The 67,639-nt window shown below is 45.7% G+C and overlaps 2 protein-coding genes and 1 pseudogene across 8 annotated transcripts; 2 read left to right on the top strand and 1 right to left on the bottom strand.

Moving 5' to 3' along the window:
• Positions 1-6,964: 6,964 nt before the first annotated feature.
• NCMAP (non-compact myelin associated protein) lies at positions 6,965-52,333 on the top strand. Of its 6 annotated transcripts, none has more exons than XM_082342575.1 (4): positions 6,965-7,053; positions 37,986-38,076; positions 41,111-41,195; positions 47,805-52,333. In XM_082342575.1, exons 2-4 carry the CDS (start codon positions 37,995-37,997, stop codon positions 47,944-47,946), a joined length of 309 nt encoding a protein of 102 aa, XP_082198701.1. In that variant the 5' UTR covers positions 6,965-7,053; positions 37,986-37,994; the 3' UTR covers positions 47,947-52,333. The 6 variants fall into 6 exon arrangements, with proteins under 6 accessions (XP_082198701.1, XP_082198702.1, XP_082198705.1 ...); XM_082342576.1 differs by having other exon boundaries at positions 6,982-7,053; positions 37,989-38,076; XM_082342579.1 differs by lacking the exon at positions 6,965-7,053 and adding an exon at positions 7,257-7,717 and having other exon boundaries at positions 37,989-38,076.
• On the top strand, positions 43,054-45,502 carry LOC309606050 (von Hippel-Lindau disease tumor suppressor pseudogene; annotated as a pseudogene). Its single transcript has one exon. The product of its transcript is annotated as a von Hippel-Lindau disease tumor suppressor pseudogene (transcript).
• A 9,550-nt stretch (positions 52,334-61,883) lies between the features above and the next one.
• LOC309622244 (uncharacterized protein) lies at positions 61,884-65,262 on the bottom strand (the record flags this gene model as incomplete). Its single annotated transcript, XM_082378456.1, has 2 exons — positions 61,884-64,971; positions 65,217-65,262. The coding sequence occupies 2 exons, from the start codon at positions 65,260-65,262 to the stop codon at positions 64,580-64,582; spliced, it is 438 nt and encodes a 145-aa protein (XP_082234582.1). The 3' UTR covers positions 61,884-64,579.
• Positions 65,263-67,639: the final 2,377 nt, after the last annotated feature.

Genomic DNA, 67,639 nt, shown 5'->3' with positions numbered 1-67,639 from the left:
ATTCCACCAAATTCCCTTCAAATCTTAATCAGTATATGGACATACATTTTATATAGTTGTCAGAGTTCGCACGTGCTGTTTTCATTTTCTGTTTATATACTCTTATGTGAAAGCGTAATCTTGTGTCTCCTCTACTCTCAATACCCTGCTTTACTTCTGACACTTCTGACCACCAAATGTGTGTTGGGGGGTGGAGGAGTGGGGTGGTTTTCTCAAGCAATTCTGCGACACCAGCTGGGTGTCCTACAATGTAACTCAATTCGGACTCCATCTACCTGGAGATAGCATCAGATCCCCCAGGTTAAGGGCTCAGTCCTACAAGACTGACCCTCACTTCAGATGCCAATCAAAGATCCAGGTTATTACCTGTGCTTTTGACGAGCTGGTATAAATCAGAGGTTCCTGTGACCCCCTCCTTGGGCTTGATTAATCTGTTAGAGTGGCTCACAGAACTCAGGAAAACAGTTTACTTACTAGATTACTGGCTTATTACAAAGGATATTAAAGGATACGAATGAACAGCCATATGAAAATATACATAGCATGAGGTCCAGAAGTGTCCTGACTACAGAAGCTTCTGTGCCACCCTCCCAGCACATGGATATATCCTTATTTGCCAACTGGGAGGCTCTCTGAATCCTACCTTTTTGGGTTTTTTATGGAGGTTTCCTTATATAGGGCACGATTGATTAAATCGTGGCCATTGATGATTGATTCAACCTCCAGCCCCTCTCCCCTCTCTGGATGTTGTTCAAGGAGGGCTGCACTGAAAGTTCCAACCCTCTAATCACTTGGCTGGTCCGGCAACTAGCTCCCATCCTTAGGTTACCTAGCGGCTTTCCAAAAATCACCTCATTAACATAAACTCAGGTGTGGTTGAAAGGGGTTTGTTGTGAATCACAGAAGACACTCATTTCACTTTTATCACTCTGAAGCTATCTTAGGAACTGAGGATAAAAACCAAATATTATAATTAAAGATGCCCCTATGGCTCTAATCAATTAGGAATTACAGGGTTTGGGGAGCTGTGAGCCAGAAACCTTGGATGAAGACCAAAACACATATTTCTTATGTATCTCCACAGTTGGAAACACCTGAGTATTCACATGTCTGGTGCTTCTGTTATGAAGAACAATAGGCTAGGCCATTCTTTGTCGCTTGGAATTGTGGTCATTTCTAGCTTTTACATGCAGAATATCACTCGGTAATCCCTTTGCCTGGTGCGGCACCTTAGATGACCAGTTCCTGGTTTGCCCAAGGAATAAATCAAGGCCAGTGGGTCAGGCAGGTTCTGGACTGGGAGCTAGGGGACCTCTGCCTTTACCCGGGCACGTTTCCCCACCTCCCCGGGCTCACACTCTGTGGATGTAAGATCCGGGGGTGACCTGAAGGTCTCTGAGTTGCATCCAGCTCAGCAGAAGGAGGGTCAGGGATTCTGGTCATGGAAGCTTCCACTGCTCAGGGCATGAATTGACTCGGCAGCAAACAAACCACCACATGGCCTTCTTTGAACCTTCCTCTCCATCAGAAATTCCTGTCTGCCTGTCCTCCAGAATATATCGCAAATCTGATCACTTCTCTCCTTTTCCACTGCCACCCCCTGTTCCACACCTCCCTCCTACCTGGGCTCCCTTAATCTGTTCTTCTCAGCCAGCCACAGTGGTCTATTTTTTTTGGCCACACTTTGCAGCTTGCAGATTCTTAGTTCTCTGACCAGGGATTGGACCCACGTCCTCAGCAGTGAAAGCGCAGAGTCCTAACCACTGGACTGCCAGGGAACTGCCCAGAGTGGTCTGTTAAAAACATAGGTCAGATCAGGCCATTGCCTTTCTTAAACCCTCCCATGGTTTTCCATGGTTCTTGAAATGAAATCTGAACTCCTCACTCTGACCTATAAGACCTCACAAGATCTGACCTCTGCCTGATTCTGACCTCATCCTGTCCACTCTGCCCTCTACCTCCACTCTGGTCCACCATACTGGCCTTATGGGCTTTCCCTCCATCCAGAGTGCTCCCCAGCCCCAGCCTCTCCCACACCAGCCTGCTTTTCCTTTAGATCTCAGTTCTCCTGTCTTCTCCCAGCAAATGGTCCTTGCCCTTCCCTCCTTTTCTGAAGGATCCCCTACCCTCCCATGGATAATGATCAAAGATGGCATGTTATTTCCTTCGTAGAACTTTTCACAGGTTGTCTTTCTCTTGTGTTACCATCTTTTGTGCTTGGGTATCAGCTGTCCTCACAGCCCCACTGGAAGGTGAGGTCTACTGGGTGGGGCAGGGCCCCCACTGACTCTGCCCCACCTTGCAGAGTGCCTGGCCTGTAGTGAACATTCAGGAGGACTTAATGAATAAATAAACTGAGAGATGAAGGTTACCTAGAGCCTTTTTATGCTTCTGCCTCACTGAGCTTGGCTTGTGTGTCTGACCCTGGTCAACTCCTTATGGGGAAGGCTGGTGAGAGGAAGAGTTGTTACCGAACTGAACTCAGGTCTGCTCAGTTGGCACCAGCAAAGCCAATCTACTGGGTTGTGGTGAAGGAAAGTACAGTGTTTATTGCAGGGCATCAAGCAAGGAGAATGGGTGGCTAGTACTCAAAAGACCTGAACTACCCTGGCCTTCAGGCAAGGGTTTTAAAAGTAGCATTAGGGGTAGGGCTGCAGGGTACATGATCAGCTCGTGAACATTCTTCTGATTGGCTGGTGGTGAGGTGATGTTTTTCAAATCTCAGTCATCAACCTTCTGGTTCCAAGCAGTCTGAGGTCTATGTCCCTGTGGTCAGCATGTAGTCACCATGCTCCAGCAGGTGGGATGGGGTCTTAGTTTCTGTAGGACAACTCAAGGATATGTGTCAGATTGTTATCTATATCCCTTCAGGAGGAACTAGGAGTCCTTTGACTCTATTTTCTAATCATTAACTGCTTGAGTCTGCTCTTTGGAGCCCAGGGAAGGCCAAACAAGAAGTGGGGGACACGGAGGGACTTGTACCAGGGAAGGCCCTACAGGGTCCTGTTTGGTTTCAGAGTTTCATTCCCGAATCCCTCACGGCAGGTGTGTGCAAAGCCATTCTGACATGGCAGGTGTCCTATGGCTTGGTTGGCCTGGGTTAAGGGAGAAAGCAGAAGGTGGGGTAGAGCCATGGATGACAGAAGTCTGAAGACCACTGAATTCCTCAGAGGGGAACCTAACAGAGATGCTAGGTCCCCTTTGTGTTGGCGTGTCCACCTCCCCAGCCCCTACCACTTAGCATAATAATTCTTCCATTTATCTAGACTTTTATAAGCATTATCGCATTTTTTTTCCACACACACACACTGTATTTTATTTTTACAAGAGATAAATAGACTGACACCAAGCATTGTACATGGATGACCACAACAAAAGCAACAATGATTGCAATTACCAAACATGAAACACACTCATACTATGTCATAATATTGACATTCAGTCCAGTAATCCTCCACTGTAACAGCTCCTTTACTTTGCAGTGAAAATTGATTTGTATATTCTTTGCCTCTGAGTCCTTGTGGGATTTTTTTTTTTTTTAATTCAGACAGAAAGTCACAAAAATTATACTCATCCTCATCAGTTCACTCAGTCCCATGTAATTAATTTTTTTTTTCATCTTGATCTTTTGTTAGCACTTTTATGAGTTCATCAGTTTTTCATTAGAGTTCTGAAAATGCTTATTCATTCAGTTCAGCAGTACAGTCAGTTACCAGAAACCTGTACTTGTCAGAGTCTTTTCCATGAATTTCTTAAAGATGAAACCCTTTTATAGGAACATATTTGCAAGAGCATCAGAGTACACCCAGAACTGTCTGTAAGTGACAAAAGACTTAAAAAAGACCACAGTTAAAGATTTGATGAAAGTTCATAATAAGCATTATCGCATTTTTAATTCTCACCACAACTATACTGAGGGAAGTATACTATCTTCATCCAACCGAAAGAAACTGAGTCTCAGAGAGGTTAAAAACAACAACAACAAAAAACAAAAACCTGCTCCTGCCTTGCAATTAGTAAGCAATTGAGTCAGGATTGAAACTTGAGACCATCTGACTGCAGAGCCCTTGACCCCATGCACAGCCCAGCAAGAGCTTCTGGAAGTATCTTGAAGTGGTCTCATAGATCTCAGGTCTCAGGACCAGAGCAATCTCTCACGGGGCTCTCTCTGCCTTCTGCCTTCCTTCACAGCCCCTGCTTTGTGGACAGATCTGCCTCTCCCACCACAGAGAAGCTCTTTGAAGCCAAGGATTGTGTCTCATGTATTTGGTGAGAAGTAGAATCACAGGCTGCTCTCACTTTCCAAGACAACCTCATGCCCTGGGGCTGCTCTCGCCTTCTGAGATGGACAGCATTCTGCCTTTGGAATGTGTATCTCTCAATAAACCTGCTTTCACTTAAAAAAAAAAAAAAAAGTAGAATCACAGAATTACACTTCTTTTTTTAATTGAAGTATTGTTGACGTACAATATTATATAAGTTACAGGTGTACAATATAGTGAGTCACAGAATTTCACTTCTTAATCAATCCTTGTTAATAAACACCACCTGAGTTGCCTGTGAACACACAGTGGGCTCTCTCTGTTTTCAGCCAACTTGGGAGGAAGTTATCAAGGCTTTGACAGCATCTCACAGGCACCAGTGACATAGCATTAGGCCCCAAACCAAACACTTTCTAGAAATAATTTGAAAACACAATGGGGAAACCTGGCTGTACTCTTGATTCTGTCATTCCCCTGCTGTGTGATTTTGGGCAACTTACCTCTGCTTCCTGGGCCTCAGTTTCCTGTTTGTAAACGGGGAGATCCCCTAAGAGACCCCCTAAGATCTCTTCTCTCTTTTTATAAATATTAATTGAGGGCCCATTGTGTGCCCGGGATAGAGTACTGGGCTCCAGGGATCCAGCCGTAAACCAGTCTGATGCAGGAGACTGCCGGATTCTACAGGGCAGAGTTTTTGACATTTGCTAGCCCACAAACCTCCTGGTGTAACATGCTGTGATTGTCTAGACCCCAACCTCCCCCAAAGCCTTCAATCAAATTAGCACAATCCCACTTAATTAATTAATTAATTTATTTGGCCTCACCATGCAACTTTCGGGATCTTAGTCTCCCAACCAGGGATCGAACCCATGCCCCCTGCAGTGGAAGCGTGGAGTCCTAACCACTGGACTGCCAGGGAATTCCCAGCACAATCCCACTTTAAAGACACCTAAACAAGTACAGCCACTATGGAGAACAGAATGGAGGTTCCTTAAAAAACTAAAAATAGGACTTCCCTGGTGGTGCAGTGGTTAAGAATCTGCCTGCCAATGCAGGGGACACGGGCTCGATCCCTGGGCCGGGAAGATCCCACATGCTGCGGAGCAACTAAGCCTGTGCACCACAACTACTGAGCCTGCGCTCTAGAGCCCGCGAGCCACAACTACTGAAGCCCAAGTGCCTAGAGCCCATGCTCCACAACAAGAGAAGCCACTGTAATGAGAGGCCCGCGCACTGCAATGACTCAGCGCAACTAGAGAAAGCTGGTGCGCAGCAACGAAGACCCAACGCAGACAAAAAATAAATAAAATGAAACTTTAAAACAGCTTAAAAAAAAAACTAGAACTACCATATGACCCAGCAATCCCACTCCTACGCATATACCTGGAGACAACCGTAATTTGAAAAGATATATGTACCCCAATGTTCATTGTAGTGCTATTTACAATAGCCAGGCCATGGAAGTAACCTAAATGTCCATCAACAGAGGAATGGATAAAGATGTGGTACATATATACAATGGAATATTATTCATCATAAAAAAGAACAAAATAATGCCATTTGCAGCAACATGGATGATCTAGAGACTGTCATACTGAGTGAAGTAAGCCAGACACGGAAAGACAAATATCATATGATAACGCTTATGTGGAATCTAAAAAAGGGGTACAAATGAACTTATTTACAAAACAGAAGTAGAGTCACAGATGTAGAAAACAAACTTATAGTTACCAGGGGATGGGGCGGAGAGGGATAAATTGGGAGATTGGAATTGACATATACACACTACTATATATAAAATAGATAACTAATAAGAACCTGCTGTATAGCACAGGGAACTCTACTCAATACTCTGTAATGGGCTATATGGGAAAAGAATCTAAAAAAAGAGTGGATATACGTATATGTATAACTGATTCACTTTGCTGTACACCTGAAACTAACACAACATTTTAAATCAACTATACTCAAATAAAAATGTTTTTTAAAAGGCGATAAATGGGCTTCCCTAGTGGCGCAGCGGTTAAGAATACGCCTGCCAATGCAGGGGACACGGGTTCGAGCCCTGGCCTGGGAAGATCCCACATGCCGCAAGCAACTAAGCCCGTGCGCCACAACTACTGAGCCTGCGCTCTAGAGCCCGCGAGCCACAACTACTGAGCCCGCGAGCCACAACTACTGAAGCCCGCGCACCCAGAGCCTGTGCTCCGCAACAAAGAGAAGCCACCGCAATGAGAAGCCCGCGCACCGCAGGGAAGAGTAGCCCCTGCTCACTGCAACTAGAGAAAGCCCGCGCGCAGCAACGAAGACCCAGTGCAGCCAAACAAACAAAAAAAAGTCTATAAATATTATAAATTAAAAAAAAAAAACAACAGACACCTACACAAACCCCCTGCAGCTCACACCCGGCCGGGTGTATTTGTAAGGCCCCTTCTCCCCTTCTGCCCTGGCAGAAGTCTGGCCTGGGAGACGTGGCCTTGGTGGGCTGAGCGCCTGGGGGTGGGGGTGGGTGTGCCAGAACTGGAATCTCAAGAAGGACCCAGGCCAGCATTAGCGCGAGGACACTGCGGTGAGGCGCCGCCCAGCCAGCGTCCCCAGCCTGGCGCCCCCAGCATGGCCCCCGAGGCAGTGACCGAGGGGGCAACTCGGCCCCTCCCCGGGATCACCTGCGCGGGGCGGGGCGGGGCGGAGCCGGGGGCGGGATCCCGGGCGGCCGGAGCCGGGGCGGCTGTGGTGGCGCCGGCGGGTGGCGGAGCGGGCGGCGGCCGGCGCGCAGGGCTCCCCCGAGCAGGTAGGAGGCGCGGGACGCCGGGGACGCCGGGTCTGCGGGGGGCACGGGCGGCCCGGCTCAGGCGCAGCCGCTCGCTGTCCACCTGCCGCGCTCCGCGGAGGGGTGACGGGAGAGGGAGGGTGAGGGGTTCCCAGTCCCACCCCCACCTTCGTTGGAAGAGGTGCCTGGGGTCTGCGCGCGAGGGCGGTGGGCGGTGGTCGGGGTGGAGGGAGGGATATCGATCACCCTTTGCGGGTTTTGGAAGTGGGGATGGGGCATGCGTACAAGTGCCCGGAGTGCCGAGCAAGCTCGACCCTCGCGGAGAAGTGCCCCGAGCGCCAGCCTGCGTTTGGGGGGTTGATATTCCGGGCATCCCGCAGGCAGGTCGTTTCCTTGTCCCACCGCCCTCACCAAGCCTCCGGCTGAGGGTCCGAGACTCCCCGGAAGAAAAGGGAGCGGACTCGGCCAGCCAGGAGGTAAAGGGATTTTGAACCGCTCAGGACCTGTGTTGGCTTCATCTGTGAAATGGGCGTCTGGATGGGTGAGCCCTGTGCGGAGGCCCCTCCAGGAGGAAGATCTGCGATGAAAACCCACAGCAGGGGGAGGAAACCAGTGTTCTAGCTCAGATCAGCAAACTCAGCAGCTCCGGGGTGGCTCACTGGACTAGCTGCTCCAGAGGAAAGAGGTGGGGACACGTTCTGTGGTCTGGATATCTGGCAGGAGGAGGACATGGGTGTGTCAAATACTAGAGCAGGCTTAGAGGGACCAAGGAAGCCGTCTAGTCTGGGAGGAGGATCTGGAGGGGCGCTTGGAGGGGGTGGGATTGAGTAGGGGTGGGGAAGACAGCATAGTGCTGGTGCTTTAGAATCAGTCAACCTGGGCATTGAATCCCTGCCTTGCCCCTTAGGTGGCCAATAACTTAGTCTTGGGCAGGACCCTGCATTTCTCTACAGTTCCCTTTGCTCCGTAAGTGAAGCAATTTCTTTGACAGAGTGTCAGCTAGTCCATATAAAGTGCTTAGTACAAGGTTTGTATATTATAGGCACTCAGTAAATATAAGCTGTTAATTTCCACTAGACTGTAGCTTCTTTTTTTTATATATAAATTTATTTATTTATTCATTTATTTAATTTTTGGCTGTACTGGGTCTTCGTTGCTGCACGCAGGTTTTCTCTAGTTGCTGAGAGTGGGGGCTACTCTTTGTTGCCGTGGCTTCTCTGTTGCGGAGCACGGGCTCTAGGCGTGGGCTTCAGTAGTTGTGGCACGTGGGCTCAGTAGTTGTGGCTCGTGGGCTCTAGAGCGCAGGCTCAGTAGCTGTGGTGCGTGGGCTTAGTTGCTCCGCGGCATGGTGGGATCTTCCCGGACCAGGGCTCGAACCCGTGTCTCCTGCATTGGCAGGCGGATTCTTAACCACTGCACCACCAGGGAAGCCCTAGGCTGTAGCTTCTTGGGGGCAGGGGCCATGTCTATTTGGTTCACCATTATATGGTGCCTGGCATATAGTAGGTCTCACTACATATTGGTTGAATGAGTGAACAATGAATGAGTATGTAGTACAACAGTTGGCATGTGGTAAGTAGTCAATAAATAGCAGTGAATTTAGAGATGATCAGATCCTAATAGATGGGATGATGTAGGAGCTGGTGGTTTAGGTGGATGGAGCAGTGGAACAGATTAAGATAAGCCCAGAGTAACAGATTTGGGGCACCCCCTCTTATGGGGGGCAGGGGAGTAACATGATAAGCTCATCCAGAGCACAGAGGTAGGGAGGGCACACAAAATCCTGGAATCCTGAATCCCAGCAGCCACATGGGAGTAGATGAAGGAGCTGGGACTCTAGGTAGGTCAGATATCTTTCTCACATCCTCTGAGTGTCCACCTCCAAGTTACAGGGGTAAGGGGAGGCGGGTGGGCGGGGGGCGGGGGAAGACATAGCAAAGGACTGTGGGTGCCTGATGGGAACGGAAGATGAAAAGGGAAAGGGGCTCCCATGGCCCCTTCATGGGGGTGGGACATTCCTCACCTTGTCCTGCTGTCTCCTGGCTGGTGGTGAGGTAGCTGAAGGGGGCAGTGTGGTGCCAGGTGGGCCAACTACTGTGGGTGTGCTGAGCCAGGCTCACAGTGAGTTGGGCTAGGGGAACGTGTTGGGTCTCTGGGGGAATCTGCTGCAGTGGATTCAAAGCTTATCCCCGTGGCCGGTTCCCACACCCCTTATCACCCCTGTGGACAGTGGCCACTGATGCCTCAGGCTGGGAGGGAGCTATGTCCTTGAGGTGGAGCCACTCTTAGCAAAGTTAGGGACCTTCAGCCTGTCTGACGTCCTGGCAGGCAGCCTCATTGGGTTTCCATCTCCCTGTGGTGACTAGGAGTCTGTGAGAAGCAATTGAAAAGTAAATGTTTAATGGAACATTTGATGAAGGAGGAGGTGAGAATGAAGTGGAGGTGAGAGATTTGGGGGAACACATCAAGAGGAGATGGGAGCCACTGTATCCCTCAAAAGAGCCAAGTTCGAAGCTTCTCCTTTTAGCACTTTCCATAATTGCTCATAATCATTTAATGTCTGTGTTTCCCACCGACTGTAAACTCTATGGGAACAGGGAGCAAGCCTGCCTCCTTCCTTACTGTATCCCCACCTACGACAGTGTCCCGCACGTGGTAGGCATTCGGTGAATGTCTGTGGAATGCACAAACCTGGGCTGAGGACTGGGGCTCTTGGCGTTGAGAGAGGAGAGCACCTCCTGACAGAACTGAAGTAAGCACCGCAAGTTCTTTTTCCCCTGTCCAATCCCTACCCCACAGCTTGAAGGGTGCGTCCCCCTGCCACATGTTCTGTGCCTCCACCCTCTCTCCTGCCACCATCAGCGTCTTAGGGAAGACTCCACTACTAGTAGACATTTACACCTCAGGGGGAGGCCTAGGCACTGTGCTGCCGCTCCCAGCCCTGTACCCTTGACAATCAGCCCCCCGGAGCCCCCCGGGGCTTTGAGAGGAGGAAAGCAACATCCAAGCTGATCCCCATCCCATTGCTCCTGGGACTCAGGGTCACAGAAGATAGGAGCTACAGGGGCCCTTAAAGGTAACAGAGGGCTCCCTCCATTTAAAGGTGAGAAAACTGGGGTCCGGAGAGGATGAGATGCACTCGGTCAGTGGAGAGTTAGGGGAGACCTCAAGTCTCCTAATCCAAGTGCTTTGTCACTACAGTGGGCTGTGAGAGTCTCTGGGAATTGTAAATCCTGCAACATTTCTCTTTACTTTCCAATCTTCCAATAAAATGGAATGGAAGCTTAAAAAAAAGAATGGTAAAGTGGATTTTAAGTTGCCCAATAAACCCTTTTAATTAAAAACAAAACCAAAAACCTCATATGATGAAAATAGGCCCCAAATTATGTATGTTCACTTTACTTTTTAAAAGATGTATGTTTGATATTGGAGAAAAATAATCCAAAATAGGAACCTCTCTAACCTAGGCTAAGTATTGCTGGCCAGCAGTGCCTGTGTTAAGATGCCCCCTGCACGTTGCCATGCGAGAGCCTCTGAAGGCAGCCCAGAAGCAGCGGCGTGTTTGTTTCTCCTGGACAACCTCCAAGCGCCGAGCACACCGCCCTATTGGGTTCCCCATCTCCATCCATCCGGCCTCCTGATGCGGTCATTGACATCTGGGCTTCTGGCATCCCACTCTTTGCTTTGGGATCTGGCAGGGTGGATCCCTCTTTGCCTGCTTTCAGAGGAATTCCTTATCAGGACGATAGATCCTCGGTGGGCAGGAGGGGGCAGGAAGAGGGGAAGGGGACTGGACCAAGGCAAGAGCCTGCCAGCAGGTCTCTGGATTCCTGAGCAGGGCTGGGTGTAGGTACAGTTGAGGGGGTAGGGCCAGTGGCAGCTGGGCTGGAACCTCTCATGTGGTTTGAAACTCCTGGGGGTGGTGGCTGCAGTTTGGCCTAAGGAAGGAAAAGAGGGTGTGCCAGTCTCTAAGACAGAGAGGCCTGTTCTTCAGCCAGCTTCCAGGCCTGTTGTGAGGGGCCTCCTGCCTGGGCCAGATACTCCTGAGCTGTTGGGGCCCTCAGTGGGGCTGCCAGATCCTATGGTACGTCCTGGGCAGCTTCAGGAGGTGGAGGGGGCGGTCTTAGAAGCTCCTGGCATCTCAAGGACCCGTGCAGACCCTGGACCGCCAGCACGCCTCGCTGCATCTGGGGCAGCCTCAGCCAGCTGTGAGGATGGGGCACAGAGCAGGGACATAGGCCTCTGCTTTTGAGCCGTGGGATCTTGGTCAAGCCACATCGCCTCTCTGAGCCTCAGTTTCCTAATGTATTAAAGGGGATACTATCCACAGTCCTCCCTTAATAAATATTAGTTTCCCTTCCCCTTCAGAGAAGCTTGTGTCTTGGGACCTGTCGAGCCAACTTTTAGGGCCAACAAGCCTCAGGATTTTTCAATTCCTCCAGAATTCATTCATCATTCATTCATTCATTCACTCACTCATTCTCCAAGGCTAACACCTGCCTCGGGCCTGCACTGGAAATTCAGCTCTTTTTCCTGGTGTTTGTCTGGTTTCTGGCAGACGCCGGCACACATGGCCTGGCCTTGAAGCTTCCATCTGTTCCTCCACTGGGGATGATCTCTTTCAGCCTGTCGTGCAAATTAAAAAGCAGTTGTGTAACTTGTTCCTCCGCTGCTGTCCCTAATCCCCTAACCCTCCTCCAGCTTTCCTAAGGTTTTAGCCTGCGGGTCTCAGAGGGAAATAAATGGTTAACGTCTGCTTGCTGAGAGCCTGTGTTTGCTGGTGCCCACACAGCGCTAAATGCTCCACATGCCTCAGTCCCTTTAACACCCACGGCAGCCCAGGAAGTGAGTAGTATTATTCCCTCGGTCCCTGCTAAGGTTCAGAGACCACTTGCTGGTGGTCACAGAGCTTACCAGGGACGCAATTTTGCCTTCGTGGACGCCTTCCTCCCTAAAAAATATTAACAGTTATATTAATGACAGCATTGGTGTATTAAAACATTTTCTTCAACCTAAAAGTTCCTGTTTTCTTCTGATTTTGACAGAAATGAGAACATTTTTGTGAGCCCGGGGAAAGTATTGTGAGCCCTGGCACTTTGTCTCCTGGGCCCAGGAGGGACACAGGCCCTGAGGCTAGGGAGAAACAAGGTTGAGATTCCCGCCCACACTGGAAGTTCTAACCTCCTCCCTGTACTTCCCTTTAGCAATTAAAAAAAAAAAAAAGAACAAGCAAGAAACTGTAGAAAAGAGACTAGTTATCTGAAATCTTAATGCCTATGGTGGTATTAATAGTTCTCTCTGGAAAATGTAACTTGGTTTTTTTATTCACCTCCCCACCAAACTCCCACCCTCTGCCTCGCTACTTCTTGACCAAAACTTTTCAAAGAGCCAAGACCACTCTATCCTCTTATGTGGAAATTCTAGACACCCCATCTTGGCCTTCTATCCAGTCTCAGACCTAAAGGGTGACTGGTTTGCCCAGAGGACAAAAGGGAATTCATTTATCTTATGGGAGCAGCTCCAAGTTCCTACCTAATCCCCAGAAACATTATCATTGGTCATGGTAATAATAACAACAGTAATTCATATTTTTGAGAGCTCTCAATGTGCTGGGCATTTGCTAATCACTTGGCATGAACTGTCTCATCTCCATTTTACAGATGAAGAAACTGAGACTTAGGAAGACTCAGTGAGGTGCCCAAAAGGAGGTGCCAAGATAGGGACCTTAGTAGGGAACTAAGCTGGGTCTGTTAGACCGTTGTAGTTACAGGTCCAAGCTCTCTCAGCTCGCCGCACAACAGGCCAATAAATCGGAGACGTTGAGGTGAGGCATAACGACTTTATTCAGAAAGCCGGCAGACCGAGAAGATGGCAGACAAATGTCTCCGAAAAACCAACTTATCGGGTTCGGATGCCATTTTCTTTATAGAACAGAGAGGGGAAGGAGGTGAGGAAGTAAAGTAAAAAGGCCATAAGATTTGCAGCTGTCCCCTGGAATGGCCAGCCTCGGTGAGGGGACGTGTTAATTTCTTCTTTCTTGCAGCCATCCACAGGTGGACAGGGTCGGGATGTTTCCCTGAACAAAGGCACTTTGGTTTAACATTCAGGCAGAGGGGCAGGGTTCCCCAAGGCAGGCCATTTTGTAGAGACAATATCCTTTTAATGAACAAAAGCAGCTGAAAGCAAAGGTTAAAGTAAAAGAAACAGATCCAATCTGTAGTCAGATTTAGCTCTTCCCTGTTTCATTGTCAGAGCATGACCTCCATGAGGGCAGGGTCCATTTCCCACGGTCTCCCCCGTCGCCCAGCACAACTTTCAGTGTGGAAAGACACACTTTCAGTGTGGAATGAATGAATGGTGGACTGACCTCTCCACTGTCCTGCTCTCTAGGACGCTTACCCACTTCCTGTCCCTGCTCCTTGTCTTGGGACAGTCACTATCTCCTGCCTCTGTAGTGCAGAAGTTGGCAGCTACAGCCCTGGGGGGAGTCTGGGGCAGCTCAAAGCCCTGCTGGAGTAAGGGACTGACCAAAACAGGACAAGCTTCAGGCATTCACTCCCCCATCAATGCCCGTCCAACCCCACCACCCAGCCTAGCCTGTGGGATCCCACTGGAGGATTCTACCTCCTGCCAAGGCTGCTTCTCCCTGGAACTCCAAGGTGAAGCCTGACACACACACAGGCAGAGTGCCAACGGGAAGGAGGTGGCTGAGGGAGTCTGTGTGGCTCTCTGGCCCCGGGCTCATCTTTTTTCCTCTTAATGCCTTTGGCCCTTCCCCAGGGCACATTACCAGACTGAGAGCAAATACCCCCAGGGAGACATGAATTCACCCACGAAAATAATCAGATGCCCAAGAAGTACAACTACTATACAAGAAAGACAATAAATCAAGCTGCATATGTCATCTAAAGCAGAATGATTGAAGTAGATGGACCAAGATTTTGAAGTAAAGCACGATAATTATGCCTAAAAAGATAAGGGAAGACATTTGTAAAATAACGCAAGGGCAAGAAGTCACAGGAGAGAACCAAGGCAAAAGATTAGCTATGAAAGATACACTCTTTAAAATAAAGGACACAGTAGATGGTATAAATATAAGGTTGGATACAAGTGAACTAACAACTAACTAGTAAAGAGGAAAATCAGATTGAGAACTGTCCCAGGATGCAGGAAAAGACAAAGAGAGAACAAATGAAAAAGAAAACCTAAGAGATGGAGGGTAGAAGTAGGTGTCCCTAAAGGAGAGAAAAAGAAAAATGGAGAATAGGGAAGAATTGAAATAATGGAGATTAAATGTTCCAGAATTAAAGGAAAATGAACTCAGATTGAAAGGACTCATGGAGTAGCCAACAGTAGAAATAAAGAAAAATCCACACAAAGATATCATGGTAAAATCGAGAATATGACAGACAAAGAGGAAGGACAAAGAGAAATAGCATCCCTTACAAAGGGCCAAGAATCAGATTGACATTATACATCTCAATAACAGCCCTTGATCCAGGAAGTCAAAGAGTAATGTTATTATAAGAATTGAAAGAAAAGAACCCTTTCAATCCAGAATTTTAAAGCCAGCCAAATTGTCATTCAAACATGAGGTCATACTAAAAATATTCTTAGGCAAATAAAGCCTTAGAAGGTGGAATACACAAAGACCCACATTGAAAATACTCATGAAGGAAATACCTAAATAATAAAAGAAACAAGTTCCAGGACGTGCTGCAAGAGCTATGGGAAGTCAGGGTGTTTAAGTCAGGGGTCAGTGCAAGAAACAGAAGCAGAACTCAGCATTTTCGGTAGGAAGGGATTTTATGCACCTAATTCTTTTAAAATATTGGAAAGGCTGGAGGCTTCCAAAACAATACAGAACTGGCCAGACTGGAGAGCTATGGCACCTGCCATAATCAGGAAAGTGAAGGAATCACAAGGCTGCCTGGAGCTGTTGAATTTAAGGATACACAACCATGGCCATGTGATCCAGGCATCTGGAAGCTGGTATGCTGTAACTACCCAGATTCTGGAACTCAGAGTCTGGCTACAACACTTGCTCATCTTTTTAACGGAGGACCAGCCTTGGGCCCAGACACTTTGGGAGGTAACACTGTCCAGCTAGAGTTTAATGACATTGATCCGTTTCATCTATTTTATTTTGTTACTTTCTGTTGATGGCAAGTGACATTGATTTTCCATTTTCAGAAATGATAGAACATTTCTGTTTAGAGCACACTTTTAAATGTTTTAAAGGAAAAGTGGGTCCAGGGATCTCACTGCAAAGCCATTGTGATTGGTGCAGACAATTATTATAAGTAGTCAGAGGTGGAAGAGGTGACCTAGGGAGGAGGGGACAGTTGGGTCTCATGACAGAGGAAGGTTTAGATTGGTGTAGCACTGGGAAGAGAGCACTGGACCAAAGACCAGTGTGCTGATTATTTATCCCTGTGTAACCAACTACTCCAAGACTTAGTGCCTTGATGCTGTCTGTCGCGTGGTTTCGGTCAGATCTTCACATCTGAAGGCTCAGCTGGCCTGGGCGCCCACAGTGGCTCACTCACGTGGCTGCCTAGTGACACTTGGCTGTCAGTTGGGAGCACAGCTGGGGCTGTCAGCTAGCACATCTACCTGTGGCCTCTGCACGTGCCTTGGGCTCCTCACAGCATGTCAGCTGGGTTCCAAGAAGGAGGTTTCCAGGAGCAAGCATTCTGAGAGGCAGGAAGCAGAAGCTGCCACTGAAGGGCTATACCTGGAACTTCCAGTGTCACTTCTACCGTATTCTAGTGGTCCCAGCAGTCATAGGGCCCACCTAGATTCAAAGGAGTGGAGAAATAGACTCCACCTCTTCAGCGGGGAGCAGTGGGATGGGAAATACTGTGCAGCTAGCTTCCCAGTGCTGGGAAGCATGGGTGAGTTTAGGAGACAGGAAGTCACTCATTCCCTGCCTAGGGCCGGGGAGAAAAGGAGGAGACAGGTGGTGGTGGATAAAACTGGAAAAATTTCATGGAACACCTTAGTTGATGAGACGAAGAATTAGGGCTTTATTCTGTAGCCAGCCGGAAACGATTGATGGTATTGGAATGAAGGAGAGACACCGTTCAGAAAGCCAAGGTCTCAGCAATTCTTTCTGCAACAAGTGGGTCCCCAGGGAAGAAGGCTGGTAGCTTCTGTTCCTTTACAGTAGAATATCCCAGCAGCACGATGGAGTGAAAAAACACACTGCCCCCAATCCACTAAGCATTTGTTAGACAGTTATCGTATGCCAGGTGCATGACCAGGCCAGGCATTGTGGAAGTAAGTCTACAATTCATAAACCTCTGGACTATCCTGCAAATTCCAGTATTTCTACATTCATTCTATAGCTTCTAGATCTCCTCTTGGACTCCTCATGGACCCAAAATCTTTTGCTAGGACAAGTGTCCTGGGTTTTGACTAAAAAATTATGGTGCAGGTCCAAGTCCAAGCCCCATAAGCACCCAGAAGAGGGTGTGGCTTGCCCCTGGAGTCTGCATGGAGCTGAGCGAGGGCCTCTGATGGCCATCAGCAGAGCTCAGGCAGCCAGAGTCCAGAGAGAGTTCAGTGTATGTTCAAAGCCAACCCATCCTAGGGCATCTGTGAAAGCCCATCTCTTCCACGCAGCCTCTCTGTGTGCATGAATTTACTCCCCACGGAGCTCCTAGAATAGAAGGGAAGACAGACCTGTCTACTAATTACAACACTTTCATATGATAAATGCTGTAAGCAAAGTACCTATGAGATGCTGTGACGTCTCAGAAGACATCGACCTATTTGAGATTGGCGGGGATGCTTTGGGCAGGTCTTGGAGAAGGAAAGCAGCATTTATCAGTGACCACTATGCATCAGGCACTCACTTTTCTAGAGGCTTGACATGCATTGCTAAATGACTTATACACGCAAAACCCTCACACGTTTATGCGTTAAGGCTAAGTAATTGGCACTTATTAACAATTGTTATCTCATTTGATTGTTGCAACCAGGAAAAAGACAGGAATCACCAAGCCCAGTTTACAGATGAGGAAACAGGCCCAGAGAGGTTAAGTCACAGGCCCAAGGCCACTCAGGCCGGAATTCAAGCCCATGTCTGACTCCAAACCCCACACCTCTGTCCGCGCCACCATACCACCATTTCGAGGGAAGGGGAGGACTTCCCGGGAGACGAACAAATCCTGTTGGGGGGGCGTAGGGGACCCAGTAGTCCCAAAGAGCCAGAGTTCGTAGTGTGTGGGTTCCAAGATGGGATGGGGGAGAAGGCAGGAGAGAGGGCTTTGAATGCCAGGCCAGGGTGCAGGGAGAAGGCTGGATTCTCTCCCCAGGGAAGGTCCCACCACTCCCTAGCTCACACTGTAATCTCTCCTCCCAGGTCACTCGTCGCCTGACGTCCACGTCCTTCAAGTCAGGGCTAGGCCTGGAACACGGGCTCCTGACTCCCAGCCCAGAGCTCCTCACCCAGCTTCCTCCTTGTCACGGCGTCCCTTTCAGGCTGTGGTGTTTGCTCAGAACCCGAGCCCGGGGCAGAGAGCAGAGAAATATTTACTTATGTCACCGCCAACCCTGCCTCCTGGCGGCCCCAAGGGCTACCTCACAGAGAAGTTCAGTTATATAACCCCGAGTTGACACAGCAAGAAGGAGAAGGAAATAAATTATAATTATTCTTTTTCCTCAGTCTTGGACACACTTTGGATAGCTTGACATTTGCTTCTCTGCTTCCTCGTCTTATTGACCTGTGGTCTCCAGGGACCTTAGTGGTTCTCGATCAGCTGTTGATTTTAGCCTTGATTCTGGTGAGGCTGGGGATTTGGGGAGGTCGTCCTAGAGGCCGGGGAAGGGAGAGAAATGAGATATCAAAGGGCTGCTTTATGCCAAACTCTGCTGGGGCTTTGTATGCATAACGTCATTTTACTCAAGCAGGAGCCCAACGAAAGATGTCCCGTTTATTACCTCCCTTTTGCAGAAAAGGAATGGAGGCACAGAGAGGTTAAGTAACTTCCCAAAGGACACTCAGCAGAGCCAGGTCAGAAGCTCTGAGGCTCCTAGTTTTCAAACATCTCACATGGAATCCGTGACGTAGGGATCCTGGAGAGAGCAGAGCATGCTAGCATCTCCCTGTGGAGGAAGTTCCTCCATAGCTTAATCCCAAAACATCCCTCACATCTCATCTCCTCTCTGGCCTTCCCTGGACACTCAGCTCCACCGTGCTGGGACCCTCACTGTCCCACCTCCCTCACCAATCTCACACTTTCCTTCCTGAAAGTGTTCATCCTCACCCCCGCCTCCCAGTCTTCACACCCAATGTTCTTCCCAGCTAGAATGTCACTCCTCCCTTCTCCACCTGACAAAATCCCAGCAAAATTATAATAATAATAATGCACCTTCATAGAGCAGAAGCTGTGAAGTGGAGTGGTTAAAAGAATGAACTCTGAGTGTTCTGCATGGTTCCAACTAGTTTCATCACTTTTGCTGGCTGTGTGACCTCAGGCAAGTTAGTTAACCTTTCTGGACTTCAGTTTCTTCACCTGTAAGATGGAGATAATGATACCCAGCTTACTTATAAGAAAGAGATAAAATTATGGGATGAAATGAGTTATAAAAATAAAAATGATACAAATAAAAACTTACTTGTAAAGTTTTTAGAAAAGTGCTTGGCACCTAGTAAGAGCTCATCAAATGCTTATTCTTATCATCAAGGCTTCAAATGTGGAGCAGACTCTGAAGTCAGATTCCTGGAGTTCACATCCCATCCCAGTTGGTGACCTTAGACAAGTTAGTTAACCTCTCTGGGCCTCAGTGTCCTCTATAGAAAATTTAAACTGTAATGTGCTTTCCACTTAGGGTGGATGAGACAATCAAATAGACATAAAGCACTCAGAGGGCTTGGCACTTAGAGACAGGTAAATATAATCTACTATTATATTACTGGGATTCAGACCCAGATCACTGACCCCAGAGCACAAGGGTTTAATGACCACATGGTGCCGCTCAAATTTTGCCTCTCCCGGCAGCACGCCCTCTTCCCCGGCCCCCTGCTCAGCACCCTCTCCCACTCCGAGCTCCATAGCACTCACGGCCTGTCTTGCCTCTTAATGTCATGTCTGCATTACCAGCGGCCACATGTGGTGGGAAAGCACAAGACCCATGACCTGTGCTTGGTCCTGGTTCAATGAGGCAGTTCAGTCAGCTGCTATTAACCCCCCACTGCTCATTCACTTAGCGGGGGTTGATTTCATTTGACAACTATGTGTTCATACCTGCAATGTGCCAAGCAGTATTTGAGGAACTAGGGATTCAAAGGGTGCATAAAAACTGACACATCCCCTACACTCATGGGGCTCAGAGTCTGATACGGGACACACCCATTCATCAAATGGAAGGTGCTAACTACAGCCAGTGGTGACAGAGGGACACAGGGCTGTGACAGTGCACAGCATGGGAATTTGAAGTGATGCTTGGGTTAAAGTATCAGAAGTGTCAATAAATGAGGAAAGAGTGCTCTGGCATATGCAAAGGCCCTGTGGCAGCGACGGGACAGAGTGACAGAGGGCAGAGCTCAGACAGGGAGGAGACTGGAGGGGTCTGAAGGATCCAGATCCTGTACAGGGGACTTGCTGACCATCATAAGTTCTAGTCTGAAGTAGTCTTGAGGTTTTTAAAGATTGCTGCAGCTGCTGTGGAGAAGAGTTGCAGTGGCCCAGAGCAGAGGCAGCCTTGACCTGTTAGGAAGCTATTGCAGCATCCAGGTGAGAGAAGACAGAAGCCTGGACCTGAACCGGGATGGGGGGGATGAGAGAGGTTAGTAAGAAAATGTATAAGACATGAAGGTAAATCTGAAAGGGCTTGATGATGGGGGTGGAGAACTGGTGACAGGTGGTGACTTTAGGTTTCTGGCCTCAGAGGCTATGTGAGTGGCAGTGACATTTCCTGCAATGGGGAACCCTGGAAGAGACCAGATTCTGTGAAGTGCTGGGGCATGACAAAGCCCAAGACACTGCCTGGGCCCTCAAGAGGGGGAAAGCAGACATATAATAACAATGACGATGGTGATAACAGTAGCTAATTGAGTGCAGGATTTGAACCGAGCAGTCTGGCTCCAGAGCCTCTGTTGTAACACCCTCTACTCTACAGCCATCATGCCATCATCTTTATTTTCTAAGTGCCTACTAGGTGCCAAGAACTGTGCTAGGCCCTGGGATGTCAGCTCTGAACAAGAAAGACAGTAGCCCTGCCTGGCCGAACTCCCTGCTGGCTCAAGACGTACCAGCCCACGGAGGCAAATGCCGGCACGCTGACCTACCGGCGGCCTCCCGCCCTGCTCTCACAGAGCTTAGGATCTGGGGGTTGGATGGGTCACAAACAAGACAGTTTCAGCTGGTGGTTATTCTGTGAAGAAGGTTAAAGAGGATGAGACAATTCCTGGGGTTGTAGGGAAAGGGATAATCTTAAGAGTGGTGACATTTAAACTGACATGATAGTAAAATTGCATAATCACACAGTTAATAGTTCAGAACCCCAGCAGGGAGTGGGGGTGGGAGTGAACAAACTGTATGAGGTAGATTTTTTTTTTTTTAAGTGTTAGAATTTTTTTTTTTTAAATAAATTTATTTATTTATTTATTTATTTATGGCTGTGTTGGGTCTTCGTTTCTGTGCGAGGGCTTTCTCTAGTTGCGGCAAGTGGGGGCCACTCTTCATCGCGGTGCGCGGGCCTCTCACTATCGCGGCCTCTCTTGTTGCGGAGCACAGGCTCCAGACGCGCAGACTCAGTAATTGTGGCTCACGGGCCTAGTCGCTCCGCGGCATGTGGGATCTTCCCAGACCAGGGCTCGAACCTGTGTTCCCTGCATTGGCAGGCAGATTCCAAACCACTGCGCCACCAGGGAAGCCCGATTTTTTTTTTTTTTAATTGAAACATTTGACATAAGTGCTTGAAGTGTTTGGCGGTTTGGGTTTTGAAGTATAAATAGGAGTTCACCAGGCAGACTGGGTTAGGAAGTCATTCTAGAGAGAAGCATGAATATGAGCAGAGGCAGGTAATGCTATGCGATGTGTGTTTGTAGAACACAAGTTCTTTGGTATCTCTAAAGTATAGTTCATAAGCTCCATGTGGGCTCAGGCCTATATTGTTTCCTTTTTGTCTCCAGTGTTTAGCACGTAGCTTATGATTAATGAATTTTTACTGAATGAATAAATGCATGAAGAAATGAACAAATGAATGAGCTAGTGTTGATAGGAGAGGCAGCAAAGAGAGAAGGACATAGTATAAATCGGTGTTGTTCAATATAAATGAGCCACATTTGTAATTTTCAGTGTTCTAGTAGCCACGTTAAAAGAGTAAAAAGAAACATTACATTTTGATAATATATTTTATTTAACCTTGTACATCCCAATATTATCAAACATCTAATCAATATTTAAAAACTACTGAGGTATTTCACACTCTTTCATTTTGTGCTACGTCTCTGAGTTCCCGCAGGTATGTTACACATACAACACACCTCAATTCAGACCAGCCACATTTCAAGGACTCCATAGCTACATGTGGCTACCGTATTGGCAAGCACAGGTCTAAATGCTGCTGGGCGGTAAAAAGCCTGCTGAGGGGTTTGGACTTCATTCGCCTTAGCCGGTGAGAGGCCGCTGAAGGCCTCTATGCAGAGGTCAGCACGGTCAGATTTGTTGCTAGAAAGCTCTCTGGGGTAGCTGTGCAGCCGATGGGCTTTGAGGCAGAGAGTCCCTTTCCAGCCTCTCCACTCTGGCATGGAAAGGTCACACTCAGGGCATACTCCACTCCCCCTGGCTGTGGTGTGACTGGTGTGGAGACGGGCGCCCTGTCCCCAGCTAAGAATCTCCCTCCTTTGGCGAACGGCAGAGCCCGAGGTCCCCAGCCCGCAAGCAGCCACATTCTCCTCTGCGAATCTGAGCTTCTCTTTCCCGAGGCAGTCAGTGCTCGCTGAACAGCGCGGCATCTGCTGTGGTTTGTAGCTAAACAGACGTGGCTCTGGGCAGTTCGGAGAGAAAATGAAGTGCCTATTAGCGTGTTTTGCAGTAGCCCCGCCTGGCCAAGCACCTTGCCGGCTCAAGACACGCTGGCCCGTGGAGGCAAATGCTGGCACGCTGGCTCCCGCCCTTGCCCCTGCACAGCCCACCCCCCCCCCGGGGTACCCAGGTGCCCCTGGCGCGCTCAGTCCCTGACACACCCACTCCCTTCCCCACAATGCTCTCCTGCTCACTTTCATATTTCCTTGGACCCCAGACTCACACTTGCCCTGCATGTTCTGCACGCCCTCAAAGCCTGCTTCATGTTCCCTCTGACTCTTCAAGGAGGCCGGGGTGGGTGCTGGGAGGCCCCTGGTTTGGGAAGCAGAAGACTGGGTCCCAAGCCTGCTCTGGTAGCTCTGTGACTTTGGGTGAGTTACTCGGCCTCTCTGAGCCTCAGTTTCCTTGGGTGTAAAGCGGAATGGGTGTGACGAGGGGTAAATGAGATTATGAACGTGAAGCCCCAAGCACAGTGCTAGACACAGAGGAGGTCCCAAAAGGGAGTGGTGGTGACCGTGAGTGGTAAGTGCCCATCGCCCCCCACCCCAGTTCCTTGAGAGCCAGGCCGGCTTACACACCCAGGGCCCCTGGATTCTCCCTGCCTCCACACCTGCCATGCTGCTGGGGCCTGTCATCCTCGCGTGACAGGGCTCGGACTGCATTGACACTGGAAGATTTGGCAAAACTGGAGGACCGTGGGCTCACCTCCGGGGTGGGAAGCATCAGTAGTGATCCACGGGAGATTCTTCAGAGACGGCACTGGGGGCTCCGCCCAGGACAGGTCAGCACCGAGAAGACCCTGATCCAACATCAGGCCAACTTCTCCGCCGGGCACAGCAGACACAAGGCCCACAAGACTTTCAAGGGCCCCCAAAATGTTTTAATTTCTTTTAAAATCGGCGGAGGGGGGGGAAATCCCATTTTAGGGCAGAAGAAAATGTTTCCATTTTTTTCTCACATCAGAAAAAATAAACTGTTTAGAGCCCATGAAACTTTATTACGGTGAAAGCAGCCCTGCGGCCACACTGAGGCCCTGACCAATTCTTCATTCATTCAAATGCGTTTTTTGGGCAGGGTATGTCGCATCTGTTCTTTTTTGTTCCTTATGATCTTGTCTGGCTGCACACACATCTTTTTTTCCCTGAGATGAGGAAGATGAGGCTCATGGAGGGTAAATAACTTGCCTATAACAGAGGTGACAGAGGTGGGATTTGAACCCAGGTCCACCTGAGTCCAAACTCGTTTCTTCCCTAGACCACGCTATTTGCAAGTTCATCATCTGATTTGATTTACAGCATAAGGGCAGGATAATCAGCTTTTTTTTTTTTGCCTCACTGCACGGCTTATGGGATTTTAGTTCCCTGACCAGGGATTGAACACGCACCCTCGGCAGTGAAAGCGCGGAGTCCTTACCACTGGACCGCCAGGGAATTCCCAGCCCCATTTTAAAGCTGAGGAAACTGAGGCCTGGAGGAGAAGGGAGCATCTTGCTCACGAGTCCCTTCCTCCTAGTCAGTGAGGGTGGGGAACCAGCCCCTCCTTCTGAACCCTCGCTACTGCCCCTGCCCTGTCCAAAGCCCTTCCTGTGCCCCCCACACACTGTCCCTTCCCCGTGGCCACGCCCTGTGCGGCCACCCTGCACACGTGTCTCCCCTGCCCTTCTTCCCACCTTCCTCCTTTTGTCCGGTTTCCCAGCCCTTAGAGGGGCTGCTCAGGTCTGCATAGCATCTACATCCCGCCTCCTAGCAAAGCTGGGGGCTGGCGCTGCCACCTGAGAGGGAGGGAGGAAAGAGAGAGCGAAGGTTTAGATGAAACCGTGGGTCTCCCAGACAAATGCCCCTCTGTATCTCAGGGCCTGTTGTGACTGGCTGCGGGCCAGCTCTCCCCGCGGGCAGCTTGAATGGCTGGGATTGTTCCCCCGCCTTCTGTCCTGTCTGCCGCCCAGCGCCTGCCAGGCCCCAGCTCGGGCAGGAAAGGGGAGGGCTGTTCCTTCTGGAATGGAAGGTGTAGGAGGCAGGCGAGCCTTGGGGAGGGTGAGGGGCCACGTCCTGAACCAAACTGGGAGGCGGGAGAGTCACACGACGGAAGGAGCGTGAGAGAGAGGTCACCGGTCCCCGTCGTGCACTTTGCAAGAGAGCAAACTGAAGTCCAGACAGAACAAGTGACTTGCCCAAGGTCATACAGCAAGCAAGTAACAGAGGTAAGACTCGAACCCTGGGCTCCTAACTTCCAGCCCAGGGTCCTTGCCGCCCCCTACATCAGGCCTCCCTGTCAGGGTTTTGGTGGTGACCCTGCTGAACAGGTGATGTAATGAGCTCCATAGCCCGGGACACTGAGACTCAAAGAAAGAACGTCACGTGATAAGCTTACACAGAACTAGGTTCCCTCGAATTCTGTAGTAAAGTGCAGATGCTCGAGACAGAGTTTACATCCTTAACTCATTCATTACAAAGACCTTGAGGTTAACCAAGCCCTTGGAAAAGGCGGAGGGAGAGGCAGAGAATCAAAGCGAGGCCCCTGAAAGGTCAGCGTTAGGGGTAAACTCAGATGATTGGATTTTGTAGGACGGCATTTGCCTGGGTTCTTTAAAAAAAATAATGAGTTAGCCAGGGGCACTGGGGGTCAGGGCATCTGGTTCCGAGGAGACTTGGTTTTTTCCCCTGCACTCCCACCCCCCATTTTTTTTCTTCCAGAGGTTCACAGTGGCCTGTCCATGGTGTATACAACTCAGGTACATCTCTATGTTCTTGCTTTCATAGGTGGCAACGAGAAGTAACTCAGAAACCTCAGCTGGTGTGTTTTAGAAACGTAGTGCAGTTACCAAGTGGGGTGGTTGAGGGCAAAGCTGAGGGGGAAACGCAGGGCCCGGTGGCACCTCATCGTGCTCACGGGCCAGAGTCCCTTCGGGTTGTCTTTGGTTCTTGCTCTTGTTATTACTGATCTTGTCTTGAATGAATCAGAAAGGAGTTCTGGAAAACGTACCAAATGAACTACCAATGAACCTTCCTGTCTGTGTGCCCTGGGCATCCCCACCGGCCCTCAGCTTCCCCGTTTGTAAGGAGAGGGCAGTGGACTCAGCAGTTTTCAGACGACTTCCACCAAATCCTCTGATCACAGGAGTTGCCTCCTAGGGCCATCACAGAGGGTGTGGGGACCAGTGAAAGAGAAATTGTGGGGGGAGGAGTAGAAGGGAGCAGTTTGGCTCCTTAAACCTTTTGGAGGAGCTGAATTTTCCATCATAAGTTCATCCCCCAAACTCTCCAACGGAAGAGTAGATCTCCTTTCACTCTGGACAAACACATAGAAAGTCTACCGGTTTCACTTTTTCCTGGCTGGCAGAATCCCCCTGCACCTCCCTCCTCCCCCTAGTTGGACTGGCTACCCCCAGGCTGCTGCGGGGCACCGCCCTGGGCACTCCTCGATCCCTGGGTCCCTTGAGCTTCTCATGTTCATTCGCTCCTCCACGTTAGTGGGGCACGTCCTACAGGAGCATCCCAGGAGAAGGTGCATGGGGTGGGATGGATTTTTTGTGAAGCTTCCTATGTCCCAAAATGTTGTTCTTCTACCCTTACACTCGATATTTAGTTTGGCTTCTGTCCACTTCTAGGCTGGAGATTATTTTCCCTCAGAATTTTGGAGAGTTATCTCAGAGCTTCCCTGCTGCTGCTGTCAAATCCACTGCTGTCTGGTTTCATCTGAGTGTTAATCCTTTTAATGGTATTTGACCTTTTTCTGTGTGTTATCTATAGATGTGTGTGGGATATTCTCTTTAGGCCCTGTGTTCTGAAAGGTCATGATGATGAGTCCCACTGCGGGTCTTTTTTATTCATTTTTCTGGGGACTCCGTGAGTCTTCTCATTCTGAAAATTCATGTCCTTCATTTCCAGGAAATTTCCAGATATTCTTTGATAATGTCCTCCCCTTGATTTTTTTCTGCTTAATCACTTCTGGAACTCTTATCATTAGAATGTTGGACCTCCTGGAGTAATTTGTTTTTGCCCCTTTTCTCTCCCAATCTTTTTTTGTTCCACTTTATGAGACATTTCTTCAACTATCTTCCAATGCTTCTATTGAATTTTTAACTTTCTTTTGTCATATTTTAAATATCCTAGCACTCTTCCTTGTTCTTGGAATATTCTTTTCTTATAGCATTCTGTTCTTGTTTTATTGATGTAGTATCTCATCTCTGAGGATGTTGAAGGTTTCTTCTGCCCTTTGAAGGGCCCTTCTGCCCTTCTGTCTCTGTTTGCTTTAAATGCCTCTCTCTGTTCATTTGTTTGCTGTCTGTTCATCGTGTTTGAGGCTTGTACTCTCAGAGGTCTGTTGACCCTTAGCTATCTGTTCCTATTTAAGAGTAAGCCACTAGAAAGCTCATTGAATAAAAAAAGTTCAGGGGAAGCTCTGAGTGTGGGGGCCGGCTTATCAGCTAGTGGCCTCCCCATTGGCTGATTGGCAGGAACCTGGTCATTTCATTGGAGGATCGTGTAACATCAATCAGTGTCTGTCAGTCTGTTCTCTTTAGCTGGTCAGTCTCCCAAGAGCCTCTAAGTTCCTGCCTGGAGGTTAAGCCCAGTGGCCCAGGGGGTTAAAGGGACTAATGAGCCCCACAATGCAGGACTTTACCTCAATGCCATTTTTCAGCCAGAGATTAACCACCACCTTCCTTTTCCTTAAGTCTCAAAGTCAAACGTGCCTATGAATCACCTGGGAATCTGGCTAAATAAAGGCATATTCTCATTCAGCAGGTCTGAATGGAGCCTGAGATGCTGCCTTCCGAACAGGGTCGGAGGGTTGCCAGCGCTGCTGATTCAAGGACCGCACTTTGGATGGCCAGGGTCTAGAGCCGTGCCGTCCAGTGGAACCTTACGCAGTGGTGGACACGTTCTAGACCCACACTGACCAATACAGGAGCCGCAAGCCCCAGTGGATGTTAGCACTTGAAATGTGGCTAGTGCGACTGAGGCCCTGAGCTTTTAATTTTATTTAATTTTCCTTAATTTCATTTAAATTTAGATGGCCAGAGGTTTGAGCCTTGGCCTTTGCCAGGCTGCTAAGTCACACTCAGCCATGAGCTTTTCCAGCTTTCAAACCTTGACTGGCCTCTCTCCAATGTGGTTGTCGTCTCTCCTTTCTCTTTGGCCTTACGGATTCATACGTCTGAATTCCTTTACTGTCATTCATGGGGGGGTTTCACAAGGAAGCAGAGATGAAGACTTGTGTTCCACCTGCTCTGTTGGACCAGAATTCCCTCCCGCATTTTTTAAAAGACAAAGATAGATCCCACACTTTGTTTCTCCCAGGATGAAGCAAACCAGAGTTTGTCCTTCTTACCTGTCATCTTCCTCTGGGCCCAGAGAAACCATTTCTGAGTCACTGCAGAGCCTGAGAGCTACTGGAAGAGGTAGAAGGCTCTGCCTGTCTGGGGGGAGAGCCCGGCTCACCCACTCGGTGTGGTTTCTCTATTCTGTAAAGGGAGGGGTGGGCTCATGGAGGGGCCAGGCAGCCAGAGGACATCCTTGCAAACCATAGCTGGGCAGGGAGTGGACTTATAGAACTAAAGACATTCTAAGCCCTTGGCAGGGAGGAGATTTGTCTGTTCAGGCAGGACAGGGCAGGGGAGGCAGGAGTGGATTAAGTACAAACCTTGGGGTCTGACAGATTAGAGTCTGAATCCTATATGCTAGCTCCCTCAGCAGGGAGGAGATTTGGACAGGAAAAATTGAGAATGGTCACCATTTAATTGTGCGAATAAATCCCACCAATGGGACCGAATCCTGGCAGGCAGGGGCTGGAGTAGGGTGGTCCTTCAGGACAGGATGAACTGCAGATGTATTCGTAGTTAGTTTGGAAGTAGGTGCTGAGACGTGAAATCAGCTCCTGCAGCAGGGATGGAATCAGGCCTGCGCGGTTGCCTCCTGAGCCCACACCCCACACCCCTACCTAGCTGGCCCAGTGTCTTCAGGACCCCTTCTCTGCTCCTCTCACAGCACCAGCACCTCTCACGTACTACTTCCTGATGTGTGCTCATGACCACCACTCCCTGGACGTGTCTGATCAACCTCCGCATTCCCCACAGCACCTGGCCTGTGGCATGTGTCTGAACAGACACAGGCAGGGCAGGGGAAGCAGGTGTGGTTTGAATACAAACCTTCGGGTCCAACAGATAAGAGTCTGAATGCTATATATGAGGCAGAGTAATGCCCCCTCAAAGATAGCCACATCCTAATCCCCCAAACCTGTGCCTATGTTACCTTGCGTGGCGAAAGGGACTTTGCAGATGTGATTAAGTTAAGGATTTTGAGATGGGGGATTATCCTGGGTTACCTGGGTGGGTCCAGTGTAATCACAAGGGTCCTTATAGGAGGGAGGCTGGAGAATCAGAGAGAGAGAAAGAGATGTGAGGTTGGGAGCAGAGGTCAGAGAGAGAGATAAGAAGATGCTACACTGGGGACTTCCCTGGTGGTCCAGGGGTAAAGAATCCGCCTTCCAACGCAGGGGATGCAGGTTCGATCCCTGGTGGGGGAGCTAAGATCCCACATGCCGTGGGGCAACTAAGCCCGCACGCCACAACTACTGAGTTCATGCCCCTCAACGAGAGAGCCCACATGCCGCAAACTACAGAGCCCACGTGCCCTGGAGCCCACGCGCTACAGCTAGAGAGAAGCCCGTGCGCCTCAACAAAGATCCTGTGTGCCACAACTAAGACCCGATGCAGCCAAAAAAATAATAAAAGAAAAAAAAAATAATAATCATAAAAATAGTTAAAAAAAAAAAGAAGAAGAAGGTGCTACACTGTTAGCTTGAGGAGGGAGGTAGGGGCCACAAGCCAAGGAATGCAGGTGGCCCACAGAAGGTAGAAAAGGCAAGGAGACAGAGTCTTCTCTAGAGCCTTGAATGGAGCATGGCCCTCCCAACGTTTTGAGTTTAGCCCAGTGAGTCTGATTTTAGGCTTTGGACCTCTAAACTATAAGAAAATAAATTTGTGTTATTTTAAGCTGTAATTTGTTACAGCAGCCACAGGAAACGAATGCATCCTAGCTCTGCCATACATTAGCACTGGGACCTTGGATGAGTTACTTAACCTTTCTGAGCCTCGCGCCTTTTTTATCTGGAAAATAGAGAAAAGGTATGTGAGAAAATATGTATGAAGTACTTAGCATGGTAACTGACACATAGTAAGCATTTGCTAAGTGGTAGCTGCTGTGTTTGTGGGCATCATAATTGCCATCATCCTTGCTGTTATTGGTTGCCTACCCACACATGTAAGTACAGGCTGGACATTTTCCTGTTTGTCTAGACCTTTATGGAGAGAAAGGATAGGAAGCTGTTATGAGACAGGCCCATAACTCAACTCCAGTAGTTCTCAACCAGGGGCGACTTTGCCTCCCAGAAGACGTTTGGAAATGTCTGGAGACATTTTTGGTTGTCGTAAGCGGGGGATGCTTCTGGCATCCGGTGGGTAGAGGCCAAGGATGTTGCTAAACGTCCTGCAATGTACAAGATACCTCCACGACAAAGAGCTGTCTGGCCCAAATGTAAACAGTGCCAAGCTTGAGAAACCCTTCCATTCTCTAAGGTTTTGTGGTAACTCTTGGGCTCAAAATAACAACGTGTAGTAAAAATAGTGAGCAGGGTCCTGCTGCAGCAGGGCTGCTGAGCCTCGGAGTGCCCCCAGGAAAATTGCTTACCTCCTGGAAGACTTGGCAGACACCACAGTTTGGAGGTAGATCTGAATTTGAGAGTCAGCGTCTCCACTCATTTGCTGTGAGACTTTGGGCAAGTCAGTTAACCTCTCTGAGCCTCCATTTCTTACCAGCAAAGTGGAGATAAAAGACCCGCCTTGTCGTATTGATTAAGTGAGAAAACGTATGAACGCACAGCGTCTGAGTCTTCATCAGTGTCCCCTTAAATGTTAGTTTCCCTTCCTTCCTGATCAGAATGTCGGGGTGGAATTATTTTCCTCTGACATATTCACTTAGGGGCATAAACTCTTTAACCTTGTGCCTATTTCCCTTGGGGAGAGTGGGACACCTGGAGATTTATGTAGGAACTCAGGTGTAGTTTGAGGACTCCGTGGCTGGGCCCTTGGCTTGAGCCCAAAAACTGAAGGGCAAATGGAAGGCACAGGTCACGTTCCAGCTCTCGGTCAGTCTCAACCAGGGTACCCACTGGTCTCTTCCTCCCACTGACTCCTGGCACGGCCTGTGCCACCCTATTGGCACTAGTGTAAATCTGCCTTGTGACAAGTTTCATCTGGGATTTCTATTTATAACTCTTCGTCCATGAAACTTATCAGACTTTCAGGTCTTGGGCTGGAAACTCCTTGAGCCACCTTTCTTTACAATGTGGGCCACAAAAATAAGAAACAAAGGCTGTTCAAGCCAGAAATTGACAGATAGATAAAGAAGACTTTGTAGATGTGGTGGGCCTGGAACCCAGACTTCCAGAGCCACAGGCCACTGCCTTTTCCATAGGGCTTCAATCTGATGTTGATCAGCCACCTCTCTGATCAGGCTGGACCAGGTGTGAGGGGGGATGAGCCCCACTAAATATTGATGGAAGGAAAGATTCTTTTTTAATTTTTTTTTTTTTTTTAAATTTTTGACTGCGTTGGGTCTTGGTTGCTGTGCGTGGGCTTTCTCTAGTTGCGGCGGGCGGGGGCTACTCTTCGTTGCGGTGCGCGGGCTTCTCATTGCGGTGGCTTCTCTTGTTGCGGAGCACGGGCTCTAGGCACGCGAACTTCAGTAGTTTTGGCACGCGGGCTCAGTAGTTGTGGCTTGCAGGCTCTAGAGCACAGGGTCAGTAGTTGGTGGTGCACGGGCTCAGCTGCTCTGCAGCATGTGGGATTTTCCCCGGACCAGGGCTCGAACCTGTGTCCCCTGCATTAGCAGGCGGATTCCCAACCACTGCACCACCAGGGAAGTTTCAGGAAAGATTCTTAAAGGAAATAATTCCGTTTCTCATCCTCTTTGTCTGAGCTCTAGATACATGATCCCCATGGCCCATCTTTGAATCGTCTCAGAGCTGTGTACATGGTGGGCGCTGGCTGAATGAATGACAGGGAAAATGGACAGAACAAGTGGGAGGATGAATGCGTGCACAGTGGGTGGGTGGGTGCATGAGTGGATGGGAGGATAGAAAAGTAGATGGATGAATGGAACAAGAAATGGGCTTCCTAATTTCTGGGAACCAACCACAAGGAACATGTATTCAGTATGTAATTGTGTCTGGCCCCAAGTTCAAGATAGCATTATGCCAACTCAGACCACACCTTTGGAAGCTGTGACACACAATGGGACAGAGCCAAGCACAGGCAGGGCAGATGGAGTGGGGGGAGATGATGTGGAACCCAACAGGAATGGAGGGTGTAGGAGGGGCCAGCTAGGATTCAGGCAGACTGGGGTTACTATGTACTCAACAGAGCATTTGGAGGTTCCTAAGGGTCCCGTGTGCAATGCTGCTGCCATGTCAAAACCCCTCTGTGGAGTTCTTCTCGGTTTGCTCTGGTCTCACCTGCCTTCCAGCCTGAACTGTACACACTGTCTCCCAATATCCCCCAAGTAGGTAGCTACAAAGGAAGATGAGCTTTTGGAAGACACTGGTTCTTGAGGTAAGCTATGAATGGCTGGTCCATGCAATAGAACCACAAGTTGGAAAGGCCCTTAGAGATCATCTCCAAACTGGGCCATTTTACAGGTGGGAAAACCAAGGTCCAGGGAGGGGAGATGACTTTCCAAAGTTGTATGGCAAAGAGTAACAAAGGGGACCCAGGTGTTCTGATTCTCACCCCAAGTTATGAGTTCATTATTGCTCTTTTGCTGCACACCCAGCAGCCCCCGTGCCCTACCAGTTCCATTAGGATTTTTGCCTCCCTGGGGGTGGTTTCACTATTTCCTCTGTCTCTACCCTCAGTGGAAATGAAGGAGAAGGTCAAACCTCTGGAAGTTCTGAGGTATCCCTCCTCAAATCACCTCCTTGGGACATCAGCCTTCACGGCCTGGCTCCTTGACCTCCCTGTTCGTACTTGAACTTGAGCAAACGCAGCAGACACTTGGCCAGGTGGAGAACTGGGGGCTCCAAGAAGAGCAGGGAGAACGCAGACTGGGGACAGGGAGGAAAGGAGAAGAGGGGCTGGGATGGACATTCACCCATCACCCACCATCCAGCAGGCACCGTGCTGGACAGTTATAACATCTCATTTATTCTCGTAACCCCACAAGATAGGGAGTGTTATTCCTGCTTTATAAATGAGAACACTGAAGCCTAGAGAAGTGGCTTGGCTTGTAGAGCTGGTCAGCAGGGAGCCCAAGATTAAAACCCAGGGCTACCTGACCCCACAGCCCTTGCTGGGCCCTGAGTTCCTAGACAACATGCTCTGTCACAGTCCGTCAAGAGTTCTCAGGAGCCACCCAGCAGGAGCTGGAGTTTCTCTCCTGAGGGTTCAATCAACAAGGTCAAGGCTAACAGGGATCAATGCAGAGTCCTGCCCTTAAGTTCAAAAAGACAGCTGCACAAGAGTGTAATGGAGTTCTGGTTACTGGACCGCAGCTCATCATAATACTGTCACCATGCATAAAGCGGCTGTTATTGCCTTCTAGTTCCATAGCGCTTTGAGTGTAGAAAGCCCTTGCACTTACCGATCTTAGGGCTTTGACCATAAACAAGCACAAGAATAAGTCAGAAGAAGGTCTGCGGGTGTCCCAACAGGGTATGGGTGGAGCAGTGTGCTGTGGCTGCTTGTAAAGCTAATGAGCTATTTGTCTGCGTTAATCCAGTGCAACATCAATAGGTTTTGTGTGCAGCCACTGTGCTAAATATATCACATGTTTTATCTCATTTAATGCTCACACAACCCTATGAAGTTTGTAGTTCCTGTTTTACAGATGAGAAAACTAAGAAGTGAAGAAAGTTGACGGAGGTCACACAGCTAGTAAATAGTAGAATTCAGGCTCAGGTCTGATAATCGTCAAGAAAAATGTCATTCTGGAGAGTTCAGGCCCCCTCTGGAGTCATGTATCCAGTTTGGGGTGTTATATTTAAGGAAGACATTGACATACAGAGAAACAAGGAGCCCATCCATGAGGGAGAGTATCACCCTAAAGATTGTTTGAAGGAGCTGAGAATATTTATCCCGGAGAAGAAAATCACCAGAGAACATACAGTTGCTGTTTTCAAGGGCAGAAAGCTCCTCTACTTAGAAACAGGTTGGGTTCACGGGACATTTGCCAACGATTTGTTGGTTAAGTCCAAAAGGACATACTATAGCCAACTGCTATTGCCACCTACTGGTGGGAGGTAAAATTGATGTGCTGATTTCAGCTACTGTAACTGTTCCATTCATAGAACTTTAACTTTTCATACATAGAAGGGCTTTTAAGCATGATCATTGTCATGTGTAAGAAGTAGCAGATTACCTTTGTGGGAAGAGAATTAGGACCAATGGGTTAAAATCACAAGGGGAGAGCTTTTGGTTCCAAAATGAAAGTTAATTTTCTGATAATGAAAACATAATTATCAAGAGACTGCTTGGGAGTAGTGAGGTTCTTGTCTGTGGAAGAAACCAAGTCATGCTGAATCTCCCATCTCTCAGGTGAATGGGAGAAATTGATCCCAATGTTTTTGTGGGTCTCAGGCATTCATGGCTTACCTATTCTGAGCTGCAGTTGGACGTCTGGGTAGGAGTCTGCCAGGGTTGATAGCATCTGGGTTGTCTTATCCAGGGAGGAACTTTTACGCTAGGCCAGAGGGAAGGAGGGTACCACAGGGGCAGAGCAGAAGGGGGAAATATTTTGGACAGGTGGGGTCTGGCAACATTTATCCTCCAGTTATGGCCCTTACACTTGACCAAGGAACTGTCAGAGAGGGGTGGTTCAGTGAGATTCATGACCCTCCATCGCTTCCCAAACTGACCTCCCACACGGGGCCATTTGTAAACAACCCAAGGAAAAAGTTTCTTAAAGATTCTGCAAATGAGATTAAGGCTCTGCTGGAGACAGAGGTTCAGAGTATAGGCAAGGTCAGGGACCAGTCAGGTAGGACCAGTCTGGGTCAGGGTTAGATCAAGGGCTCTGGCTCTCTCCGCCACAGCCTGTGAGGTTTTTCTCATCAAAGCCCTACATTGATTTGGGCCCCAGATTCACTGGGAGGCAGTCCAGTGAGAGTTTATGGAGAAGGGGCTGTGAAATCAGACAGACCCTAGCATGAATCCTAGCATGGCTACATATTAGCCTTGTGAGCTTAGATTGATTTCTTCTCTGATCTGAGTCTCAGTTTCCTCATCTGTAGAGTGGGCACAGTGACTGCACCCTCCTAACCAGAAAGATATGAGGATTAAATGAGACCTCCCATATAAATCACTGAATGCAGTGCCTGGGGCACATAGTATATTATTATTATTATTATTAATTATTAAATTAACCTCTGTCAGTAAAAACTAGCTTCGCCCTCCCTGTATGCTCCCCCATTTTCTGTGGCCATGGATCCCGGTCATGGGCACATCTGATACTGAAATCCCCTGCTGGATCTCACTTGGTTAACAAGAATTGCAGGGGCCCCACACATGAAAACACCCACATCCTTGGCCATCAACGCTCCACCACCCTCCCTCCCACCTTCTCTGATGTGGCAGGAACAGAGATGTAATTTAGAGCCCTCGGTCCTTAGATGGGGCAAGATATGCTCTGGGATTACTCACTGTTCTCTCAGAAAGAAGAGTAGCTGGGCCCATGTGAAAAGGAGTCACACCTGGAACTTGGCACCCAAGAGGTCACCCTGAAGGACCTGCAGAGGAGCCTGTGTCCTGGTGGCCTTAGGCGGCTCCATTACTGGTCAGTATGTGTCTGTGAGTGCATGTGTGCGGGTTCCTGTAGTGACTGTTCATTCCCCCCTCCCCACCGATGTGTACCAGGGGCAAGTGGTGTAGAGGGAAGGATACAGTCTTTGAAGTTTGCAGAGCCAAGTGCATACGCCAAGCCTGCAGCCTCCAGGCCGTATGAGCATGGAAAGTCTCAGGGTCCTCATTTGAAACAAGGGGAGAGGAAAACCTACTTTACATGGCATTTGCTAATTAAATCAGAGGATGGATAAAAAATATCTGGCACAAGGTCTTGGCATGTGGCAGACACTCGGATGGTGGCTTCCGTCATCTTTGTGCATGTTGGTTTAACGGGGGATGTGTCCATGGTAGGGTTTAGTTTATCTAGTGATTATGCCATGTCTGTCTCCTTAAATGACCTGTGACCAATGGCCACCTATTTGCCTCTTCTTTCTGTTTTTGTTTTTATTTTTGTTTTTCTCTCTTTTTTGTGTTAAAAAGGAATTGTGAGAAAGCGTTACTGGTGAGTGTTCTCAGCTTGATATTGGTGGGGATAGAAGCAGAGGGTCTGGGAAAATGCATATTAAAACTCTTTATGTGCTGAGATGGGGAGTGTGTGTATGTGTGTGTTGAGGGAGGGGTTCAGGCACCTCTCCTTAGGAGTAGGAGTGGAGGTGGGGGGCTGGGGAAGACTTTTATTCCATGTTCTCAAATTGGTCCATACCTTTTTTTTTAAAATAAATTTATTTATTTATTTATTTATTTTTGGCCGCATTGGGTCTTCGTTGCTGCGTGCGGGCTTTTCTCTAGTTGTGGCGAGCGGGGGCTACTCTTCGTTGCGGTTCGCAGGCTTCTCATTGCGGTGGCTCCTCTTGTTGCGGAGTGCGGGCTCTAGGCACATGGGCTTCAGTAGTTGTGGCACGTGGGCTCAGTAGTTGTGGCGCACGGGCTTAGTTGCTCCACGGCATGTGGGATCTTCCCAGACCAGGGCTCGAACCCGTGTCCCCTGCATTGACAGGCGGATTCTTAACCACTGAGCCACCAGGGAAGCCTGGTCCATACCTATTTTTATAGAAAGAATTTTTTTTTCCTGTTTTGAGCTCCTGTCTCTAATTAGTTCAGCAAGTATTCACTAATACCCAGTAAAATCCTGAGGGCTATGTACCATTTATTGAGCACTTTCCATACTTAACCTTGAACCCTCAGTTCCCTTGAGAAAAGCTACCTCATTTTACAAACAGCAACCCCAGCTGGGAGAGGTTCAGCCCCTCACTCAAGTCCTTCCACTGGCAAAGGTGAGGAGAGCCAGACAGGAGTGAAAAGAACCAGAAGCAGTCTCTACCTCAAGGACCTGACAATGAACGTGGAGAGTTGACTGCCAGACACAGCAACTGAGACACAAGCTGTGGTGGTGCTTCTTTGCAGGGCACTGCTATGGGAGGATGGAGGGTAGCATCGCTAATTCTGACTGGCGGGAAGTCTTCCTGAAGGTGACTGGGCTGAGTCTGGAAGGTTCTGTTCCTTTTGGAGGGGGAGCGGGCAATGGAGCGTGGCCAGCAACCCAGGTCTGTTTAAGGTAGTCGGGAGTCAGGAAACCCAGCCAGGCTGAAAGGTTGAAAGGTTGGCTGGCGGGGGGACGTCAGAGTCACAGACACATCCTTCAGGAAGCCTGAGTTGTGAACGTCCTGAGGATGGGTGTTTGGGAGGAGGGGACGGACAAAGCTGGGGGTGCAGCAGTAGTTTAGGCAGGATCTCAAGGCTTAAAGGAGGGCAGAGAAAGTAAAGGCAGAGCCTATCCTGTGGATCAACAGGGCCTGGCCACACAGGGTCATTCTGAGGCTGAGGCCCTTGTTGGGAGGGTTGGCAGGGGAACGGGTCATAGCCACCAGAGCCCCCAGCCTGGCTGCAGATGACCTGACCCCACTGGAGGGGTGCTGACCCCTGTTTCCATCATGAGCTGGCAGAGTTGGGGGACCTGGGAGGCCAAAGCCTGGGGCCGCAGCCCAGAGACAGCAAAGACCAGGAACGACGGGGGAGGATGGAGTGGCCCGTTGTCCCAGCAATTTGGCAGAGGTTGGTGGGAGGAGCCAAGAGGCTGAAATGGAGGGTGGAAACAGCCAGTGAAGGGCTTTCACTGCCAGATATAGAAGTGTGGGTACTGGGGAGATGATTGTTTTTTGAGCCCGAGAATGCTATGGTCAAACCTACTGTCTCTCTCACTCTCACCAGAATGTGAGCTTCCGGAGGCAAGGAGTCTGCCTTTGGCCCAAGCTCCACGTCTTCCTAGCTGTGTGACTTTGGTCGATTCACTCAACCACTCTGAGCCTCAGTTTCTCAGCAGCAAAATATGGTGATTGAGAGGATTAAGTGAGCTGACAGATGTCATTTGTGAAGGCACCTACGACAGCCTTGTGCATGGGAGATGCCCTCTTCCCATTGAGGGTTTTGCGCAACCACACCTGTGTTCTCTCTCCTCCACCCCCATCCCCAAACCACACTCATCCTTCAAGGCCCATTCAAATTGATCTCCTCCTTGAAATCATTCTTCACAACCCAATGGCTCATGTCACTGACTGCTTAATAATCAAGTAACCATAATTTGTTCATTTGCTTTTATTCTTTCCTCCTTAGATAGTAAAGCTTTTGAAAGCAGGAACACAATTTCAAGCACGGTTGTGGGGTGGCCAAAGTCCCACTAGCATGGGAAGTAGACGCCCAGGGTTCACTTCTTCTAGGTAAACTTGGGGCTCCACATGGCACTGGGGGCTTCAGTTTCATCAGTCAAATGGCAACAATAACCTCCCTCACAGTTTCTAGAAGATCAATTTAGACATTCTGTGTGAAACATAGTTAGGAGGAGTTGAATAAATATTGTTGAATGAATTGAAAGTGCTTTGAAAAATGAAGTTCTTTACAAATGTCAGACCTTATTTTTAATTCCCCATGGTGTATAGTAAAAGGCCTTATCTTTAATTGCTGCTAAGAGAAACTGCAGGCTTAAATATTTTCTCCTGTCATCCAGATGAAGACCAAAAAAGACATCATACAGGGGTTATAAAGATTACTCTGGTTTTTAAATGATATTTCATCTTCCTTCTCAGCAGGTCAAGATGACCACAGCTACCCCTTTGGGGAGTACCACCTTCTTCTCATTGAACATGACCACCAGAGGAGAAGACTTTCTGTACAAGAGTAAGGTCAACTTAGCTTGGTGGCCAGGGGAGCGAGGGAGGGACAGGTGTTGTGGTCAGCTCCTGGTGTCGAGGTCAAGAGCGTGGGCCCTGGAGACAAACTGCCTGGGTCTCAGTCTCAGTAATATACCACTTGCCAACTACATGACCCTGAGCACATGACTTCACTGCTCTGGGCTTGATTTCCTCATCTATAAGATGGGAATATTAACAAAGCTGCCCCATAGGTAGGTGTGAAAGCTAGAAGGGATAATCCATGTAAAAAACTTAGAATAGCCTCTGTGCGTATGAAACATACTAAGTACCTAATGAGTATTATTATTATTATTACTATTACTATTATTTTCATTAGGGAATTTTGGGGCTTAGAAGGCAATGGAAATTTGTATCTCTTGTAAGATGGCCCTACACGAGTCACCTTAAAATGCAGCTACTTTCGTACTAGTTTTGCAAAGCAAAAACATCCCGTCAATTTACCAAGGAGTAAATGAATGTAGGTAGGAAGAGTTAGTCCTGGGGAGACATTTGCCAAGAACGAGGGGTCCCTAGAAGGAAAAATTTGAGGACCATTCTTCAGAAAACCAACTGACTGTATTAGGTGAAGTTTGGGTCCATTTCAGTCATCTCAGGTGACTTGGTACATACCTCCATGAATGGAACAGGCCTCCTGACACACGTGGAGCAGTGATGAACAGTGACAGACAGCTCCAGGCTGGGGTACTGGCAGGAAGCTGGGTTAATGGCAGGATGTGCCTCTTCTATGGAGACCCAGAGAGGGTCGCTCTTGGGACAGGGTCCCACATGTTAGCCTGCTCTTTTCTGGGTGGGGAGACCTACAGAGCCCTGCTGAAATATGTCTCAAAGCAGTTCTGAAGTGAAATGCAGGGTAGATAGAATCACTGTCAGCAAGATGGGAATAATACTGTTTTTATTTAACTAAAAGTCATGGTTCTCAACTAGGCAATTTTGCCCCCTAAATAAGATTGCCAGATTTAGCAAATAAAAGTACAGGATACCCATTAAATTTGAATTTAAGATAAACAATTCATAGATTTTTAGTATAAGGATATACCATGCAATATTTTGAAATTATTCATTGTTTATCAGATATTCTAATTTAATGGGTATCCTGTATTTTATCTGGCAACCCTACCACCAGGAGACACTTGGCAATGTCTGAAGACATTTTTGCTTGTCACAGCTGGGAGTGTGGGAGGAGAAGTGCTACTGGTATCTAGTGAGTACAGGCCAGGGATGCTGGTAAATACCCTGCAAGGCACAGGACAGTCCCCACAACAGAGAATTAGCCAGCCGAGGTTGAAAAACCCACTGGACTCCCCAGGAAGGAAAGAAAAACAAGTAACTCCATGATGGATTCCCCACCCCCTCCCTTTTTCCCTCTGTCTTTCTTCCTATGAATAAATGCACAGTTGTTGTTGTTTTCTAAGTAAACTTTTTATAAAAGCATTACATATGTTCCAAAAAGTACCCAAATGATAAGTGCACAGCTGGACGAATTTTCACAAAGTGCACACAGCCGTGTAGCCAACCCCCCAGATGAAGAATCAGGCCACCATCAGTGTTCCAGAAGTTCTGGTGCCCTTTGCAATCACTATCCCCCACCCACTCAAGGGAACCCACTGTTCTGACTTCTACCACCATAGATTAATTCTACCTTGATTTTGAACTTTGTATTCGTGGAATCATACCACACATACTCTTTTGTATCTGACTTCTTTTGTTCAATGTTATGTCTGTATGCACATATTTAATGGTTGCAACATAATGTATATGTATGTATATGTGGATGTGTACATAATATCATATTCTATATTCCATACTTTTCTATCATCGGAAGTGTTCCATGTACCATAGTCTTCATAATTATTATTTTAATTACAGTATATTTCATGGGATAAGTGTGCCATACCTTATTAAACCCTTCCCATATTTAGAACATCAATAATGTAATAAACATTTTCATTCATGTAGCTTTTTCTGTATTTGGGATTATTCCCTATGATCAATTCCCCAGAATCAGATAGATCGGTTTAAAGTATGAAGCTTTTTTATGATTCTTGATGTTTTCAATATCAATTCTGGCAAGGTTGTTGATCTTGAACCTAATATTAGAGTTTGACTTTGGGACTGGGAGCTGATATTGAAATTAGAATCTGAGATATTAAGCTACAAGGACATTCATCATAGCCTTGTTTTTAAGAGTGTAAAATTGAATGCAACATAAATATCCTCAGTAAAGAATTGGTAAACAAATTATGGCACAGGCAAACAATGGAGTACTATACAGCCTTCAAGAGTCATGAAGAAAAATATGTACTTACATAGCAAGAGGATCAGGGTATTTTGTTGTAAAACAGTATACGGAATATGGTTCCATTTTTATCAAGTGCATATTTTTCCATATTTATGAATATTTTCTTAAGATGGATTTTCAGACATAGGATTAATTATTCTAAAAGATGATAGATAAATATGCACATATGCAAAAACATGATCACATTGGTGAATATATACGTATGTAGACTATCAGTGGTTCTTGGGGTAATGAGGTCTTCGTCTTCCCGTCCTCTTTGGCTTGTATGTATGTTTTCAAAATTATCTACACAGGGCACAGGGCTATTGTTGTTGCCCATGTGTGTCCTGTAGGAAAAAAAATTATCTACAAAAACCACATATTACTTTTATATTATCTGAAAGAAGGAAGGATGTTTTATTTCACAAAAGAAGTTCGAAGCTATCTTGGGGACGATAAGAGCAGGACTTAGCCTAAGGCAGGATTTTGGCAGGGAATGTGCTGAGGATATGGCCCTCCAAGTCCCATTGGAGGTAGAGGTAACTGCCACTCTAGATGTGACTCTGTCCTGGGGTCAGCAGTGAGTGTGCCAGGATTTCACATTCTCTCCTCTCCTTGACCCAGTGAGGATGCCAGGTGGTGTGTCTTCCTCCCAGCCTCCGAATCCTTCCTTGCATTTCAGTTTGCACATTAGCCATCTCCACTCCTCTCTTCCTCGTAGGTTCTGGAGCCATCGTTGCTGCCATTGTGGTGGTTGTCATCATCATCTTCACCGTGGTTCTGATCTTGCTGAAGACGTACAACAGGTATGGGATGCCCTGGGCTTTGGAACTGTCTGGTCCCTTCAGTGATGCCAGAATGGATGGGAACTAACGTTTGTGGGTGCCTATTATGTGCACAGCAGTATCTATGAATCCATCATCAAATGCTCTAACCCTTTGTGGGTCCTTTTTTGCTGTCTGTTCTACTGGAAGAACTTCACATTGACCATATATTTTTGTATTTGGAGAAATATTTTTAAAATATAATAATATAATGACAATGATAATAACCTTGAGCTGTGTAGTAAACTCTTATATGTAATTTACAGATAATAGAGGAGTGTTTCAATCCTCTTCTCCTGGAGAGCCCTCTGCTAGGTTGTATTGTGTGGACCACATGAGTATTTGAGGTGACAAATACTGAAATGCACATACCTGCGACTTTACTTTCTGGGACCAAATAAAAGGAAATAAAATCATATAAATTGATTGTAAGAAGAGTAACTGCTGTGTTATCACCTTATGTGTTATCACCTGTAGTCACAGCTTTGCTAGATTATTCTTTTCAGTGAATAAATCAAAATTAAAAGACTAAATTCAATTACATCATAGAAGACCTGGAAGCCATTAAAAAATATTGTAGAAATGTATAAATTGATGAGGAAAGTTGTTTACTACATATTGTCAAAATTTACAAAGCAGTATGTACATCATTTTTTAAAAATTAATTTATTTTTTGGCTGTGTCAGGTCTTAGTTGTGGCAGATGGGATGTTTTGTTGCGGCTAGTGACTCTTCGTTGCGGTGCGCGGCTTCTCTCTAGTTGTGGCGCACAGGCTCCAGGGTGCGTGGGCTCAGTAGTTGTGGTGCGCGGGCTTAAGTACCCTGCAGCATGTGGGATCTTAGTTCCCCTTCCAGGGATCGAACCTTTGTCCCCTGCATTGGAAGGCGGATTCTTAACCACTGGACCACCAGGGAAGTCCCTAAAGCAGTATGTACATTATGATCATACACATGGGTTACGCACATGCACCCAGGAAAAGTTCAAATGATATACCACAAGGTGTTAACAACCAATATGTCTGCATGATGGGATTGCTAGTAGGTTAGTTGGTTGGTTGGTTTTTGCAGGGTCAAGGGGTGTGCTTCTTTATTTCTGCATTGTTTTTATAATAATATTAATGTATTTATAAGGGTAGCTAACATATATTGATCTCTTACTATGTGCTGGGCACAGTTCTAAGCTCTTTACATGTATTAACTCATTGAGTCTTCATAACAGCACCACAAAGTGGATGCTTCTATAGCCCCAATTTTATAGGTGTGAAACAGACACAGGAAGATTAAGTAACATGCCTGAATTTACTCAGCCCTAATTGGCAGAGTTGGGATTTAAACCCAGTTCATCTCGTTTCAGAGAAAATACTCCCACCAGTACACATATAATAACAATAATAACATTTCATATGTTATTTTTAAAAATCTTTGGGCTGTTACAATTTGGGTCTATTTCAAACCAGGAAGTGACATCAGACCCCAAGTTCTACCCACCATTCCTCTCCATCATTGCTGGAGCTCTCAACCCCTTTTCTAGGTTGAAATTTGGATGGAGACTCTACTCACCCCATCCTGTTTACAATGATACGTGGGCTGGGAATTGAGAAACCTGGGTTCAGTCTTTGGTCTGTCAAAAGTAGGCAAGTTATTTAGCCTCTCTGTGCTTTGATTTTATCATCTTTAAAATGGAAGTGTCTCTAAATAGACATTTCTCCAAAGAAGACACACAGGTGGTCAATAGACACATGAAAAGATGCTCAACATTGCTAAATATTAGAGAAATGCAAATCAAAACTGCAATGAGGTATCACCTCACACTGGTCAGAATGGCCATAATTAAAAAGTCTACTGGCCGGAGGAGCCCGGCTCCCAGCAGGAGATGGAGGCTGGGCGGCTGCGGCCGATGCTGCGCTCAGTGAACACTCGCAAGCCGTCCCAGGTCATCTTCTGCAACCGCAGCCCGTGCGTGGTGCTGCCCGTGTGGCTCAACTTCGACGGCGAGCCACAGCCCTACCCGATGCTGCCCCCCCAGCACAGGCCGCCGCATCCATAGCTACCGAGGTCATCTTTGGCTCTTCAGAGATGCTGGGACATCTGATGGGCTTCTAGTTAACCAGACTGAGCTGTTTGTGCCGTCTCTCAATGTTGATGGACAGCCTATTTTTGCAAACATCACACTGCCAATGTACACCCTGAAAGAGCAGTGCCTCCAGGTTGTGCGAAGCCTAGTCAAGCCTGAGGATTACAGGAGACTGGACATCGTGAGATCCCTCTACGAAGATTTGGAAGACCACCCAAATGTGTGGAAGGACCTGGAGCGGTTGATCCAGGAGCATATTGAAAATCAGTGGATGGCAGAGGAGACTGAAGATTTTAATTGAAATTTATACTCCTTGGTCTCGGCTTTTGACAGTCCTGACAAGTCTTGATCTAGATCTAGGACTGGTCATTTTTTCTCGGCTTCAAAGTGTCTCATTCTTGGAGTCAAAAAGCTCCATTGCTTAAAAGAAAGTTAACTGACCTCATTACTGGGCACTGTGATGTTTAAGGGCAAATATCACAAAATGTAATTTAATGCCTGTCCCTTCTAGAAGTATTTATCAAGGGAAAGTAATTGCATTTTTGCCTCCTAGTGAGTCAGGAAAGTTTCTGTGTAAGGACTTTTGTGTAAGTAATTCAGTGAGAATTGTAGCTTATTCTTGAGTTGTAGGAAAGCAGTGGCGTCTGCTTTTCATTCCTGTATTTTGGTTGGTGATGTGCCCGCGTCCCGCACTGAGAGACCAAGGTGTCCTTGGGGCAGGGGCATAGCCGTTGGCTCTTTGAGACTCCAGTGCCTCGCACGTTATGAGCCTTCCTTCAGTGTTTGTTGAATGAACAAACCAGTGGCTACTTTGGTAGTGTTAGAGGTTTTCACCCTTTTTTTTGAGGGCGGGTGGTAGTCGGGACCTTAAAGTATGTACAGTAAACAAATGTTTTAAAGGGCATCAATTTTATAGAAAGCAGTTTTTATAATTTTCTAAATTGTGGCTTTTCTCTGCCCACTGTTGTTGCAGGGCTGTTTTATTTCTGTTTCTAAGCCAGGATTAGCTTTCTACAGTTCTTATTGATGATAGCTTTTTTGAAACTTGCTATCTGCACAGAAGATAGGAGAAAATAGCCGTCCCCTTGTTTAATCATAGTATTAAAGAGCTACTCCTGTACTATAAATGGTTTTTTGCCAAATGTGGGTACTTCTGTTCGTTTTTGTAAACCCATGACATTTTTGTTCGATTCAGCAGTTTTTCATCAGGCAGGATCTGGCGACACTTTGCACCTGGCTGGAGGAGAGGACAAAGCCCTCCAGCCTCTCGGAAGTTACTGCTAACACACCGTGGATTCAGAGGGTAGCCTGGAATGTTTTCTAATTTTATACATGTACAGATCCTTTCCTATAGGCTGGACTTAAATTCATTAACTCAAATTCAATACTTCTATCAGGCCTCCTTTTTTGGTAGCTAATCGTTAAAAAAAACAAAAAACAAAAAAACTCCCCAGTAGAGAAAGTGTTGGAAGAGACAGAAAAGTAAAGGAAGAGAAAAGATCCAATTAGGTATACTACTTAAATACAACCACTAACTTAACATTTTGAACTTTTAGCCTTTTTTTGGCTTGGTTTTACGTAGTTGAGATCATACTGAATATAAAGTTTTGCATTCTACTTTCTCATTTAACTTTATAACTTAAATATTTTTCCATGGTATTATAAGCTCTTCATAGACATGAGTGCAGCCTTCCTTTTATAAATAATGTTGGCATATTTCTTGGCATCTTTATTAGTTCCTTTGAGCACAGTTTCTATGCTCTGATATCAGAGTGAAGTGAATGAATCAGACGCCGTACAGTTTTCCCACCTAATCTTATTCTCCTCTTTCAACATTCAGCAAATAAGTGGGCTTTTTTTTTTTTTCTTTAGCCTGTTGTGGTACTCATTCAGTGACACACCTATAATTTTTTATCTAATTTTTTTGTCGAATTGTTGGGTAGGGAAGAAGAAATGTTGGTATAGAAGGTAGCCATATGATCTCGAAAGTGGGATAGGATGGGAGATTTAAGGAAGCCTGCTGGTGCTCAATTAGTTCAGTGTTGGTTTTATTATTTTTTAAACCTGTCTTTGTGTCAAAATGAGATTTCATGTTCCTGTCAAAACTTGCAATTTGAGTACTGTGTTTTTTGTGTTGTCCAAGGAAGATTGAAAACCTATAGCATGTATGTACTCATTTGAAATCTTATGAATGTATTAAATGTGTTACTTTAAAAAAAAAAAAAAAAAAGTCTACTGGACTTCCCTGGTGGTCCAGTGGTTAAGAATCCACCTGCCAATGCAAGGGACATGGGTTCGATCCCTGGTCTGGGAAGATCCAACAAGCCATGGGGCAACTAAGCCTATGTGCCACAACTACTGAGCCCATTCTCTAGAGCCCGAGAGCTGCAACTACTGAAGCCCGTGCACTGTGGGCCCACGTGCCGCAACTACTGAGCCCGCGTGGTGCAACTACTGAAGCCCGCACGCTTAGAGCCCATGCTCTGCAACAAGAGAAACCACCACAATGAGAAGCCTGTGCACCTCAATGAAGAGTAGCCCCCGCTCGCCGCAACTAGAGAAAGCCCACATGCAGCAATGAAGACCCAAAGCAACCAAAAAAAAAAAAAAAAAAATCAGTTAAAAAAAAAAAGTCTACAAATAATAAATGCCGGAGAGAGTGTGGAGAAAAGGGAACCCTCCTCCACTGTTGGTGGGAATGTAAGTTGGTACAGCCACTATGGAAAACAGGTTCCTTAAAAAACTTAAAATAGAGTTACCATATGATCTAGCAATTCCACTCCTGGGCATATATGGAGAAAACTATAATTCAAAAAGATACTTGCACCCCAATGTTCATAGCAACACTATTTACAATAGCTGAGATGTGGAAGCAACCTAAATGTCCATTGATAGATGAATGGATAAAGAACATGTGGTATGTATACACAATGGAATACTACTCAGCCATAAAAAAGAATGAAATAATGCCATTTGCAGCAACATGGATGGACCTAGAGATCATCATACTAAGTGAAGTAAGTCAGACAGAGAAAGACAAATATCATATGATATTACTTATATATGGAATCTAAAATATGATACAAATGAACTTATTTATGAAACAGACTCACAGACATAGAAAACAAATTTATGGTTACCAAAGGGAAAAGGCAGGGGTTGGGGGAGAGGGATAAAGTAGGAGTTTGGGATTAGCAGATACAAACAAAATAGATAAACAACAAGGTCCTACTGTATAGCACAGGGAACTTTATTCAATATCTTGTAATAGCCTATAATGGAAAAGAATATGAAAAAAATATGTATATGTAACTGAGTCACTTTGCTGTACACGAGAAATTAACACAACATTGTAAATCAACTATACTTCAATAAAAGAAAAGAATAGGAGGACTTCCTTGGTGGAGCAGCGGTTGAGAATCCGCCTGCCAGTGCAGGAGACACAGGTTCAAGCCCTGGTCCAGGAAGATCCCACATGCTGTGGGGCAACTAAGCCCGTGCGCCACAACTACTGAAGCCCGTGCACCTAGAGCCTGTGCTTCGCAACAAGAGAAGCCACTGCAATGAGAAGCCCGCGTACGGCAACGAAGAGTAGCCCCCGCTCGCCGCAACTAGAGAAAGCCTGTGTGCCACAAGGAAGACCCAACGCAGCCAAAAATAAAATAAAAAAAAAGAATAGGCAGAAATTTTAATTCAACAACAACAAAAATGGAAGGTTCTTAAAGTGTGATAATTGTGTTATGGTTACATTGAAGAATGCCCTTGTTCTTAGGAGTATTTAGGGTTGAAGTGGCATGATGTCTGCAACTATCTCACAAGTAGTTCATGATTTTTTTAAAAACTGTGTGTGTGTGTGTGTGTGTGTAAATGGGGCAAGGAAAAGAAAGAAAGCAAATGTGGCAAATTGTTAACAATTTGTCAATTGTTTAGTGAAGGTTATTCAGGTATTAGTTGTACTATTTGTGTAACTTTTCTGAGGATTTGAAATTTTGAAAAAAGAAGCATGATAGGCCAACAAGATGAAATTTCATGTAGACATTAGAATGAATGATTGTTGTTAGTTATTGAATTTTATGGCATATGAAATGAAAGCTAGGATATATGTTTTAAGTCCATTCTCTTCTCAACTATGTAAAAAGTTCTTCAATATTTCTAGCAATAAACTTAGCAAGCATAATGAGGCTACAAAATTTCACTCACATTACAACTTTGAACAGAAAAAAAAATGTAATATCTTCATTTTGTCTTCAAAATAGCCAGCTATCTGCTACTTTACTCATTCATTAATAGGAAAAAAATAAAATTAAGTATCCAACCTAGGTTAAACAAAAAAACTGAAGGGTCAGACTACCTGATGTCTAAGATCCCTTCCAGTTGTAAAATTCTGTGATTGGCAATTAAGCAACATGATTTAATGATGATATATATTAATTTCATCACTGGAGCTCTAGTCACAGAGCTCATTCCCCAAGGCATATGAGGGGGAAGGCTCAGCCATGCGTGTGTATCTCATTACAGGAAAATGAGGACAAGACGGGAGCTGGAGCCCAAGGTCCCCAAGCCAGCCTCCCCTTCTGCCCTGGGCCCAAACAGCAACAGCAGTCAACACCCTGCAACTGTGACCTTCAGCCCTGTTGACGTCCACGTGGAGACTCGGTGACCCCCCATCCTGGGTGCTGTCTTGGCCACTGTCCAAAGAGCCTTCAGTCAAGACCAAGAAGCACATTTCTCCTCTGGCAGCTTCACTATGAGTTTGTTCCGGTCAGGTCAACAGGGGCATCTCTTATGCAATCCCTGATGCTTCAGGCAACCCCCAACCCCATCCTGCCGGGCCCCACCCCAGGTACGTCCATATGCCTGCTGCCACCCTTCCAAAAAGCTGTGCTATTTTGGGAATCCACTGCTGTGGGTTTAATTGTCTCCCCCCAAACACAATAGCTAGACAGACAGGCAGATAGCCCAGGAGTCTTCTGGTCAGGAGTCAGGGGTCAGGGCATGCTCCTGAGACGGTCTGCCTGAGGTCATATCAGAGGAAGAGCCATATCCACAGCTTTGTAGAGCAAAATAGTCAATCCCATAATCAGGCAAAGGGGAACTAACTTGGACTAACTCACCAAAAACCCAGCTTGTTAATTTATAACTTGTTCCAGTGCTGAATGACCGCTAGCTAGCTCATGATGATTGATCAGCACATTTCTCCCTCTTTAAGAAAGGTTTTGGGAAAAACTGGATTCTTCTCCAAAGGTGTCTACTTCTTTAGTAAAGAGTCAAAGTCAAAGACATAGGATGACCTTGAGGAAGAATGGCATCTAGGATGAAAGCTTGTTGTAGTGTCCATGGGCCTGGAATGAGCCTGGTGTCTGGTCAGGGCCCCTCCCCCCCCCACCCCCCCCTGGGGGCTGGATTAACCTTGACTCAGTCTCATTTCTTGGCTTCCCTCTATTTGGATTCTGAGCAATCCTCACTCTCCAGTTACCATCTTACCTCCAAGGTCCAGTATTTGGAGACTGATTAGATTACAACTCTATTTATGTTACCTCTGCCCTTCCTGGTCACCTTGCAAAGATTCAGGGTATATTCAAAGTACCACATTCACAAACCATTCCTCTGGACAGAACTCATCTCTTTGACACTTTAGCCTGGAGAACAATCTACTGAAAGAGGAAAGCATTTTGGAATTAAGAAGACCTGCCTTCCAAGCCCTATTTCCTGGTTTTGTGGCCTTGGGAAAGTGACTTGACCCTCCATATTCTGTTTCCTAACATGAAATGGGAATAACGTCTGCCTCACTGGGTGACTGTAACAAGCCAAGGACTTAGTAAAGCAGCTTAGGTAGTGCCTGGCACCCAGCAGATGCTTTATAAATGGGAGCCAGCATTATTATTACGAATTTCTTCCATTGTAAGACATACACTTGTTCCCATTTTAATGATTCTGAAATCAGAATATGTCCTAAAATTGTTGCATTTTTTTCTCTCTCTCTCTCAAAAAGCTGTTTTTTAGCCAGTTGTGCATTTTACAATTGAAGGCATCTTGGAAACAAGGTAATAAATCTGTATTCTGTTACAGACAGTAACACACTCTGACATTTAACCTTAAATTCTAGGAGTGTCTCCTTCTGAGGGAAAACTGAGGGTCAGGAGGTAAGAAGACTGACACAGGGTCACACAGTTCATGTCATCCCACTATAAAAATGCTCACTTGAATGTACCTGGAGAAATACAGGCAAATTCTTTCTCCCCAGACATCTCTTCTCCCTCCTATGTTTAAATATCCACCAGACACTTTGCAAGGTGCTTTTACATAAGTTATGTCATGGGATTTATTTTTCCCAATAACCCTGGGAGGTATTATTTTTCCCATTTGCCAATGAGAATTTCAAACTCAAGAAGAAAAAATACTCGCTCAAAGTCTCACAGCTTGTGAGACAGTAAGTTGCAAAGACAAGACTCAAACCCTGGTCTCTTCGACTCCAAAGTCCATCTTTTTGTTGTATCACACTCTTCCCTAACATCCCGGCTCAAAGAACATGGTTTCTTTTGTGAGCTGAACAAGAGGAGGACAGGCTTACCCATGTGTCTGAGTGGAGGTCGGGGGTCAGCTCCCACATCAAAAGTGGGGCAAAGTCACTTTGGTAGCCTCCTTTGGGCTTCCATGATTGTAGCCAAAGGGGCCCTTTCCAAATCCATCCAAGCTCTGAGGATTTCTGCTTCATTCCCCCACCACTTAGGCCCAAGGGGCAAGGCATGAGATGGCCTCGAACCAGGGCAAAGCCATTTAAGGACTCAAGCCCACATAGATATGTTTCCCAGATGTATTCTGCTTTAAAAAAAAAAGATTGTTTGGAGTGTTCTAGCCCTAAAGCCAAACTCTTCTGTCCACGGTGGAATCTTCCTGGAAGAAAGAAGGACATATCCCTCTAGTATAAATGAAAACTTGTAAATGGAAGGGGGAGGTAGAGAGGTGAGGGGGAGGCAAAGAAAAGCGTTGTGTTTTGTTTTTAACTGATGACGATTAACTCAGTAAACATCCTTTAAGGGCTCCTGTATGCCAGATGAGGTGCTACTAAACACAGTAAGCATGGTCCCTGCACTCGGGGAGTCTGCAGCTGGCCTCCTGAGACAGGGATCTTGCAGCACAGTTGAATTTCATTTCTGACAGGTGCCTTTCCTAACGGAGCAGATGCTGCCTTATTTGGCCACTGAATCAATAAATGATATTAAACGCTTAAAGAAAAATGTCTAAAAATAAAAAAGTTTAAATCAAACATTTGTTGAGTTGATTTCAATTCAGTTTAGAGATAACAAATACCTTTTTTAGAAACTTCCTTTCCCTGACAATGTAGACAGAGCCCTAAGGGAAAGCCGGAGCTGTTTCAAACATTGCGTTCTCACTTCTGTAGGATGGTGGAAAAGATGGGCTGCTCTGTGAGGTAGAAAATGTGTTAACTTGATGAAATATTATGCAGGGAATCCCATTTCACAGCAGGCTGAGAAGCCAAGGTTTGGGGACCCCGGGGAGTGGAGGAGACATTAGAATGGAACCCAAATCACCAATAATGATGTTTACCATTAACTAAGCTCCTACTGTGAGTCAGGCATAGGATGGGTCCTTTCTACCCACCAGCTCCTTTAACCATTACAGCTCCCATGCATAGAGTGATCATTATTTCTATTTTTTGGATGAGGAAACAGGTGCAGGGAGGTAGCTTGTCTGCGGGTGATATCATGGACATGTGTCCTTTTGGTGATGTTGAGTTCATTTGACTGGTCTAATTATTAAATATACATAAGACATATTAACAGGAGAAAAAAAATTAATTTATGTGCATGGAGGTCTCATAGAAATGGGACCCCTGAAGTGACCAAAGCAGGCTGTTTATGCAATATCATTTTTAGACAAAGAAACAATTATTTGTGAATATTCAATGAAACAAAGGGGCTGGTGCTTGGGGTAGCAGATGAATGAAGAAGTAAAAATGTTTGTTTATACGGCTTTCTTAACCTTGAATTCCCTAACTCTGGTGATAAGGATGCTTTCTATCCTCCTGGTATAAGGAGGATACCTTCACATGGGAGATTTATTTCCCATTATCAGGGAGAAACTGGGGGGTCAGAGAGGTTTTTTTTAGTATCATTTTTTTTTCTACCAGCTGTTTCTCAAGTAACTTTAATTCAAAATAATCAATATGCCATCATGGCGTATCTTGGGCAGGCTACTCTGAGCCCCAACAGTGACCATTCCTGTGTTTGGGAAGTCCTCTGCTTTAAGAGACAGGACCACCTCCTGCTATAAAAACTGGAAAGGCCAGACACTCATTTTCTCAGAGTCTCTTGCAGCTAGGGGGAGGTCACATGACCTAGGCTTTGCCAGTCAGACACCTGTGCCGCAGACTTTGAATCCTGAAGTTGGCAACCTCAAGGGATAGGAACTGCAGAATCTGCTCTGGTGGCAGGTGTGTTGGCACCCTCCACTTCAAGAGGTAGCCACATCAGGGATTCTAGCAGCAGTGGCAGGGGCATTCTTGAGTCCAGACCCAGTGCCCATTGGAGTTGACTATGTGAGCTGTGCCCGACAACATCAGCCATGGTATCTGTACCAAACTAGTTCAGTAGTAGGATTTTAAGCATCACACCTGGCATCATATCTCTGAGCCTGGTTCTAGCCTTCCAGGAATTCTAGCAACGACCTGATTCCCTTTTCTGCTGAAATCAAGAGTCACTTCCTGTTGCTTGTAGCTAAGTACTATATGGCTGTGGGGGACTTGCTCGTGGCCACCCACATGGGAAGTGGCTGGCACTAGAACCCAGGTCCCCAAAGCTCTTGCTCTTTCCATGCACATGCTTCCAGGCAAGTGATCAAAGGATCCCAAAGTGCTGTGAAATCATAGAGGAAGTAAAGTCACCACCAATTACTCTTATCCCAGAGACTTTGTGACTTTGTAAATGTTAATGAGGGAGTATTAAAAAGAACCTGGAAGAATGGGTAGGATTTTTTAAAGTTTTTTTAATTGAAGTGTAACACACATGCTCGTGTGTGTGTGTGTGTGTGTGCAGCTCAAAAAATGTTCACAAACTGAGCATACTTGTGTAACCGACATGAAAATGAAGAAATAAAGCATTACCAGCACCCCAGCAGCCTCCCTTTTCCTCCTCCTGCCCTATTCACCTCCCGCAAAGAGTACCCACTCTCCTGACTTTTACCACCATGGAACAATTTTGTCTCTAAGTAGAATTATACTGTAAACTCTTGTTTCTGGCTTGTTTTGCACAACATGGTGTTTGTAATATGTGTTGATATTGTTACCTGTAGTTGAAGATCATTGATTCTCATTGTGGTAGTATTTCATTATGTGACTATAACTACATGTTATTTATCCATTCTACCGTTTGATGTACATAAGAGCTGTTTCCGGTTTGGGTCTGTAACAAGTAGTGCTGCTGTGGACATTGTGGTGGTCATATATGTATTTCTGTGGGAATATTTCTAGCAGAGTAATTGCTGGGTCATAGGGTATGTATATATTTAGCCTTAGTCAACAGTGCCAGTTTTCCAAAGAGCTGCACCAATTTACAGTGGTGTATGAGAGTTCCACCTGCTCCCCATCTTTTACTAACACTAGGATATGTTCAGAATCTTCCATTTCACTCATTCTGATGTGTGTGCAGTGGGTGCTCATTATGGTTTTAATTTGTATTCCCTGATGATTAATGGAACTGATCGCTTTTTCATGTGTTCACTGGCCATTTCAATTCCATTAGGTTTCATCTGTTATGAAGTTATGTTTCCATTTGTCCATTTTTTGTATTTGCTTCTTTCCTTTTTCATTACTGACTAGTCAGAGTTTTATATGTATTCTGGATATAAGTCCTCTGTCAGCTTGCGGCTTGCCTTTTTAAAAACTAACGGCTTTATTGAGATATAAATTGCATACCATCAAGTTCACCCTTTTAAAGGTGGTTTTTAGTATATTCACAGAGTTGTGCAGCCATCAGCCCTATCAAATTCCAGAAGGCTGTTCAGTTCCCTTGTTCCTTCTCTGTGGCTCACATTCATAGATGCACACCAGGTACTGGAGAGATGATGATGGGCAAGATAGAAGTGGCCCCTGACTTCACAGAACTTCTTGCGTAGCAGGGAAGACAAACAAACAACTGCAGTATAGAACAATTATTCTTGTGATAAGAGGAAGTTCAGGGTGTTATGGAAGCCTCTTGCTTGGGCACCTAGCTCAGCCCGAGGTTGGCGCATAGGGAAGAAGGCTCCGCAGAAGAAACAACATCTATGTGAAGAGAGAAAGACTGAGTAGGAGTGAGCAGGGGGAGAGTGGGAGGAGAGGAAGAGAGAGGAAGAGGGGAGCCCTGCTGGAGAGAGAAGCTGCAGCTGAGCAGATGGCCAAGGAAGCAGCAGGAGATGGGTGAGGAAAAGAGAAAAGAGGCTCCGGGATGAAGGATCTTGAGGGCTTCACTCTTTTAAAGGCAATGGGGCACTTCCCCGGTGGCACAGTGGTTAAGAATCCACCTACCAATGCAGGGGACACGGGTTCGATCCCTGGTCCGGGAAGACCCCACATGCTGCGGAGCAAGGAAGCCTGTGTGCCACAACTACTGAGCCTGTGCTCTATAGCCTGCGAGCCACAACTGCTGAGCCCGTGCACCTAGAGCCCATGGTCCGCAACAAGAGAAGCCACCGCAATAAGAAGCCTGTGCATCGCAACGAAGAGTAGCCCTCGCTCGCCGCAACTAGAGAAAGCCCATGCACAGCAACAAAGACCCAACGCAGCGATATAAATAAATAAATAAATAAATAAATAAATAAATAAAGGGCAATGGGGAGCCACAGAAGTTGCTGGAGCGTGGAAGTGACCAGATCAGATCTGTGCTTTAAGGAGATGAATCTTGCTATAATGTGCAGAATGGATTGGTGTGGGAGAGACTGGAGGCTGGGAGAACAGTTTTAAGTCTATTGCAAGAAGTGTGTCTGTGTGCATCTGTGTGTCTGTTAATTTTTAAATGCCTTTTGTAAATAGCCCTCTAATTGTGAAGTTTTGTTCTTTTCCTTTTTTTAAGTAGCTATTTGTGGGTGTGTAGTAACCCAACAAAAATGTCTCCAGGAATCCTCTCGGGCCCACTGGATGGGAACACACAGGGGGGCATTGTATCAGCTCTGCAGCCCTTTGTCCCGGGACACCCATTCCCCATACAGAAAATTTCCTGGCAAAGAGGCGAACTACTGTGGTTCAGCAGATGCTACTGTCCTGGACTCTTGACGGTCTGCCCATGTTTGGGAGAAGCAGGTAAAAACAAGAATGACCTTCAGGTCTCTAGTGACATGAAACCCTCTACCTGATCACAGCCCAGATAGTAGTAGAGAGGGTCCCTTCCTGGCTCAAACTCAATCTCCTGAATGAATGTTACCTGGGCCCCCAGATGTTCTTAAAGATGCTGCAGTGCCTTAATTGATCTCAGAGAAATACAACAACCAATTTAGGCATTCTTTCTAGCTTTCCAGTTCTTGTCTTAGGAGGCATATGGAGTAAAAAAGATAAAAAACTTTAATGTCTCAGTATTCACAACCTTGACTGGAAGAATCTGTGAATTGGGCAGTTTGTTCTGCATAATAAAGGAGGGGAGAAGAGGGTGGTGTTTGTTTTGTTTTGTTCTGTGTGTTTGCTTCTCCTCCCTGCCTGGCCCCTCCACCATTCTCTCCAAGTTCATGGCGCTGTCATCTCTGACCAAATAAGCCCCTTCTTATTTTATGTTTTCCACTTCACCCTGAATCACCACTCCTACTTTTCATCTCCACCATAGACACTCCCTTTCATTTATTTAATTTATCTCATTAAAAAAAACAAGCAAAAACTTTGCATTGACCACTCAGGCCCCTTCAGGCACTGGGCCACCTCTCTGCTTTCCCTTATAGCAAAATTCTTCAAAAGTGCTGTGTGCGGAATAGTCTTAGGAAGAGTCTTGGGAACAATGAGGGTGGGGACAGAATGGAACGGAGGAGCGACCATAGAAGTGGACAGAGGGCATGAGTGGGATAAAGCTGACCCCACGCAGGTATAGAGCTGAAGGTCAAGTGGAGTCACTGTCTCTCTCCCTCTGGTAAGCTTGGTGGCCTGAGGCCCAGGGACCCGCACTGGTCGGCTGTGGGACTGCCGACCTGGGTGGCCTCGGGGTTTCTGGTGGCCAGACACGAGGGTCATGGAGGCCTGCATGAGAACTTCTGTGGTCACAGCCACAGGCACCCAGGTGTGGATTTCCACCAAGGACAGTCATGCCTGTGCCCATGGCCACACTCTCAAGAGCATCTGGCGTGGGCACACCCCCGGTCATGACCATGGAGGATTTGCCCCATGGCCATAGCCATGGCCAGTCCCATGACGGCCTCTCCCACAGAGGACATGGATATGACCATGAGCACTGCCTATGCGCTGGGGCCACAGTGCTGATCTCTGCAGCTCCATTTTTCTTCCTCTTCCTTATCCCCGAGGAGTCCAGGTCCCCTGACACTGCTTTCCACTCCAGATTTTACTCAGTTTTGCTTGGGGTGGGCTCCTGGGAGATGTCTTCTTCAACCTCATGCCCCCTGCCTTGGAACCTCTTTCTTACCACTGTCTGAAGCACAACGGGAGGGCCCTATGCTGTCTGCGAGATGGTGGGTCCTCAGTGGAACTATCGCCTCTCTTTGCAAGACGAGGCGGGAGGAGAAGCACATGCTCTGGATCACACATGGAAGTCACGGATGTGGAAGACAGGAGCATCCCCTGAAGGAGAAGCAGAGCTCAGAGGAAGAAGAAAAGGAAGTGGGGGGGATGGGTCTCAGAGGAGGAGAGGAGGGAGCACAGGGCGCAAAGATGGGCCCAGGAGACCTCAGAATTCTGAAGGGGAAAAGTCAGGTTCAGACCTGCATGTACTGGGGTAGCTGAATCTGGCTGCTGACTGGCACCAACCTCACAGGTGGTCTGGCCACGGTGCTTCATTTCGGGGGGTTGGGGGCTGGAGATCCTGACCCCATTGACTGTCCCACTGCAGGAAGTGCCCCAAGAAGTCAGGGACTACGCCTTGTTGGTCCAGTCTGGCAATAGGGGCGCTGGTGTGTGCAGCCTTACGGTCCTAACTCAAGGAGGGGTGTGGGCAGTAAAGTGCAGGCTGGGTGGGTCCTGGCTGGGCTCTGCCACTCACTGCTTTATCTACAGAGCAACTACGTCCCATGTCCGCCTGGCCTGAGTTGTTGAGGGAGGTGTCACCATTGCAATCCCTTCCTGGAGATGCTGGGGCAGGTTGTCAGAACAGTGCTGATGGTCCACTCGAGGGAGAGGTGGGATAAACTGCCCCCACCCCCGCCCCAAACTTCTAGCCTCTAACTCCTCCAGGTCAGGGGTCTGTGGAGGTTAGAGGCCCTGGCCAGGGAGCTCTGCTAAAGGAAAGAGCTGTATCTGAGGGAAGTGGAGGCTTTGGCACGAGGACCGTCAGGGTCTGGCAGTCTTACAGGGGCTGTAGAGGCGAAATTGAGAGGCCAGAGGGACGGTGCCATCAGGCACAGGCTGGCCACGTTGTTGGGTTTGGAGGGGTACCTGGGCCCACGAAGAAGGCTGGAAGAGAGAGAGGGGATGGCAGCCCACCCCGTGTCCCCACCCCGCCTGTTCTCGGAGGACCAAGCTGCCACACACAGGCTTCTCCAAGGTCTGCCTCCCTTCTCCCACCTGGTGGTGGAACCTCCAGGGAAGACCAGAGCCCTGGACAGAGGGGGAAGCAGGAGGAGGTGAGGATAAACATCAATGAAACTTCAATCACTTGACCCGATCCAGGAGTGACGGGAGGAGGGGGATTAGCCGCTAATCTCATGGCCTGATTTGTGTGTGTGTGTTTCTATTCTTTTTATATTACTGTTTGAATGGAGAGTAGGGATGATGAAATAAAGTCCTTGGATCTTCAGCCCCACCAAAAAAAACAAAAGTGCTGTCTCTGCTTGCTTTACCCACTTCTTTTCCTGGTCTCTCTAAAGCTCTCTCTAGTAGTGAGGCTTTCAACCCCATCATTGCATTAAATTATCTTTGCCAAAACTATTCAGTCCTCCTCGCTCATTTTTATCAGCTTATCAGCAGAATCGGGCACAGCCTATCGCTCCTTCCTTCTGGAAATGGCTCCTCGCTTGGCCTCCAGAACCCCACCCTCTCTTGGTTCTCTTCCAACCTCAGCAGCCATTCCTTTTCGGCCTCCTTTGCTGGCTCCTCACTACCTTCCCTCCTTCTAAATAATGGAGTGTCTCGGGGCTTGGTCTCAGGCTCTCTTGCTGTTGTGGTCTCTAGGTGACTTCATCTAATCCCATGATTTAAATACCTTCTATCTACTGCAACTCCCAAAAGTGTATCCTCAGAACTTTCCCCTGAATTCTATTCTAGATAAATGACCAACAGACTTCTCAGTACCTCCACTTGGATGTCTAACGGGCATCCCAAACATAAACCAAACCAAACTCTTGTTTTTTCCACCTAAACTTACTCTTCCCCAGTCTTTCCCTCCCAGTGAACCGTCAGCAACATCTGTGGTTCCTCCTGTTCCCTCACAGCCATTTATTAATAAATTGTCTGCTCTTTTTAAAATTCTCTCTGTTCTCCCAGTTTGCAACTTGTCTGTTTACTCTTGGTGGTATCTTTTGATGAACAAATGTAATTTGTTTCTTTTATGGTTAACACTTCTGAAAATACCTTGTTTGAAATATTTCCCATCCCTAGTTCTTGAAGATACTCTCTGGCAGCTTTTCTTTTTTCTCTAAAGATTTGCCTTTCACATCTCTCCTACCACCCTATTTTGTTCCCAGCAAAACCCTCAGCACTTACCACAGCCTGCAAGGCCCTGTGTGACCTGGCCCACTACATCTCTCGCTTCCTGTAACTCCCTCTCTCACTCTACTCGGGCCATGCACTGGCCTCCTTAACGTCCTAGAACATGCCAAACATTCTCCCACCCCAGGACCTTTGCACATACTGTCCTCTTTGCCCGGAGTTCTCTTCCCTCACATAACCAGTCTTGTTCCTCTTAAAGCAGGCTTCTGCCCCCAGGTCTCCTTATCAGAGAGGACTTCCACAGCCGCCCTGTATAAAATAGCACATCTCCTCCACCCGCAATCTCCATCCTGTGTTCCTCATTTATTTTACCTTGTCATCTCTCTTCTTCTAGTAGAATATAAGTTCCATAAAAACCACAGTTTTGCTTAGTGTGCTGCTATATTCCCAACGTCAAGAGTGGTGCCTGATGGACAATAAGTATTAAAAAAATACTATTGAATACGTGATGGGATGAATGAAAGTGTCTTGAAAAATATAGTGTTCATTTAAGAATAAATGTTTTGAATGTACATAAATTTACATAAATGTCATGTAGATATTCTGCTTCTTTCTCACTAAACATATTTAAGATTGAACCGTACTGCTGAATGTAAATCCAGTTCGTTATTTCTGACCACTGCATAGTGTGCCATCAAATGCCACATTTTCTCATCTGTCTCCTTAATGATGGACACACAGTTTGCCTGCAGCTCCAGCTATATACACAGCATGAAATAAACTTTCTGCAACTTACACCTTATGAATCTGTGTGAAAGGTCTTTTTGGTATTTTGGGGGTGGGGAGTGGAGGGAGTGGGACGGTATGTATACTCACGAGTAGAATTGGTGAGTCACAGGACAAACATAGATACGCTTAATTCAACTAAGTACAGCCAAAAGGCCTGCCAGGGGAAAACACACATAATTTATGCCTCCCCCCATCAGCAATTTGTGGAAAATCCTGTTTCCTCCATATCCTTCCTGGCCCTTTGAAGTACCTTGAGTTTCTAATTTTTGGCATTATTACAGATATAAAATATTATCTAATTGTTGTTTTCATTTGCATTTCTCTGATTACCAGGTAAGAGCACATAGAGTTTTAGTTCTGACGTTTGCAACCTTCGGGTTCTTTTGTTGTTGTTTGTTTTTTTGTTTTCCTTGAGGGGGGAGAAGAAGGGAAGGGGAGAAATCACTATTTAGACACTAATAAAATTTATTAAGTTATTTATTCTCCTTTATTCCCCATATCTCATTGCTTTCTCCTGGATTCAGTTCTCTTCTTGCTCTATGCTTACTTTAGGAGGGATTTCAAAGAAGCTCTTTACATGGCAACATTTCTGAGACCTTGAATAAATATTTACTTTCCTCGAGTATTTAAATGACAGTATAGGACTTCCCTGGTGGCACAGTGGTTAAGAATCCACCTGCCAATGCAGGGAACTTGGGTTTGAACCCTGGTCTGGGAAGGTTTCACATGCCGCGGAACAACTAAGCCCACGTGCCACAACTACTGAGCCTGCGCTCTAGAGCCCGCGAGCCACAACAGCTGAGCCCACGTGCCACAACTACTGAAGCTCGCGCGCCTAGAGCCCATGCTCTGCAGCAAGAGAAGCCACCACAATGAGAAGCCCGCACACCGCAATGAAGAGTAGCCCCCGCTCACTGCAACTAGAGAAAGCCCGTGTGCAGCAACGAAGACCCAATACAGCCAAAAATAAATAAATAAAATAAATAAATTTAGTTAGAAAATATAAATAAATAAATAAATAAATAAATGACAGTATAACCAGAGATAAAATTCTAGTGTCAAAGTTCTTTGCCTTCAGCACTTTGAAAGTATGAGTCCATTGTCTTTTGCATCCCAGCTATTGAGGTCAACGATCTAACCATATTGCCAGGAGTTTTCCTCCCCCACATTGTGTTGTATTTGTAAAATACCAAATAAAATATGTAACATTTTAAAAAATGGCTCTGAACCGCCCTAACGGAACTCGAGTTGGAGCATTACCAGTCCTGTTTAATAATCTACCTCTGTGTTCTTTCCCTATCATATTCTCTATTCTCACCCACTCCGCACCAGGGAAACAATTTCCTGAATGTTCCTCATTTTAAAAATAAATTTGTCAAAAAATAAATAAATAAATAAATAAATAAATAAATTTGTCATAAATGTGTGCTTCCCTAAAATAATACATTGTTTAGTTTTGGAGTTTTTTTTTCAGCTTTTCATAAATGAGCTCATATTGTGCATAGTCTTCTGTAACTTCTTTTTTTTTCACTCAACTTTATATTTCTGTTTCATCTGTTTTGTTGCATGTAGCTGTACCTAATTCTGTTTCTTTCTGCATAATATTCCACTTTGGAAACATGTTACAATCTACCCATTATCCTGATGACAGACATTTAGGTTTACATCCAAGTTTTTGCCAGTAGAAAGGATATTGCTATGAATATTTTATACATATCTCTTGGTACATGCATACAATTGTTTGGAGTAGAAATGCTGGGTCATAAGGTTTGCACATCTTTAATTTTATTCAATAATGCCAACTTGTTTTCTAAAGTGTTTGTAAAATTTCCTCTTCCACCAGCAGTACATGAGAGTTCTGTTTAATCCACATCTTCAACACTTTGTATTACTAGACTTCTTAATTTTGAGTAGTCTAGTAGATGTAAACTGGTACCTTGTGATCTTAATTTGCATTTCCTAGATTTCTAGAGAGGTTGAGCATCTTGTCATATGTTGATAAGTTCTTCTGTGAAATGCTGGTTCAAGTCTTTGCCCATCTTTGCATTGGGTTGTGTGTCTTTTTCTTATTTGTTTATGGTAGTTTGTAACAGTATCTATTCTAGATGTTAATCTTTTCTTAGTTTCAATAATTTTGTTGCAAATATCTTCTCCCAGTTTACAACTTGTCTTTTGACTCCCTTTGTGATATCTTTTTTTTTTTTAGGCCACACCATGTGGCATGTGGGATCTTAGTTCCCTGACCAAGGATCAGACCCATGCCCCATGTATTGGGAGTGCGGAGTCTTAACCACTGGACTGCCAGGGAAGTCCCATCTTGGTGGTATCTTTTGATGAACAAACATTTTTTACTTAATGTAGTCAAATTTATTCATATTTTTATTTTATAGTTAGCAGGTTTTTTGTATCTTGTTTAAGGAAATCTTTCCTATCCCTAGGCCTTAAAGAGATGCTCTCGAAGCTTTTTTTTTTTTTTTTTAATTTATTTTTGGCTGCATTGGGTCTTTGTTGCTGCACACGGGCTTTCTCTAGTTGTGGCGAGCGGGGGCTACTCTTCATTGCGGTGCGCAGGCTTCTCATTGTGGTGGCTTCTCTTGTTGCGGAGCACAGGTTCTAGTCTTGCGGGCTTCAGTAGTTGTGGCATACGGGCTTCAGTAGTTGTGGCTCGCGGGCTCTAGAGCACAGGCTCAGTAGTTGTGGCGCACGGGCTTCGTTGCTCCGTGGCATGTGGAATCTTCCCGGACCAGGGCTTGAACCCGTGTCCCCTGAATTGGCAGGCGGATTCTTAACCACTGCGCCACCAGGGAAGCCCAAGCTTTTTTTTTTAAGTTTTGCCTTTCACATGAAAGTTTTTAATCGTTAGGAATGAACTTTTATGTGTAGGGTGAAGTATGAATCCAATTTCATTTTTTCCATATGCATAACCATATAGTCTCGGTGTCACTCATCCTTTCTCTAATATCTACAAAGCTGCCTCTGTCTTATATCAAATTTTCATATACATGTGGGGCTTTTTCTATGTTATTGTTTTCTTTGGTGAGTTTGTCAGTATATTTGCTTTTTTGTTGTTGGTTTTTTTGTTGTTTTTTCTAAATTTCATTTATTGAAGTATAGTTGATTTACAATGTGTTAATTTCTGCTGTACAGAAAAGTGATTCAGTTATACATATATACACATTCTTTTTTACATTCTTTTCCATTATAGATTATTACAGTATATTGAATATAGTTCCTTGTGCTATACAGTAGGACCTCATTGTTTATCCATCCTGTATATAATAGTTTGCATTTGCTAATCCCAAACTCCCAATCCATCCCTCTCCCATGCCCCTTCCCCCTTGGCAACCACAAGTCTGTTCTCTATGTCTGTGAGTCTGTTTCTGTTTCATAGATTAGTTCATTTGTGTCATATTTTAGTTTCCACATATAAGTGATATCATATGGTATTTGTCTTTCTCTTTCTGACTTACTTTGCTTAAGATACTGCATTTTCTTAATTAATACAGGAGGTCAAGTCCTCCCACCTTAAATTGCTCTTTAGCAGTGGCTATTTTTGGACATTTGCCTTCATAAAACTAATAGAATCAGCTTGCAAGTTCCTCAAAACTTGTGTTTGGATTTTTATTAGATAATGGACAATAAAAATAAATCTGTTTGGAGAAAACTGACATCTTTACAATGGTATAATTCCACTTACACCCCTACTGTCCTTTGTCGTTGCCACATATTTTATGTTTACATGTGTTAAAAAAAATCCCAACTTACACTGTTATTAGTTTTGCTTTAAAGTCAATTGACATTTAAGAAATTTAAGAACAAAAAGTTGTATTTTAAAATATTCATCCACTTATTTACCATTCCCATTGTTCTTCCTTCCTTCCTTTCTTTTTTTTTTTTTTAAACGGGAAAACAATACATTTATTCAGAGGCATGAAAATGCATAAACTCACTTATAAATAAATGTAGCATAATTTACCCAGTGAAAAAATAGCTAAAATCCATGAGTAAACTGGATTTTATCTTTGAAAAGTTTACATATTTGATCTCTAATAATTTCTGTCTCCATCATGATCTCTTAGTAGCAGCAGTAGTAGCAGTAGTAGTAGCTGTTACCAGTGATTATCATATGGGAGGGAAATTTTTCAAGAATTTTCTTTAGAAATGAACTAGTGCAAACAGATTCAGATTGTGAGGGATACAGTAAGACCTGGGGCTTATCTTCTGAAAGGTAGAAAATAAAAATCCCAAACATTCATTAAGAAATGAAAAAGCAAATTACATTTTGATCATTGAAAAATAACACATATGGACATTATAAAACATTCTTAACCAGTGATTGCAATAATTACATTTTAAAATGTTCATTCAAGTACTGGTGATCAATAAACATTCAAAGTCTCATTAAAAGTAACACTAGGCATAGATACATGTGAACAATGCTTCTTTTGATTTAACAACAACAAAAATCATGTCAACAGGAGACAAGTTACCCTTAAAATACTGTATTTTTTTTTTTTTTTTTTGTCTGTAAATGATTTTCCACGGTCTTTATATTTTATTTGTGAGGAACCAACAAACATCTCACAATGGCTAATTAAGAAGTCCTTTTTATAAAATGAATCTCGATATTATAGAGATAAACATTCTAAAACACAAATTCAGCTTAAAAATAACAGTGCAGAATCAGTTTTCTTTGGTAAGAAATTGTTAATTCCTTGCCACTGTTGGTTTGCTGTTGTGCAGACTCTATCAGAACACTTCTTTGATATTTACCAAAGAGCTATTTAATGAGCTGAAAAGATTTCATAAACTCTGGTACCAGGATAGCAATGTAGAGTTTACGTCAAAATTGCACTGAAATCAACATCATTTCCTTCATTACTGTTGTTAATGAATCTTCATTCAAAAAGCTCCCTCCTAATTTTGGCCTGAGTCTCAGGCTTTAATAAAAGTTCCTTTATCTGTTTCACTTTGGACTGCAGACCCATCCTCTCTCCGCGCAAAGCTTCATTAATTAAGTCCTGGATTCCAATAGTTTTCTGGCCTGTGGGAAAAAAATTATATGATACATTTTATGTGCAAATGCCAATGAAAAACATTAAATATGGCACACCGACTTATCAAAAGAGGGTTAAAAAGAAACATTTAAATGCTGCCCACATTTATAGAAAAGGTTGCATTTCACCAAAAATATATCATTTACATGAAACAAGATCACTGAATAGCAACAGCCCACATAGGACAAACATGAAACATTATGGACTAACTCTATGGATAATCATTTCAACAGTGATCATTTTAATCATAGCACTTGTTAGCTCTGTGTGTGTTTTGGCCTCAGATAAAGTAGTCAAATGCCCTGCTAAGCAATATAAATAGCAGCATTCCATTTACAGCAAGGCCCCTTCCATGGCCTTTAATTTGAGTCCACGAGGCATAACACAAAATCCTCTCTCCCACAGCCTCGGCTGAGGGCAAGTGAAACCGGGGCCATTCTTCCTTCATAAATTAATTTCCTCTGATAGTCCCAGCACTCCATTTCTCTTCTGTTGTGTTTCAGGAATGCAAACACATCAATCATGAAAGTATTAGGCAATCTCCACAGATTGGACAAGAGACACTTAAACAGCACAATGCAAATTAGCCCATTGACTCGGCAGAGGGAGCAGGGATGCTTCTCACGGAGCGGCGGGGGCCTGCCTGCCTTCAGGTCTCATTTCCTGCTGTTGCCACTGTCAGTGCCATTCTTATCAGCCTCTTCAGTTTTCACAGAGCTCGCATCCCCTGGCTTGTTTTTGTTCTGTGTTTCTTCCAGATACTGCTGGACAGCCTTGAGCACCTCATTCTCCACCAGCCTCTTACTGAGCCTTACCAGTTCAGCATCATCAGGCTCACCTCCATTCTTAGCACCTGCTAGTGATGGAGGGTCTCCTGCAGAGGCGGGGGTCAGCTGTGGCTCACTGCAGGGACAAGGACACTGGCAGCAGAAGTTCTGGGAAGCTCTCCCTGGCCTGGGCCCTCCTGGAGTCCACAACCAGCCCCACCAAGGACCCTGTGGGTTCCAGTGCTGAGTCACCCCAGGCCAAACAACCAACAGGGAGGGAACTCAGCCCCCCTTCCTTCCTTTCTATAGATCTAAATTTCCAATTGCTATCACTTCTTTTCAGCCTACTTAATGTCCTTTAGAATTTCTTGTGGTGAGAGTCTGCTGGTGAAAAATCGGTTCAGCTTTGATTTATCAGAAAATATCTTGATTTCACTCTCAGCTTTGAAAAAATTTTTTACTAGATATAGAATTCTAGGTTGACTTTTCTTTTTCCTCCAGCCTTTTAAAGATGTAGTTCCATCACCTGCTAGCTTCCAATCCGATAAGAAATCAGTTGTCATTCTTATCATTGCCCCCCTATTTGCAATGCAACTATTTTCTCTTGCTGCTTTAAATATTTTCTCTTTATTTTTGATTTTCAACAGTTTGATAATGATGTGCCTAGGTGTGGTTTTCTTTGACTTTATCCTCCTTAAGTTTTGTTGAGCTACCTGGATCTTTGGGTACTGTTTTTTAAACCAAATTTTTGGCTAGTATTTCTTCAAAAAATTATTTTTGCCCTATTATTTCTCTCCTTTCTTTGTGAGACCCCAATTCCTGAAATGTACCTGCCTAACAAAGCATGGTCAAAGTGATCTGTCAGTAATTTAACTGCCTGCTAGAATAAAATAACATTCTTCAGAGGAAGATAACAGAATACAGTTTCTATGACATATCATCAACAATGTCAAGTATATAATAAAATTATTAGACATTCAACAAAACAGGAAACTGTGACCTGTAATAAAGAGAAAGATCAGTCAATATAAAGATACCCACAAATGACCCAGACATTGGAATTAGCAGACAAAGAATTTGAGATAAAATTGATAAATTTGTTAGAGTCTATAGGAGAAGATCTACATAGTGACTGAAGACATAGGAAATTTCAGGAGAGATTTGGAAACTATAAAAAAAAAAAAAAAAGAAGGGCTTCCCTGGTGGTGCAGTGGTTGAGAGTCTGCCTGCCAGTGCAGGGGACACGGGTTCGAGCCCTGGTCTGGGAAGATCCCACATGCCACGGAGCAACTAGGCCCGTGAGCCACAATTACTGAGCCTGCGCGTCTGGAGCCTGTGCTCCGCAAGAAGAGAGGCCGCGATAATGAGAGGCCCGCGCACCGTGATGAAGAGTGGCCCCCGCTTGCCGCAACTAGAGAAAGCCCTCACACAGAAACGAAGACCCAACACAGCCATAAATAAATAAATAAATTAATAAATTAAAAAAAAAAAAAGATTCAGAAAAAAAGAGCAGCTTACCACGTGTGTTGTTTAAAAAGAAAAAAAAAAAAAAAAAAAGGAAGAAAAAAAAAAAAAGAAAAAAGAATGGAAATCCCCAAACTGAAAATACAGTATCTGCAATCAAAAACGCTTTGGATGTGATCAACATTAGGTTGGATACAACCAAGGAAATGATCAGTGAACTTAGAAACAGATCAATGGATGGGAGTTCCATGGTGGCCTAGTGGTTAGGATTCTGGGCTTTCACAGCTGTGGCCTGGGTTCAATCCCTGGTCGGGGAACTGAAATCCTGCACGCTGTGTGGTGTGGCCAGGGGGAAAAAACAAAACAAAACAAAACAAAAAACAGATCAATGAATATCATCTCAACAGAGAGAATGAACGACTGAAAATCAGGGAAAAAAAGGAAAACAAATTAATGCCCAAAGGGCAATAAAACCATAATCTTTGTGGTTATCTTTTCTGGTAAAATTTTTTTGTATTGCCATTGGACAAAAAGCATTTGCATTGCTCTCAGTCTTCTACAAATTAACATCTAGGCTTTCAGAGTTTTTAAATGTTTTAATCAATAGTAAATAATAAATGAAATAAAAGTACACTCCTCTAAAGAATTGGATAATCACTGATAGGACTTGCTAGGCAATGCCCCAGAATATTAAAAAGAAATGCAATAATTCCTTTTAGCCTATTTCCAAATTTTGAAGTTTTTCTTAACAAGCGTTAAGCGCTAAGGCTTAAAAAGAGAGAAATGTAGCTTCTAATAACTTTCTCTTTCTTCTTTTCGTCTCTCTTTCTCTTCCTCTTCTCTCAAAGACTTCTAAAGTTTTGTATATACCAAGGACTATGCTAAACATTTTAGAAATATAAACTTATTTAATCATAGTAAAAGATAAATTGTCCCAAATTTGATCTAGGGAAAAATGCTTCTGTGGCATCTAATTCACAGCTTTCCTCTAGGAAAAACAAAAACAAAATTTCTGAGAAAATGTTTAAAACAAGTTTCTGATGAATTTTAATGGGATTAAGACTTATTCTGGAAACTAGCTACTCATCTACCCAACTGACTTCTATCTGAGAGTCTGAGCGTCTTCTATCAAGAGTCTAGAAATCCTTTTTTCTTTATCTGATCAAACAATGATTGTCTATTTTCTTTTTTCCATAATGGAGCAATTTTTTTTTTTTTTTTAACCTTTTGGCTCTGTGGGATCTTATTCCTCAACCAGTGATCGAACTGCACCCCCTGCATTGGAACCACAGAGTCTTAACCACTGGGAAGTCCCTGGAGCAAATTTTTTTATTTGGCCCACTAAAAAGCCTTTTCCCTTGGAACAAGATTATAATAAAATTTGACATATGCTATTAACTAAATTATCTCTAAAATCCAATTTTCTTTAGCAACCCTCATAACAACCCAAGAGATCTAAATAGGACTCAACCCTCCTTTCCCACC

The sequence above is a fragment of the Balaenoptera borealis genome, assembly GCF_965194805.1.
Source record: "Balaenoptera borealis genome assembly, chromosome: 1".
Classification (NCBI taxonomy): Eukaryota; Metazoa; Chordata; class Mammalia; order Artiodactyla; family Balaenopteridae; genus Balaenoptera; species Balaenoptera borealis.
Note: the sequence above shows the minus strand (reverse complement) of the source record. Positions and strands in the feature narration are given on the sequence as shown.

Excerpts from the sequence above, each read along its gene's own strand:
- NCMAP (XM_082342574.1), top strand. The coding sequence starts at position 37,962 with ATGATATTTCATCTTCCTTCTCAGCAGGTCAAGATGACCACAGCTACC. Across the intron at positions 38,077-41,110 it reads AGAAGACTTTCTGTACAAGA|GTTCTGGAGCCATCGTTGCT; the intron begins GTAAGGTCAACT and ends TCTTCCTCGTAG. Across the intron at positions 41,196-47,804 it reads TTGCTGAAGACGTACAACAG|GAAAATGAGGACAAGACGGG; the intron begins GTATGGGATGCC and ends ATCTCATTACAG.